Below are 72,089 nucleotides of genomic sequence, written 5' to 3' on the forward strand. Positions count from 1 at the left end.
CTTTAACCTATCCATTTCCCTTTTTAAATTTTCTAACTTACCTGCCCGATTAAGGGATGTTACATTCCACGCTCCGATCCGTAGAACGGATAACGACGTCCTCTTGGGTAGTCCCCGCCCGGAGATCCGAATGGGGGACTATTTTACCTCCGGAATATTTTACCCAAGAGGACGCCATCATCATTTAATCATACAGTAAAGCTGCATGCCCTCGGGAAAGATTACGGCTGTAGTTTCCCCTTGCTTTCAGCCGTTCGCAGTACCAGCACAGCAAGGCCGTTTTGGTTAATGTTACAAGGCCAGATCAGTCAGTCATCCAGACTGTTGCCCCTGCAACTACTGAAAAGGCTGCTGCCCCTCTTCAGGAACCACACGTTTGTCTGGCCTCTCAACAGATACCTCTCCGTTGTGGTTGCACCTACGGTACGTCTATCTGTATCGCTGAGGCACGCAAGCCTCCCCACCAACGGCAATGATTAATAATTGGTGACTGAGTTTCAAACGGAATAATATTTTCATTTTGTTTAATGCTGGACGTCGATAGCGAAAGAAATTTGTGTCACATATAACTAAACTATGTCTGGACGCATCCTTTGTATCTAAACGTGAAGTACTGGAACTATCATACATGTGTGGCAACTGTCAGTCACTAGGGATGCTGAAACGTCTATAGGGGCAATATTCCGCTATGTTCCGTAACAAATTCCACACTCTTCAACCGAAATTGGTCGAGAAAGAAATGTATTGCATTACTTATTGAACATGGCTCGTAACTACGGTGTCGTCAGAAGATTCAAAGATTTTATTTCGTCTTCCTACACTTCCGCTCAATTTTCCAAATTTTTGGTTTGTTTCATAGCTTGTTGAAAGTACAGACTGAACAACGTCAGTTACAACCTTGTCTCACCTCCTCCTCAACCACCGCTTTTCTTTCATGTCCAACGACTCTTATAATTGTAATTATTTCCCTGGACAAGTTGTACATAACATTTCCATTCCCGCAGTTTTTTCCTGCTACCTGCAGAATTTGAAACAGTGTAGTCCGCTCAGGCCGGCCCGGGTGGCCGAGCGGTTCTAGGCGCTTCAGGCTGGAGCCGCGCGACCGCTGCGGTCGCAGGTTCGAATCCTGCCTCGGGCATGGATGTGTGTGATCTCCTTAGGTTAGTTAGGTTTAAGTAGTTCTAAGTTACAGGGGACTGATGACCTCAGAAGTTGAGTCCCATAGTGCTCAGAGCCTTTTTTTTTTTTTTTAAGTCCGGTCAATATTGTCACAAGCTTTCTCTAAATCTACATATGTGGTAGTGGATTGAGCTTAAGCTGAGCCCTACGACCAATTTGAGGTCCCGGCTGGCGACACTTCCCTGTTGTATCTTTTGTACAGGCAGTGCTGCCCCACTACAAAAAGATCGTGACTATTGCTGTATAGCTGAATGGGATCTCTGTGTTCCTGCACATAGACACTAGCTGTCAGTCACTATCACTGATTGGCCAACCTACCAGAAACTGGGAGCGCCACAGTTACATCCTTTCGACACCCCTCTCCGGAATTTTAGTAACAATTTAGTATCGGTCTTAGGCTTTCTCTGTGTCAGAGTGCAATCGGAGCTATAACCCTATGGCCAGGACCGAGAAAGGTAGCACACTGGACTCGCATTCGGAAGGACGACGTTTCAAACCCGCGCCCGGCCATCCTGATTTAGGTTTTCGTGATTTCACTAAATCGCTTAAGACAAATGCTGGGATGGTTCCTTTGAGAGGGCACGGCCGCTTTCCTTCTCCATCCTTCCCTAATCCAAGCTTGTGCTCCGTTTCTAATGACCTCACTCTCGACGGGACGTTAAACACTAATTTCTTCCTCCTCCTCCTATGGCCAGGATTTTGGTTTCTACTGTCCCACGACCCTGCAGCGTCTTAAGATTGGTTTTTAATGTATTTGAAATGGAAATTCACGACTCCACAGACCCCACATTGTCAAAGAGTTTCCCTAAATCTTCACTAGTGGGCATTGAAATTGCTACACCAAGAAGAAATGCAAATGATAAACGGGTATTCATTGAACAAATATGGTATACTAGAACTGACATGTGATTACATTTTCACGACATTTGGGTGCACCACCTCTGCCCGTAATAATGGCCTTGATACGTGGGATTGGGTTGTTTGGAGAAGGATGGGGAAGGACTCATCGGATTAGGGAAGGATGGGGAAGGAAGTCGTTCGTGCCCTTTCATAGGAACCATCCCGGGATTTGCCTGGAGCGATTTAGGGATATCACGGAAAACCTAAATCAGGATGTTCGGACGCTGGAGGCCTTGATACGCCTGGGCATTGAATCAAACAGAGCTTGGATGGCGTGTACAGGCACAGCTGCCCATGCAGCTTCAACACGATACCACGGTTCATCAAGAGTAGTGACTGGCATATTGTGAGGAGACAGTTGCTCGGCCACCATTCACCAGACGTTTCCAGTTGGTGAGGATAGAGCCACGGGTCGTAACTCATCTGAAATGTAACGTCCACCGTTCAAAGTGCTGTCAGTGCGAACAAGAGGTGAGCGAGACGTGTAACCAATGGCACCCCATACCATCACGACGGGTGATACGCCAGTATGGCGATGACGAATACACGCTTCTAATGTGCGTTCACCGCGATGTCGACAAACTCGCATGCGACCAACGTGATGCTGGTAAACAGAATCTGGAATCATCCGAAAAATTGACTTTTTGCCATTCGTGCACCCAGATTCGCCGTTGAGTACACCATCGCAAGCGCTCCTGTCTGTGATGCAGCGTCAACGGTAACCGCAGCCATGGTCTCCGAGCTGATAGTCCATGCTGCTGCGAACGTCGTCGAACTGTTCGTGCAGACGGTTGTTGTCTTGCAAACGTCCCTATGTGTTGACTCAGGGATGGAGACGTAGCTGCACGATCCGTTACAGGCAGATGCCTGTCATCTCGACTGCTAGTGATACGAAGCCGTTGGGATCCAGCACGGCGTTCCGTATTACCCTCCTGTACACACCGATTCCATATTCTTCTAACAGTCATTGGATCTCGACCAACGCGAGCAGCTATGTCGCGATACGATAAACCGCAATCTCGATAGACTACAATCCGACCTCTATCAAAGTCAGAAACGTGATGGTACACATTTCTCCTCCTTACACCAGGCATCACAACAACGTTTCACCAGGCAACGCCGGTCAACTGCTATGTGTGTATGAGAAATCGGTTGGAAACTTCCCTCATAACTGCACGTTGTAGGAATTGCCATTGGCGCCAACCTTGTGTGAATGCTCTGAAAAGCGAATTATTTGCATATCACAGCATCTTCTTCCTGTCGGTTAAATTTCGCGTCTGTCGGACGTAATCATCGAGGTGTAGCAATTTTAATGACCAGTAGTGTACAAATGTTGTAAACATAAATTCACCTTCCTTCTGTCCAAGATCAGTGCCAGTGTTGTTCCTACACTTCTCCGGATCTGAGACTGATCTTCCCTGAGTTCCACGTTTTACGATAAGTCTGTGGGGCGAGGTGGGACGGCGGAGTGTCGGGTGGCGAGGCTTGGCCCACACGCGGCCGCGCTCTCGGGGCAGGTCCCGCACGCGTGCACGCACTCACGCACGCACGCAGCCCGGTAGAGCTGGCATCCCTGGCGGCGGCCACACGCGGCGCACAGAGCCGTTCCTCTCTCCTCACCGCTCTCCACCCAGACAGAGCCGGGGGCAGGTAGGCCTCCCAGATGAGATGGTAATCGCCGGCCCAGCCTCGGGCCACTAAACGGGAACAAAGCGTACGGCCGCCGCGTCCCTGCCTGTCCCAGCATGCGTCGCTTTCCCGTTACGTACACCGTGTCACACGGCTGACCTGCAGTTCACGAGACTTCGCGCAAGCGTCATGTCATTCTGACGTCACACTCAGTATGGAAGAAGAAAAGAGCTCTCTATCGACTTCCGTTTGGTTCACAGCACGCGAGGCAAACGTGAGGATCAAAACGAGAACATTCACCTCAAGCAGAGAGAACTTGACGTTATGCTTTTCCTTTGCTGCAGAGTACGTTAACCTCGAAGTTTACAAATGTGTAAAGCTCTGCAGTTATGTGTCCTTGGTTGTGGGTAAGGGAGATATTAAAGTTGTAGGAAAATATCCGCTACCAGTCACAATAAAAGGTTGTTTATTTGTCACACGACCGGTTTCGGACTTGCGCCCATCTTCAGGTGTTTATACATTCAGGTACATGTTTGTACTGTTGGATATCACGGTATAAATACCAAAAAAAAAAAAAAAATATTTGCTGGGGACAATTGTAAGTGGTAAGGCAGCATTTGACGAAAATATATCTGTACTTACAAAAAGATGAAGCACCATTATTACAGTTATGCTGTGGTGATAGTTTTGCCACTTAGTTACACACTTATGCTCATATTCACGTCCATATATCAGTTTTACCAATTATAGCTTCATATTACACTATTATGTGTATTCGTAAAATACACTATGTTTACATACAAGCATGTGGGCTGTGGACAAAGAACTTAGATGTGTTGTTGTTGTGATCTTCAGTCCTGAGACTGGTTTGATGCAGCTCTCCATGCTACTCTATCCTGTGCAAGCTTCTTCATCTCCCAGAACCCACTGGAACCCACATCCTTCTGAATCTGCTTAGTGTAGTCATCTCTTGGTCTCCCTCTAAGATTTTTACCCTCTACGCTGCCCTCCAATACTAATTTGGTGATCCCTTGATGCCTCAGAACATGTCCTACCAACCGATCCCTTCTTCTGGTCAAGTTGTGCCACAAACTTCTCCCCAATACTATTCAATACTTCCTCATTAGTTATGTGATCTACCCATCTAATCTTCAGCATTCTTCTGTAGTACCACATCTCGAAAGCTTCTATTCCCTTTTTGTCCAAACTATTTATCGTCCATGTTTCACTTCCATACATGGCTACACTCCATACAAATACTTTCAGTAATGACTTCCTGACACTTAAATCTAGACTCAATGTTAAAAAATTTCTGTTCTTCAGAAACGCTTTCCTTGCCATTGCCAGTCTACATTTTATATCCTCTCTACCTCGACCATCACCAGTTATTTTGCTCCCCAAATAGCAAAACTCCTTTACTACTTTAAGTGTCTCATTTCCTAATCTAATTCCCTCACCATCACCCGACTTAATTCGACTACATTCCATTATCCTCGTTTTGCTCTTGTTGATGTTCATCTTATATCCTCGTTTCGAGACACTATCAATTCCGTTCAACTGCTCTTCGAAGTCCTTTGCTGTCTCTGACAGAATTACGATGTCATCGGCGAACCTCAAAGTTTTTATTTCTTCTCCATGGATTTTAATACCTACTCCAAATTTTTATTTTGTTTCCTTTACTGCTTGCTCAATATACACATTGAATGACATCGGAGAGAGACTACAACCCTGTCTCACTCCCTTCCCAACCACTGCTTCCCTTTAATGTCCCTCGAATCTTATAACTGCCATCTGGTTTCTGTACAAATTGTAAATAGGTTTTCGCCCCCTATATTTTACCCCTCCCACCTTCAGAATTTGGAGAGTATTCCAGTCAACATTGTCAAAAGCTTTCTCTAAGTCTACAAATGCTAGAAACGTAGGTTTGCCCTTGCTTAATCTAGCTTCTAAGATAAGTCGTAGGGTCAGTATTGCCTCACGTGTCCCAACATTTCTACGGAATCCAAACTGATCTTCCCCAAGGTCGGCTTCTACTAGTTTTTCCATTCGTCTGTAAAGAATTCGCGTTAGTATTTTGCAGCTGTGACTTATTAAACTGATAGTTCGGTAATTTTCACATCTGTCAACACCTGCTTTCTTTGGGATTGGAATTATTATATTCTTCTTGAAGTCTGAGGGTATTTCGCCTGTCTCATACATCTTGTTCACCAGATGGTAGAGTTTTGTCAGGACTGGCTCTCCCAAGGCCGTCAGTAGTTCCAGTGGAATGTTGTCTTCTCCCGGGGCCTTGTTTCGACTCAGGTCTTTCAGTGCTCTGTCAAACACTAGACGCAGTATCGTATCTCCCATTTCATCTTCATCTACATCCTCTTCCATTTCGATAATATTGTCCTCAAATACATCGTCCTTGTATAGACCCTCTATATACTCTCCTTCAACCTTTCTGCTTTCCGTTCTTTGCTTAGAACTGGGTTTCGATCTGAGATCTTGATGTTCATACAAGTGGTTCTCTTTTCTCCAAAGGTCTCTTTAATTTTCCTGTAGGCAGTATCTATCTTACCCCTAGTGAGATAAGCCTCTACATCCTTACATTTGTCCTCTAGCCATCCCTGCTTAGAAATTTTGCACTTCCTGTCGATCTCATTTTTGAGACGGCTGTATTCCTTTTTGCCTGCTTCATTTACTGCATTTTTATACACTCCTGGAAATGGAAAAAGGAACACATTGACACCGGTGTGTCAGACCCACCATACTTGCTCCGGACACTGCGAGAGGGCTGTACAAGCAATGCTCACACGCACGGCACAGCGGACACACCAGGAACCGCGGTGTTGGCCGTCGAATGGCGCTAGCTGCGCAGCATTTGTGCACCGCCGCCGTCAGTGTCAGCCAGTCTGCCGTGGCATACGGAGCTCCATCGCAGTCTTTAACGCTGGTAGCATGCCGCGACAGCGTGGACGTGAACCGTATGTGCAGTTGACGGACTTTGAGCGAGGGCGTATAGTGGGCATGCGGGAGGCCGGGTGGACGTACCGCCGAATTGCTCAACACGTGGGGCGTGAGGTCTCCACAGTACATCGATGTTGTCGCCAGTGGTCGGCGGAAGGTGCACGTGCCTGTCGACCTGGGTCCGGACCGCAGCGACGCACGGATGCACGCCAAGACCGTAGGATCCTACGCAGTGCCGTAGGGGACCGCACCGCCACTTCCCAGCAAATTAGGGACACTGTTGCTCCTGGGGTATCGGCGAGGACCATTCGCAACCGTCTCCATGAAGCTGAGCTACGGTCCCGCACACCGTTAGGCCGTCTTCCGCTCACACCCCAACATCGTGCAGCCCGCCTCCAGTGTGTCGCGACAGGCGTGAATGGAGGGACGAATGGAGACGTGTCGTCTTCAGCGATGAGAGTCGCTTCTGCCTTGGTGCCAATGATGGTCGTATGCGCGTTTGGCACCGTGCAGGTGAGCGCCACAATCAGGACTGCATACGACCGAGGCACACAGGGCCAACACCCGGCATCATGGTGTGGGGAGCGATCTCCTACACTGGCCGTAAACCTCTGGTGATCGTCGAGGGGACACTGAATAGTGCACGGTACATCCAAACCGTCATCGAACCCATTGTTCTACCATTCCTAGACCGGCAAGTGAACTTGCTGTTCCAACAGGACAATGCACGTCCGCATGTATCCCGTGCCACCCAACGTGCTCTAGAAGGTGTAAGTCAACTACCCTGGCCAGCAAGATCTCCGGATCTGTCCCCCATTGAGCATGTTTGGGACTGGATGAAGCGTCGTCTCACTCGGTCTGCACGTCCAGCACGAACGCTGGTCCAATTGAGGCGCCAGGTGGAAATGGCATGGCAAGCCGTTCCACAGGACTACATCCAGCATCTCTACGATCGTCTCCAACGGAGAATAGCAGCCTGCATTGCTGCGAAAGGTGGATATACACTGTACTAGTGCCGACATTGTGCATGCTCTGTTGCCTGTGTCTATGTGCGTGTGGTTCTGTCAGTGTGATCATGTGATGTATCTGACCCCAGGAATGTGTCAATAAAGTTTTCCCTTCCTGGGACAATGAATTCACGGTGTTATTATTTCAATTTCCAGGAGTGTATTTTCTCCTTTCATCAATTAAATTCAATATTTCTTCGGTTACCCAAGGATTTCTACTAGCCCTCGTCTTTTTACCTACTTGATCCTCTGCTGCCTTCACTACTTCATCCCTCAAAGCTACCCATTCTTCTTCTACTGTATTTCTTTCCCCCATTCCTGTCAATTGCTCCCTTATGCTCTCCTTGAAACTCTGTACAACCTCTGGTTCTTTCAGTTTATACAGGTCCCATGTCCTTAAATTCCCACCTTTTTGCAGTTTCTTCAGTTTTAATCTACAGGTCATAACCAATAGATTGTGGTCAGAGTCCACATATGCCGCTGGAAATGTCTTACAATTTAAAACCTGGTTCCTAAATCTCTGTCTTAGCATTACGTAATCTATCTGATACCTTTTAGTATCTCCAGGCTTCTTCCATGTATACAGCCTTCTTTTATGATTCATGAACCAAGTGTTACCGATGATTAAGTTGTGCTCTGTGCAAAATTCTACCAGGCGGCTTCCTCTTTCATTTCTTTGCCCCAGTCCATAATCACCTACTACGTTTCCTTCTCTCCCTTTTCCTACTACCGAATTCCAGTCACCCATGACTATTAAATTTTCATCTCCCTTCACTATCTGAATAATTTCTTTTATTTGATCATACATTTCTTCAATTTCTTCGTCATCTGCAGAGCTAGTTCTCATATAAACTTGTACTACTGTAGTAGGTGTGGGCTTCGTATCTATCTTGGCCACAATAATGCGTTCACTATGCTGTTTGTAGTAGCTTACCCGCATTCCTATTTTGCTATTCATTATTAAACCTACTCCTGCATTGCCCCTATTTGATTTTGTGTTTATAACCCTGTAGTCACCTGACCATTAGTCTTGTTCCTCCTGCCACCAAACTTCACAATTCCCACTATATCTAACTTTAACCTATCCATTTCCCTTTTTAAATTTTCTAACCTACTTGCCCGATTAAGGGATCTGACATTCCACGCTCCGATCCGTAGAACGCCAGTTTTCTTTCTCCTGATAATGGCATCCTCTTGAGTAGTCCCTGCCTGGAGATCCGAATGGGGGACTATTTTACCTCCGGAATATTTTACCCAAGAGGACTCCATCATCATTTAATCATACAGTAAAGCTGCATGCCCTCGGGAAAAATTACAGCCGTAGTTTCCCCTTGCTTTCAGCCGTTCGCAGTACCAGCACAGCATGGCCGATTTGGTTTATGTTACAAGGCCAGATCAGTCAATCATCTAGACTGTTGCCCCTGCAACTACTGAAAAGGCTGCTGCCCCTTTTCAGGAAGCACACGTTTGTCTGGCCTCTCAACAGATACCCCTCCGTTGTGGTTGCACCTACGGTACGTCTATCTGTATCGCTGAGGCACGCAAGCCTCCCCACCAACGGCAAGGTCCATGGTTCATGGGGGGAGGAACTTAGATGTAGCGGATGTAAAGATGTTGCTCACACAGAAACTAGTAGGTTCTGGTCAAAGAACTTAGTTACAGGAAGTGCAAAGGTGCTGCATATATAGAAAATTAAAAAGCTATTATAGACTGCGACGTTTCTCGACATACATTATGAAATTTTTTGATTCACATTTTAGACGGAGAACTTAGATCTAGGAAGTACAATGTTGGTTATATATATATATATGAAATTACTCAAAGCTATTACAAATTAAAAAATGACAGCTAGAACTGTTTTGAGCCACACTGTTGTCCGAGAACTTAGATCTAGTAGGTACAATAATGTTACACATATGAAATTTTTGAAAGCTATTACACATTATAGAATGCCAGTTACAGCTTTTCTTTACAATGTGACTATTACAAGTGTAATATATATAAGTGTTTGCAAGAAATAACTCCGAAACTTACTGAAAATATTGTACCAACTATTTTTCCTAATACACCATCATCAACTTCGAAAATGTGACGACTTTCTGATTTACAAGCGAAAAAGAAGCTGAAGCCAGGCAGCACTGAATCCAATAATGTATGCATTCGACAGTGTTCATTAAGATATTCCAACAAAATATAACTTTTTTTTTTAGAAAATCTTAAGACTAGTTTCAGTACTTGGTGTTTATTTAGAAATGGTGAGTAGCCATTCTAGCAGACGAAACTCATTTATATTAGGACCAATGAATAAATACTCTTTCAAAATACCAACACACTGTGGATCTCAAAAACACGTCGCTGATGGTAAACTTGGTTGTAAAGAAATGACGAAAAGCCTAACACTAGTCGTTAAAGATGTACTTTACTTGAAAAAGCTTTTTGGAAAAGAAGTACAGTTGTCCTTTATAGTTACCTTTTAACTCTGGTGCGCCGGCCGAGGTGGCCGAGCGGTTCTAAGCGCTACAGTCAGGATCCGCGCGACCGCTACGGTCGCAGGTTCGAATCCTGCCTCGGGCATGGATGTGTGTGATGTCCTTAGGTTAATTAGGTTTAAGTAGTACTAAGTTCTAGGGGACTGATGACCTCAGAAGTTAAGTCCCATACTACTCAGAGCCATTTGAACCGTTTTTAACTCTGCTGCAAATGTGACTGCCTTTTCTATGTTTTTTATTCTGATGATCAACGTGTGAATATTTATTCGCATTTGCATGTTTCATGATTAATTAGGAAATTATGTACAACGACGCCTCACACCAGAGGGGGAGGGGGAGAGAGAGAGAAAGAGAGAGAGCGCACTCTGTACACAACATCCAGTATCATAGAAGGAACATACTTCTACTACTTTTAGAAACGCGAAGGAGGGAAAAAAAATTTCTAATACGTCAGAACGCGAACCACCCTCATACTTTATCCTTGCATTCAACACTCAACGCTCTAAACGCTACACCACGATAAACTGACAGACTTTCATCCTTTGTACTGTAACTTACACCTCATGAAAGCTTTAACAGCCGATACCTCATTGTATGACGTTTTAGTACAAGAAATAGTACCAACATTAATGTCTTTTTATAAATATTCAGCGCCCAATTGCCTTGAAACGGCATACTTTCATAACACGGAAGTTAAGATACGAAATTACGATACCCAATATGGTGTTCCCAGGCAGCTAGCATCGAATGTTAAGGAAAGTCGCCAGCAGTTCCTGCGCTGTTCGATAAGTGCGTGAGGCGTCAAAATGACGTCATGTTTGCAAGAAATATTGTGAACTGTATGTTACCCATGCACATATAGAGCTTACAAGCTAAACAAGACGATTCTCGTGTCAGACACGCGCACCTGGAGGATTACCGATTCGGCACTTCAGGCTGGTGTAGAGAAAAGGCATTTCAGGTATGTCCGCGCATATGCGCGTGACACTTACAAGAGAATGCTTTCGGCGCATGCGTATTTCGTCGTTCTTGACTTCCGTAAGGCACCGCCGCCTAATGAACAAAATACGTGTGTACGGCTATCAGACCAAATGGGTATTAGATTGAAGAGTTTGTAGCAAACAAAACACAGCATGGCATTCTCAGTGGAAAGAAGTCTTCAACATAAAACTGGCTTCGAGTGCACCAGAATGATTATAGGTCCATTACTTTTCACAATACAGAACGATCTATTGACACGTCATCAGCATGGCTTCAGAAAACATCGCTCTTGTGCAACGCAGCTAGCTCTTTATTCGCACGAAGTAATGGCCGCTATCGAAAGGGGATCTCAAGTTGATTCCGTATTTCTAGATTTCCGGAAAGCTTTTGACACCGTTCCTCATAAGCGACTTCTAATCAAGCTGCGGAGCTATGGGGTATCGTCTCAGTTGTGCGACTGGATTCGTGATTTCCTGTCAGGAAGGTCGCAGTTCGTAGTAATAGACGGCAAATCATCGAGTAAAACTGAAGTGATATCAGGTGTTCCCCAGGGAATCGTCCTGGGATCTCTACTGTTCCTGATCTATATAAATGACCTGGGTGACAATCTTAGCAGTTCTCTTAGATTGTTCGCAGATGATGCTGTAATTTACCGTCTAGTAAGGTCATCCGAAGACCAGTATCAGTTGCAAAGCGATTTAGAAAAGATTGCTGTATGGTGTGTCAGGTGGCAGTTGACGCTAAATAACGAAAAGTGTGAGATGATCCACATGAGTTCCAAAAGAAATCCGTTGGAATTCGATTACTCGATAAATAGTACAATTCTCAAGGCTGTCAATTCAAGTAAGTACCTGGGTGTTAAAATTACGAACAACTTCAGTTGGAAGGACCACATAGATAATATTGTCGGGAGCGCGAGCCAAAGGTTGCGTTTCATTGGCAGGACACTTAGAAGATGCAACAAGTCCACTAAAGAGACAGCTTACACTACACTCGTTCGTCCTCTGTTAGAATATTGCTGCGCGGTGTGGGATCCTTACCAGGTGGGATTGACGGAGGACATCGAAAGGGTGCAAAAAAGGGCAGCTCGTTTTGTATTATCGCGTTATAGGGGAGAGAGTGTGGCAGATATGATACACGAGTTGGGATGGAAGTCATTACAGCATAGACGTTTTTCGTCGCGGCGAGACCTTTTTACGAAATTTCAGTCACCAACTTTCTCTTCCGAATGCGAAAATATTTTGTTGAGCCCAACCTACATAGGTAGGAATGATCATCAAAATAAAATAAGAGAAATCAGAGCTCGAACAGAAAGGTTTAGGTGTTCGTTTTTCCCGCTCGCTGTTCGGGAGTGGAATAGTAGAGAGATAGTATGATTGTGGTTCGATGAACCATCTGCCAAGCACTTAAATGTGAATTGCAGAGTAGTCATGTAGAGGATGTTGGAGAGAGAATACACATATACATACAATATATATATAAATATATTATTAAACTGTGATACATATAGCCTTGAAGCGTGGGATACATATTTACAAATCTCTCTTGTTTAAATTCTTCATTTATGTGGCCTTAGTGTCCGTAGTTGATTTATAATTCATGAGAGTATTTTTGGTCTGTCGTTGCAATTACAAAAATGCCTGATTTTTTCACCAGACGCGTTTCGCCTTATTGAGGTAAAGCGTCATCAGTGGTCTGTAATTAAGTTATTTACATTTTGATTTGCTTTTTAGATCCAAAAACAGTTAGTTTAGAATAGGTTAATTTGTACGTACGGTTATTTTTCGGCTGATTTCTCGCTTACACCGCTAAATGCGGTCGTTAGCACATCGATGGTTTTCTGGTTTTGACACTGATAATTTTCGTCTAATTTTTAGATGTTCTGCAGCACTATGCACTTTGCACACCATACTTTTATGCACACCACTGTATTCAATTTCTTTTTGTACTTCAAGTATGTGTTGTTGTTTGTGTTTTGTAGTGTTGCCAACTTAACCATTCCACTCCTCTGTCTTTGACCTACAACTTTTTTTAAAAAAATAAAATTGTTGTATGTGTGTAATTCTATTTAATTATGTTCCTGTGTATTTATATACTGTGTAAGACTAGAGAATCAATAGGAATGTAGAAATGTTTTTCTTGGGGGGGGGGGGGGCCTAGGACATACGCATATAGCAGTGTGACGGAGGGTGAGTTACAGAAGGTAAGGAGCGAGAAGTGAAACGAAACTGCAGTGGGGGTGGGGGTTGTGGAAGAGTGGGAGGGGGTGAAGGATGGAAAAGGCTTTTGTCTTTTTAATTTTAATAATTAACAGCCTCAACTGCACGGTTTACCTAGAATTTACCTAGGTTTCAGTCGGGATACCCCAACCTTCTTCAGAAAAACAGTAACTACCGTCTGTCCATAGTGGGCATCGTCAAGCTAAAACTACAAATCCATAAATTATCGTCAGACTGTAAAAACTTATCTGAAACAGCCTCGGCCCCACTTCGCGACCGCGATGCGGCAGCCACGAGTGATGTACTGGAACTTTTCATGTAATTTCATCAATTATTCTATATAGAGTCTGGTTTCCAGTATTTATCTGGTCATTCATCAATATACTTTGTGTTAATGTTTTTTGTATGCGGAATTTTTCTTGGAAAGGGAGGAGGTGACTGTCTTAACTGATGTTTATGATATTCATAACGTTTTCAATATTACTCGGTCTATGGTGTTGTTCTTTTAGATGATACTCAAATGTTGAATAATTTGTACCGTATTTGAAAGCTCTTATATGTTCTTTATATCTTGTGTCAAATGTCCTGCCAGTCATTCCAATGTATATCTCCTCACAATCTCTGCAACTGAACTGATAGACACAACATTGTGCGTAACTGTCTGGTTTTGATTTTAGTTTTGGATGTGCTTTTGTATAGAATTGTTTGTTTTGTAAGCAATGTTTATGCCTTGCTTTTGAATATGTTTCCTATTTTATGAGTTAATTTGTTGTGATAGGTCACTGATGCCATTTTCTTGTTGTAGTGCAAGCTGTATGAGTTAGTGTGGTTTGATTAGTTTTTTCATTAATTGTCTTTTATTTTTTGTTTAGTTTGTCTACCATTGTTTATTTATGTTCATTTTTAATGATATTTGTTTTATAATGGCTAAGTCTTTCTGGTTATTAGAATTGTTTAGGAGGATCCTGGTTCAAAATGGTTCAAATGGCTCTGAGCACTGTGGGACTTACCTTCTTTGGTCATCAGTCCCCGTAGAACTGAGAACTACTTAAACCTAACTAACCTAAGGACATCAAACACAGCCATGCCCGAGGCAGGATTCGAACCTGCGACCGTAGCTATTGCGCGGTTTCAAACTGTAGCGCCTAGAACCGCTCGTCCACTGCGTCCGGCGGGGATCCTGTTCAGCCTGTTTAACATGTATGTGATTGCTGCTTCTTTGTGGTTCTGTGGGTGGTTTGAAGTTGCATTTAAGATAATGTCACTTGTCGTGAGTTTTCTGTGTATGTCAAAAGTGTGTTTAATATTGTCTTTTCTTACGGTTATGTCTAAAAAGTTGAGTGTATTTCTTGTTGTTCTTCTATTGTGAACCTTATGTTTTTGTGTACAGTATATATGTCTCGGTGTAGTTGCTGTATTCGGTTTTTAGGTTCATCTACCGTGCATATTACGTCATCCACGTATCTGTAGCAGTAGATGACGTTGTAGCTTTTCTTTGTCATTAAAAAAGTGTCAAAGACAGAAAAACATCGATGTGCTAACAGACCGCATTTCCCGATATAAGCGAGAAATCAGCCGAAAAATCACCGTAAGTACAAATCAACCTATTGTTAACGAACTGTTTTCCAATCTAAAAAGCAAAGCAAAATGTAAATAACTTAATTAGAGACCACTGATGGTGCTTTATCTCAATAAAGCGGAACCCGTCTGGTGGAAAAATCACGCATTTTTGTACTTACAACGACAGACCGAAAATACTCTCTAGTTTAGTTTACTGATTTCGAAACATCCTCCCTCAGCGAAACGGACAATTTACGTCGATACTCGAAATGAAGTACAAGTTAAAAGTCCAGAGAACAGACATAAAAATTTTGAGGTTTGCCGACGACATTCTAATTCTCTCGAAGACAGAAAGGGATCTGAAAAAACAGTTGACGACTTCGACACTGTTTTGAAAGGTGGATATAAAATGAGCATCAACAAAAGCAAAACAACGTTAATGCAATGTAACTGAATTAATTCAGGTGACGCTGGGGGTACTGGATTAGGAAACAAAACATTTAAAATAATGGGTGAGTTTTGCTGTTTGATAACTGATGATGGTCAAAGTAGGCTATAAAATGTAGACTGGCAAGAAAAGCGTTTCGGTAGAAGAGGAATTTGCCAACTTTGAATATAGATTTATGTGCCAGGACTTCTTTTCTTTAAGCATTTGTCTGAAGTATGGCCATGTATGGAAATGAAACATAGACGACAAACCAGAGAAGAAGAGAACAGGGGCTTTTGAATTGTGATGCTACAGAGGAATGCTAAAGATTACGTAACAATTGAGGAGGTACTATAGGTTTCGGATGAAAAGAAATTCGTGGCCAAAGCTGAGAACGAATCGGATGATAGGACACATTCTGAGACATCAAGGGATCACCAGTTTAGTGCTGGCGGACAGTGTGTGTGTGTGTGGGGGGGGGGGGGGGCGGTGTGTGAGGAAGGCTAAAAATCGCAGAGGGAAACCAAGAGGTGAATACAGTAAGTAGATTCAGCCGGATGTAAGTAGCAGTGGTTATTTGGAGACAAAGAGACTTGCACAGGTTAGAGTAACGTGGAGAGTTATATCAACCCAGTCTTCGGAATGAAAATCACAACATTTATAATTCCTCCCATACTCGGGTAAGTACGTCCATCGTCACTGACTTTATAGCAGTAAGAATCCGGTTTTTCAACGCCTCTAGATTCTGTGATATTTTGTGCATAAGCGTTGGGCTTAATGAAACCTCACAAGAAGAAGTCACCGGGCGTCAAATTCGGTGACCGTGCAGGCGAGCTCAGAAGGGCTAAGTCGAAGTCTCTTCGCCAACTAATCCAAAAGCTGATCGAGTTTCATTCAGGTTCAGTTACTCATGCAGTTGTGGAGGTGCCACAACTTGTTGAAAAATGAAGCCGTCTTCGTTCAGCCTAGGAAACAATCAGTTTTGTAACATAGCAAGATATTGCTAACTCTTCACCGCGTTTCAAACTAAGGAGAATCGGCTGTAAGTAGATATGTAGGATATAGAACAAAACACACTGACTACGGGTAAATCTCGTACACGTTCTTTACGCCCCGAATTCGAACACTGTGTTTGTTTAATTTCCCACTAAGGTGGAAACTCGCATGATCACTGAACACCTCACGTTGTGCGAGTGTACGAGACTATTCGTAAAGTAAAAAACGATCGATTGCGAAATGGAAATCACAATGAAAACTCGATGAAGCTTTGCATAGATGTTTCTGCAGTGACTCTAGTATGCCAGTATATTGCGTCAAGTCGCTCTTCTCGGTCCTGAACGCACATTGAGCATGTAAGTACGCCTAGAAAATAGTATCTCCCGCCAAGTATGGGTGTCTGCCGAGAGCTTTCGTCTGATTGTATGCAAACCCATTTAACGTAATTGCCATGGTACCACTCCTACAGTGTTTTCGATGGGAAGTGTTTGATCAGCCAGCATAAAGCCCGGAGTTTGCTTCCTCCGATTTTCAGTCCTGTTCAAATGAACTGCTGGCTATGAAGAGAACATTTTGGCAGTGAGCTGCGGTCCTGCGTAGAAAATTGTCAGAAAGCACAGGAAGCTGCCTTCTATGAAGAGGGTATTGGATAGCTGGTACAACGCTACGACAGATGTCTTAAGTCGGAGCAGCGACTGTGTATAGTAATAGGTGGAAAATGTAGCTAACTGTTGCAGATAAAACAGTTTCGATTTCAATGTGGTTTCCATTTCCTTACTTTCATTATAGCCCAAATGGTTCAAATGGCTCTGAGCACTATGGGACTTAATTGCTGTGGTCATCGGTCCCCTAGAACTTAGAACTACTTAAACCTAACTTACCTAAGGACATTACACACATCCATGCCTAAGGAAGGATTCGAGCCTGAGGCCGTAGCGGTAGCGCGGTTCCAGACTGTAGCGCCTAGAACCGCTCGGCCACTTCGGCCGGCCATTATAGCCCTCGTATTATCATTGTCAAATTGTTCTTGGAGGCATGTGTAGCTGCCGACTGGCACGACGAGCTGATCTTGTAGACTACGTCGGAAAGCGGTTTGAATTCGTGCGACATTTTCGTCGGGAACATAAGGGCGGCCAGGACCCTTCCCCCAACACACACATCCTTTGTCTCCAAGCTGTCGATACCGTCCACGAATGTTCCATCCCTTCGGAGGAACAGTTTTGTACCTGAACCTCAAACGTCTTTGCACTGTCATCACGGAATAACACTTCGCAAACTAGAGAACACAAAATGGTGTCTGCGGCAGAATAGCCATTTTGCAATGTGTGACGGTAACCAAGCAAACAGAAGACAATCGACATCTAGTGGCAATGACTATAAACTAGACGGTGTATTCGTTCCTCCAATAACCAAGCGGTGGCGCAGCAGTTATCGTTTTGACAACACAATAATTTGTAATATGTGTATTCTTTTACAAACACCCTGCACACATAAATGACATAGTACGCAACATCGAAAGTTCCATGAGACTTTTGGCAGATGACGCTGTTGCACACGCTGACACGTCGCAATGCTATAAAATTGCAGCGAATTACAGGAGAACCTGCAGAGGATCGGCCGGTCGGAGTGGCAGAGCGGTTCTAGGCGCTTCTGTCCGGAACCGCGCTACTGCTACGGTCGCAGGTTAGAATCCCGCCTCGGAGATGGATGTGTGTGATGTCCTTAGGTTTAAGTAGTTCTAAGTTCTAAGGGACTGATGACCTCAGATGTTAAGTCCCATAGCGCACAGAGTCATTTTTTGCAGAGGATCGACGCTTGGTGAAGCGAGTGCCGGTTGATCCTCAACATAAACAAATATAACGTTTGAGTATACATGACCAGAAATATCAATTATTATATTATTACACGATTGCAGAACACTCACTAGAAACACTACCTTCCATAAAATGTCTACGAGTATGTGAACGGAGCAATTTAAAGTGGAATGACCACACAAAACTAATCGCTGGAAAGGCAGCAACCAGACTGAGATTCACTGATAGAATTCTCACGAAATATAGTTCGTCAACAAACGACGTAGCTTGTAAAAACCTCATTCGACCAATACTCGAATGTTGCTTGTTGGTCTGGATTGGGAACCAAATAGGAATGAAGAAGTAGAGAACATACAAAGAAGAGCAGCGCGTTTTCTTACACGTTCACATAGTAAACATGAAAGCATCATGGAGATGATCAAACAACTGCAGTGGCAGAGGCAGCAAGAGAGGATTTCTGCATCACGGTACAGTTTACTGTTAAAGTTTCAAGGGCGTACGTTCCTAGAAGATTCAAGAAATATATTGCGTCCTGCCATGAAGATGAAGTTAGAGAGATTCGAGCCCATATGGAGGCTTAACGGCAATGTTCTTACCACGAACAATTCGCGACCAGTAAAGGAATATGGGGATGTGGGAGTGGTACACGAAGTACCCTCCGCTACATACCGGCAACGTGGGTTGCGGAGTTTAGATGTAGGTGTATAAAGGGAAAAGGTGCATTAGCGATCACATCTTGCCGCCCTTAATGGGAATATTATGCGGTGTTCGGTCAACACCAGTCCGGTGCCACCAACGTAACAAGTCTTTTTCAAAAAACTATTTATTATATATTGGCTTTCAGCTGATAGCCCAATAACCTTCAACTCAAAATTCCCACAGTTTCGTTCTTGTGTATCATCATCCTCATCATTTACACACATACTCCGGAAGCCGTCATACGGTAAATGACGGAGGGTAATTTGTACCACTACTAATCATTCCTTTACCTGCCTGATGCGCAAATGGACCGACGGAAAAACGACCATCTATATGCTTCTGTACGAGCTCTGACTTATCTTCTCTCGTCTTCTCGGTCGTTACGCAAGATACGTGTTGATGGCAGTAGTATCGTTCTGCAGTCTGTCACAAATGCCAGCTCCCTAAACCATGTCAACAGTATTTCGCGAAATGAACGTCTTTTTCCCTGCAGGGATTCTCATCTGATTTCACTAAGCATCTCTCCAACACTTGCATGTTGATCGAACCAGTCGATAACAAATCTATAGCACGTCTCTGAACTGTTTCATTGTCTTCCTTTAAATCGATCTGATGCGAACCCAAAAAACTAACTCGAGAATGGATTGTAAAAGTGTTACGTAAGCTCTCTTCTTTATAGATGGGCTTCGTTTTCCTACAGTTCCCCCAGTAAATCGAAGTCGACTATTTGTCTTCCACTACGTACTCTTTCAATTTCCTTTGTAACGCTACGCCCAGATAATTCATCGACATGACTGTGTCAAGCAGCAAACGAGCACTGCTCTACTCGAACATTACAGGATTGTAATCATGACATTCGCTGCAAGATACTGAGCCGGCCAGGGTGGCCGAGCGGTTCTAGGCGCTAGGCGCTACAGTCTGGAACCGCGAGGCCGCTACGGTCGCAGGTTCGAATCCTGCCTCGGGCATGGATGTGTGTCATGTCCTTAGGTTAGTTAGGTTTAAGTAGTTCTAAGTTTTAGGGGACTGATGACCTCAGCAGTTAAGTCCTATAGTGCTCAGAGCCATTTGAACCATTTTGCTCGATACTGATCTCCTCTACACTTTTCCACCCGTAACAGTTTTCAACTATACGCATCTGTTCCGCTGCTGTACGTTTCCCATTAGGTCGTCTTTTCTCATCCCTCCGTATCCAGTAAATACCTTCCCTGATTCGATTACTATCTACTCGTCTGGCTCTATGCCCCGCCAGCCTCGTTTTCATTCCCACAGCAATCGCAATTACGTCACCCACTCCAGTCTGTTCCCTGATCTGTTTGTTCTCCTGCCTCGCCTAGTGATCCGAATACGCATCTCTCCGTCGTTCACTGGGGGACCCTCAGTGCTTCGACGATTTTCACATTAAACTCAATTTCTCACTTCCGTAACTCAAAAATAATTACACACACCGAGTCAAAACTTTCAAAAACCTACTTAGTTTTCCAAAACAACTGCGGGCCATTTCTTTTGTTGTCCATTCACTTGCTGTCTGCTGCTGTCCCATATCCAGTAACTCAAAAACTAGGCCTATGATTTTATTCATAACTGCTACCATTTCTTTTTCGTTATGTTTGTTATGTATTATTTTAGTCTGATGGTAACCGATTTTCAAGTCTACTCTTAACTTGCTCTATTGAGTTATGCCATCCGTTGTTCATGTTTAGCTGCACTAGAGGTACGCAAGATAATGTTTTGAGCATAACGAAATTGTTTCTAGTATACAGCAAGTACCAGTATCAAACCCACTAACGATGCACCTCTCAGCAGACCAGTGAAGATGCTCTGTCATGGTTTGCTGCGAGTCTCGGTCCAGACGGCAAGGAAAAGAACGTGTTTGACTACTGGATATTCTGAAAGTATTGCCCTACACTGCACACTAGACTCGCATTCTGGAGGACGACAGTTCAAATCCGCGTCCGGCCATCCGCGATTTCCCTAAAAAGCCCCACGCAAATTCCGGGATTGTTCCGCTCAGAGGGCACGACCGATTTCCTTCTCTACCCTTGACAATACGAGCTTGTGCTCCATCGCTAATGATCTCGAGGTCGATGGGTCGGTAAACCCTGATCTTCCTTCTCCAACACTGAGAAAAAGACGCCACAGCAGAAGACCTAACTCTCAAACAGACCCTCCACTTTGCGCCAAAAGCTGGCCCGAACACTTACTCACCAACGCCGCCGTCGAACTACGAGTCAAGAGCACGTTAGAACAAAGACGCCATCAGAGCGCAATTCTGTATTCGAAGGCTGTTGGCGAATTCTGGATCGTCAATCCTACGCAGCATGCAGTTTCTGTATGTGGGCCATCGGGAAAATCCGCGGTTGTTAGGCGCCATGTCTACCGGCCAGGTGTGTAGAATATGCTGGCAGTGGCTGCAGTACCTGCGCTGCCACCCGAGGACACCACTGCAGAAGTTTTCGTCCTGATTGATGTCACAGCACTCATGGAAGCATGTCCACAGCAACTACGATGGTCTCTTCCTCGGTGCTCTGTGGCTACTGGTCGTAGAGTTCTCTATGTAGCCTGCTTTTATACACCCTCAGCCGCAAACGGCATCCAAAACATGTATTCTTCGACTTTTCATCCCGCCTGTAACAGCGCAGCGTCCAATTTGAGCGCGCTTTCAAAACGCAAACTACCAGAGCTGTCGTCACTGTCGATAAGGAAGACACGCTGAATGTTTCCTTAGCACCCCGCCTACACGCAAACACGTCAATCTGATCAGCCCAAACACTAAACACTGTGCAATGTCATTCAGTGTCCCAGCTGACTCTCATTCTACACCATACATGTTCCTGTTTCTGTAGTATGGTAGACGACATGTGACAACTCGGGATCACAACCCAGCTTTCAGCCGGCCGCGGTGGTCTAGCGGTTCTGGGCGCTCAGTCCGGAACCGCGAGACTGCTACGGTCGCAGGTTCGAATCCTGCCTCGGGCATGGATGTGTGTGATGTCCTTAGGTTAGATAGGTTTACGTAGTTCTAAGTTCTAGGGGACGGATGACCACAGATGTTAAGTCCCATAGTGCTCAGAGCCATTTGAACCATTTTTGAACCCAGCTTTCAGTAATCTATCCTCTACGGTTCGTGGTGACAGTTGGCCTGTAACCTTTGCCCGGATTTCAGCTCTTCTAACGTGTCTGTTGTCCTGAGTACAGCTCGTCACCAGTCTTTCCACAGTTGTTGCACTACAGCCAACTCTCTGTATGATCTGTTAATACGATACTCCTGTGTCCCCCCATGTCAATGATTCTGCCTTTCCCAAAGTTGGAAAGGTGGCGATGAACTGCACCTGCACGTCTTCTCGGCACGATGTGCTGCGATCTCCATCTGAAATTTCCGGTAATATTAGAAACTTCCAGCAGCCATCACTTACTCGAACCATTCTTCATAATTAACAATGTTTTTTTGTCAGTATTCAAAATGCTGAAAACAGCTGGCATTAGGATGAAATTTTAATCTAAATATCCCACAGCCATGGAAATATTGGAGTATCAGTTTGCTAGCATTCAATCGAGGGGTCCGTTGTGTAGCACTTTCCCTTCCCCTAAATTTAAAAGCCCGCCCTAAAATGAAGTTTTGCTCAGACTACTAACTAAAACGAAATCTCGTTCCCGCAAGACTCGGTGTAACTGTTTAACCTCTTTTGATGCTATTCAGTTGTCAGGATGAACATTACTGCAAAGGGCATTTGATTCTAAAGCATTATGTCAGGGCGAAAAACACTAAATAAATTACTTTTTCTCTCTCAACAACATGTGGGCAGGGTGGGTTCTTCCTTGGCTCGGGTATGAGGTAGAATGAAACAGCATTTTTACATAAGATAACTTTTATTGAAAGACTTCTACAATGGTTTCCTTACTGGATTGTTATGGCTGGGAGAGCAGCAGCTGTGTCCTTTGCGAAGCCTTCTGCTGTGTGAGTGGCGGCATCTGATCACGCCCGGCCGTGTGTACTCGTGTCACTGTTTCGCCCAGTTGACTGGAGACGCGCATCGTGAAGTGGCCCGTTTAATTATTGAGAACGAAGTCGTGCATCGGATGGTGATACCTTGCATGTGGCATCCCAGTGTTTCTCTTCTTTATGCGGCCGCGGGTGTTGTGCGTCGGCCAGCGGAGCGGCGCGGCGGGGGACGGCCAGTGTCCTGGACTCGAACAACGGACTCCAGCTAACCAGTCTTCGGCTGTCAGATCTTCATCACCAGCTCACAGGTGACCGCTGGTGTGAGGCCGTCTCCTTCCCGTCCTCACGAGTCATCCAGGTACGTAAAAATCAAATACCTTCTAACTTCTGTCTTCTGGCGGCGAGACTGCTTCTTGCTATTCCATTACAGTGGCGGAATTGGTGCTCCTGTGTACGATGTAGTCTCTTCCTGCATGACTGTCTTCAGCACCGACTGAACTGTACTGGAACTGTACTCGAACCAAAACTGAACCGAAACTACTGTCGGGTCCACTGCGTCTCGCGTATTTATTTACTTCAGTTCACTGGAGGTGAACGACTTCACGGTCATTGCCTCTTCTGTCACATTGAAAATCTTCTCGAAGAATCTTCTTAACGTCTGTCATTGGCTCTTGGAATGTAGGCGAGGGCCTTTGATCACATGTGACAATTGAGAAACACGTGAGCTGGTCGGGCGATGCCCTGACGGCTGAATCGACAGCTTCTGCTTATGTGGGAAGGGCGATGGCTTCTCCTGAACGTGCTGACTTGCAAGCGCCGGCCGTTGCCACTGCTGCTCTGCCCGCTGTTTGCCAGTGTGTAACTCTTCCAAATCAAACAAAGTTTTTCATTTATTTTCTAATTTCTACTTCACTTCACATTGATTTCATTAATTTATTTACCTATCTTAGTACCACTCAACATCGGAAACGATATATTACAAGCGATGATTAAAAAGGTTTCGTTTGAGCGCTATATAGTCCAGAATGGATATGCCAGTCAGGCAAAATCGGCATGACCATTGAGGCAATTATTCAGTCTATGCACCAGATTAAAGATACCCCTTTGGTGAAACACCGTGACCTGCTGTGTGAAGACGTTTGTAGCTGCCTGCTGCGGGATCTCGTCCGACAGGAATGGGCGCCGCTACAGTGCCTTTTTTACGGGACCGAAGGCGTGATATTCGCTTCGGTAGAAACCAGTATTATAGGGTAGGTGATCGACTGTGCCCGACTAGAGTTGGTGCAACTTCTGTGTTGGAGTTGTGATATGAGGACGTGCATTATTGTGAAGGAGCAGGACCACTTGGCGCAGTTTTCCTGGATGTTTCGCCTTAGCTGCACGCCGCAATGTCTCCAGCTTCGCACAGTACCGTTCCTCCAGTGATGGAGACACCAGGTTCCTTGAAATCAGGCTGGCGTGCCAGATCGACTGGTTCCTTGTGTCGAAGTGCAGCCAGGACGGAATTTGGCGCAAAATTCCACAACCGTGGTTTCTTCAGATGCATTTGGTAATAACTTCGGCACAATCGATGTACCTGCATTTAACGCACGCTTATCCGAAAGACAGGCATGCCACACTAATCCCTTGCCTACATCTGAGTGCTTATATACCAGCAACGGAAGCGCGCTACGTTGCAGCAACGTCCACAAATGGAACTTTTTGATAGCCCATCATGCAACACGGCTGGGTTTTCAGTAGTACTGCTGTGTAGAAACGTCGGTGAATAATCACTTAAGAGAAACAGTAGCTTTGTGCACGGTCACACATCTGATGTAGGGTCAGTCAGTGACCAGTTGGGACTTTGGATGCTGGTGCAAGAATACGGAATATTGTCTCATACAGAGATATTTAAGTTTCCTTATCTACACAGGTGAAAATGCTTTATCAAATCTACGGTGCAATCTTGCCAGATCAGACGAATACTACGAGGGTTGTCCAGAAAGTAAGTTCCGATCGGTCGCGAAATGGAAACTACTGGGAAAATCCAGTAACACTTTGCACGGATCTGTTGGGCTGTGTCTCTAGTATGCCCATTGATAGTGTCGCGTCGCTCTTTTCAGTTTTGAGTGAACAGTGAGCACGTAAATATGCGTAGGGAATAGCGTCTCCCGCCAAGTATGAGGGCTTGGTTAAAGATTTCGCCCGTGTCATGCCGTCAACGTAACACGACTGTCGAGCAGTTTCTTCTTCATTCCAATTCTCGGCCGCACACTGCAGGGACAATGAAGACGCTCCTGCAGCGTTTCCGATGAGAAGTGTTTGATCACCCACAATACAGTCTCTAATTGGCTCCCCCTGAGTCTCATCTCAGCTCACAAGAACCGCTGCCTATGAAGAGAAATTTTTCCGTAGACAACGAGCTGCAGACCAGTGCGGATAACTGGTCGAAAGCACAGGCGGCTGCTTTCTATGACGAGGATATTGGAAAGTTGATACAACACTTTGACAAAACTCTAAGCTGGAGCGGTGACTATGCAGAGAAGTAGGTGGAAGGTGTACCTAACTGATGCAAATAAAACATTTCTGGTTTTCACTGTGGTTTCCACTTCGCGACCGATCGGAAATTACTTTCTGGTCAACCCTCGTATATTCTCCTCAAAGCGTAACTAGGACAGGTGAGGGTAACGCCGGAAATTTGAGGCAACATGCCGAGACTAGATACAAGGAACAACTCAATGTGACTTATTGCAAGGAAAACATTTACCCACGACAATAAAGTAAAGGTATAGCCTTAACAACTAACAGTCGCTACTGAGCGTGACACACTTCAACGTCACGTTCGTTGTGTTTTTGCCAGTAGGTCAAGATAAGTTCATTCCTGTTACAACCGAGCTTCCGCGGTACAGCGGCGGAATCACCCCTCTGCGCATGAGTTAAGGAAGCCGCGCACGGTCGTAGGCAATTAACGCGACTCGAACAACTTTCCGTTCACCTTGAGGCGGGTTCATCCCACAATCACCTTCCCACAATCACCTCCGGCGTTCCCGTTACATCCTGTTCCTACATCAAAGTCGGGAAAAAGGAAAACACAGAAGAAACGATTACGCCTCAGCGTTACTCGGGAAAGACAAATGAGAGACGCTTTTCGATTGGAGCCGATGTTTATTGCCTTTTCACCTTTTCTTTTTTTTAAATGGAGATTTCTTTTAAAAATGCCGCTATACGTCAGATTGAAAACGAAAGGTGCAAAAAGTCAGGACGTGATCTGAAAGCCAGGATAGAAAACACAGAAAGAATACCGCCTTTCCCTAGATGTCCTAAAGAAGATTTACTGCACCAAACTGCAACTCCTGAGAAATCTGAAGACCAAGGACAGCGTGTGGATGTCGGATAGGCGTGAAAGCACGATCAAAATAGAATGACATGTTTATCTACGAAAACTATTTGTAAAAGATTGAAATTTGGGACTATACTCCGCGTTTCTTGTCCGACGTCAGTATTTTGCGAAGAAAAAGAAGGTTCAGTGAGATCATGTACTTACTGTGCCTAACATCAAAGAGACCTTCGAAGTATTTTTGGTGCACAATCTGACACCCTTCGTTTGGTTCTAAATACATAGTTGGCTGGTAATGGTTACTGTAGGGCTGCCAGTCTCCTGATGACAACTAAAGGCGTGGGATTGGGCTTTATGTTTTTCTACAGGCTAACGTACTGCACGCGTAAAGCGGCTAAAAACTGCCTTGCAAAACCGAAGTAAAGAAGGCTGATACCATCTCTCGCTATTAATACACAAGCTTCTTTATCACTGACCCATGTCATTCCGTCTTGAGTCCCAACTGGTTTATTATACAGAGAAATACCGGAGCATTCCAAATGAGCAACAATTAAATCGTCAACCGCTAAACACTAAATAAATAGTGGCACTTTCTAACAGAAGTTAGCACTGAAGAACACCTTAATAACATGGACGCAAATAAACAGCAATAACTTTATATTAATGAACAATGCTTAAGGCATGACGACAGCGCGAAGTATCTGTGGTAACGCTCGACTGAACGTTGTTGTATAGAGCCTTTCTGTAAGGACTGAAGCAGAAATTGAGTAGCTTTATTCCTATTGTAGGTTATGGTACAATAATCACCTCTGAATACTAGGAAACACTTGTACGACAATTTGACAGGGTAACACGTGGAAAGAGGTCTGAATTCCAGCAACAATAAAACATCTTCGATCGGAACAGTGCACCTACTTACACAGTGCTAAAGGAATGGTTGTTGGTCGAACCCTATTCAGCATGTTTGGCAGCATCCCACATGGACAGAAATCCGGGGCGAGGAAACTTTTTGAATCTAGTGGAGAGCCTATGGCAGGCGTGGACGGGAATTTTGCAGAATTGCCTGGACTGCATTTCAAGGATGAAATCTACTCGCTAGATAAACGTCCCACAAAGGAAGTTGTCGTAAAATGAGCTGGCGAAAATTAATACTCAAGTCTAGAACTCATGTATGTATGTTGCTGATATATCTTCCGGCTTGTATGACCGTACTCTTTGAAACTTTTTCGTTCCTGAGGTATCATCCTGGTCTGCGTCGGACATCTTCAGAAGCCCTCCTGCTTCCACTGAGTCTTTCCGACTGACGGATCGAACATTAGTGAGTACATAAATACCACGAAAAATGAGGGTAGAAGAATTTGGGGGGAGGATGGGATAGGGAGGTATCCGTATGCAGTTGATCAACAGACGTAATACTTTGCAAAGATAAAACTTAACCATCGAACTGTCCACTATCAAAGATAAAATATACCTGTCGGTTCTGTAAAGCTACTACCCGTATGTCACAAAGTAACATCGCTTCTTTTCTGTTAAAATTGTCTTCATGTTTGTAAACTTCGACAGCTTCTCTAAGTAGCCGTGGATCACCACTGTACATAAAACTTTGGTTTCGGAAAACTTCACAATTGGTTTCATGACTTAAGAGCATACTCAGCTACAGCTGACTTTCCCTAGTCAGCAGAGATTTTCGTATCCTTTAGTTAAGTTTTGTCTTATACAAAGACAATATGTTCTGACCACGCGTGTTCTTCTACCATGTTGTGTTCGCGCAGTATTTGTGTCGCTTTCCAACGTCCAGCCTGTCAGTCAACGGACCAGGAACGCGTCACAGCTCTGGATGAAACATGAAGAACTAAAATGTTTCATAGACCACAACCGCAAAACCCGAAATCTTCACCAGTAACTAAGAAAATCGGCAGTGAAAACCTTCATACAGTATCTTTGTTTTACACTACTGGCCATTAAAATTGCGACACGAAGAAGAAATGCAGATGACAACGGGTATTCATTGGACAAATATATTATACTACATGTGATTACATTTTCACGCAATTTGGGTGCATAGATACTGAGAAATCAGTACCCAGGACAACCACCTCTGGCCGGAATCACGGCCTTGATACGCCTGGGCATTGCGTCAAACAGAGCTTGGGTGGCGTGTACAGGCACAGCTGCCCATGCACCTTCAACACGATATCACAGTTCATCAAGAGTAGTGACTGCCGTATTGTGACGAGACAGTTGCTCGGCCACCATTGACCAGACGTTTCCAATTGGTGAGGGATCTGGAGAATGTGCTGGCCAGGGCAGCAGTCGAACATTTTGTGTATCCAGAAAGGCCCATACAGGACCTCCAACATACGGTCGTGCATTAACCTGCTGAAATGTAGGGTTTCGCAGGGCTCGAATGAAGGGTAGAGCCACGGGTCGTAACACATCTTAAATGTAACATCCACTGTTCAAAGTGCCGTCAATGCGAACGAGAGGTGACCGAGACGTGTAACCAATGGCACCCCATATAATCACGCCGGGTGATACGCCAGTATAGCGATGACGAATACACACTTTCAATGTGCGTTCACTGCGATGTCGCCAAACACGGATGCGTCCATCATGATGCTGTAAACAGAATCAGAATTCATCCGAAAAAATGACGTTTTCCATTCGTGCACCCAGGTTCATCGTTGAGTACACTATCACAGGCGCTCCTGTCTGTGATGCAGCTTCAAGGGTAACCGCAGCCATGGTCTCCGAGCTGATAGTCTATGCTGCTGCAAACGTCGTCGAACTGTTCGTGCAGACGGTTGTTGTCTTGCAAACGTCCCTATGTGTTTACTCAGGGATGGAGACGTGGCTGCACGATCCGTTACAGCCATGCGGATAAGATGCCTGCCATCTCGACTGCTAGTCATATGTGGCCGTTGGGATCCAGAACGGCGTTCCATATTACCTTCCTGAACCCACCGATTGCATATTCTGCTAACAGTCATTGGATCTCGACCAACGCGAGAAGCAATGTCGCGATTCGATAAACCGCAATCGCGATAGGCTACAATCCGACCTTTATCAAAGTCGGAAACGTGATGGTACACATTTCTCCTCGTTACACGTGACATCAAAATAACGTTTCACCAGGCAACGGCGGTTAACTGCTGTTTTTGTATGAGAAATCGGTTGGAAACTTTCCTCGTGTCAGCACGTTGTAGATGTCGCCACCGGCGCCAACCTTGTGTGAATGCTAATCATTTGCATATCAGAGCATCTTCTTCCAGTCGGTTAAATTTCGCGTCAGTAGCTTTCCTCGTGGTATCAATTTTAATTGCCAGTAGTGTACTATATGGTTTTAAATAACTTATTTTATGTTTGTCACATACGTGTATTAACGCATTTGTGATCACGAATAATTAAATAAACAATGTGGGGGCCTAAGATGAACTGTCCACTAACTATTGTACATTAAATTGTCGAAGAAATCTGTAGGGGAGCTTAAGGTCACTTAAGAAGAAATAATTTGCCAGTATGAAATCCGACAGCCGTGCAAACTCATAGTCTCATCAACATACTGTTATGAGGGGGCTTTGACATAGAACACTGGAGCAAGCAACGATTTGTACATGGTTGTGAAGATCGGTAGTGTGAAATCACTATCGTCAGGCTCAGCAGCCGCTCTCCGCAATTTAGGTGAAAGTGTGTTCTGAGTATGAAAGCTGGTTGAGCGCTGCCCGCTAGCAGCCACTAGGTTGCCCAGTAACGATCCATTCATCCGCTCACTGCAGGTATTATGACCAGTTTGTCGGCAGGCCTAGTTTTTAAGCGACCGATAAACCAACAGCGACAAAGTGAACCGGCATTTAACTCGGACTGCGGTCGAGAATTTGTTTGCCGCGTTAGGGCGGAGAGAGCGAAAACCTCGTGACAGATGTACCGTAAGAACAGCTGTGGCCCAGTTTCGTAGTTACGTAAATTTCTCGATTGATTTCACCGGACCCTGTAATTTATGGCTCTTTCTTGCAGACAAGTACGTACCTTGCGTTGCCCAAAGTAGGTAATTTTTTTGTTAACATATCACACTTGTTTCGCCACAGGCTTCATCTGTCGAAGGTCCAATGTCGCCATGTATGTAACGCTTGCATTCTTGTAAGGGGCTAATGTTCCATCAGCAGCGATATTTGGAAGATTTCGGAAACACTAAATCAAGTGTAATCGTACGAAGACATTCTGCCCGATTAATCGCGGGAAATAAGCTTGCTAAATCGTAGTTATTACTGAAGTCTTTCGAAGATGATTTCAGTTAGGTAATTAATTGGGCAAAGAAGTATTTAAAACAAATTACTCCTTTGGTTTCCACGATATGGCTCCTCGACGCGGCATCGATCAGCAGCCGAATTCGACCGGTCGCCGACATCCTCTGCCATACACTGACGGAAAGGAATCGCAACACCAAGAAGGAATTGTGCAAAATAACGAAATTTGGTAGTCGAGAAAGATGACATCTACTCAAATTTCGTCTCACCCGCTCAAGAGGGGCGCTAGTAGCGCCTCTATGAGGTTGCATATGAGGTTTGCTCTAAATACATGCTGTAACAGCCGTGAGAATTAGTTACCTTTGAGATTGGACGTAGTGAGGTGATGTTAGACAAGAATGCCTACAAGGCAACAAAGACTCCATTATCTGAGTTTGAAAGACGTTGTGCAGCAGGGCTACGAGAAGCTGGATGCTCCTTCTGCGATACTGCAGAAATATTTGGCAGCAATATATTGAGCAAGCAGTAAAGGAGGTATTACAATCCACGGAGAAGAAATAAAAACTATGAGGTTCGCCGATGACATTGTAATTCTGTCAGAGACGGTAAAGAACTTGGAAGAGCAGTTGCACGGAATGGACTGTGTCTCTAAAGGAGGATATAAGATGAACATCAACAAAAGCAAAACGAGAATGATGGAATGTAGTCGAATTAAGTCGGGTGATGCTGAGGGAAATATATTAGGGAATGAGAGACTTAAAGTAGTAAATGAGTTTTGCTATTTGGGGAGAAAAATAACTGATGATGGTCGAAGTAGAGAGGATATAAAATGTAGACTGGAAATGGCAAGGAAAGGGTTTGTGGAGAAGAGAAATTTGTTAACATCGAGTATAGATTTCAGTGTCAGGAAGTCGTTTCTGAAAGTAGTTGTATGGAGGGTAGCCATTTATGGAAGTGAAACATGGACGATAATTAGTTTGGACAAGAAGAGAATAGAAGCTTTCGAAATGTGGTGCTACAGAAGAATGCTGAAGATTAGATGGGTAGATCACAACACAACTAATGAGGAGGTATTGCATAGAATTGGCGAGGAGTTTGTGGCACAACTTGACAAGAAGAAGGGACCGGTTGGTAGGACATGTCCTGAGGCATCAAGGGATCACAAATTTAGCATTGGAGGGGAGCGTGGAGGGTAAAAAACGTAGAGGGAGACCAAGAGATAAATACACTAAGCAGATTCAGAAGGATGTAGGTTGCAGTAAGTACTGGGAGACGAAGAAGCTTTCACAGGATAGAGTAGCATGGAGAGCTGCATCAAACCAGTCGCAGGACTGAATACCACAACAGGCGGCCAGGGTGGCCGAGCGGTTCTAGGCGCTTCATTCTGGAACCACGCGACCGCTACGGTCGCAGGTTCGAATCCTGCCTCGGGCATGTATGTGTGTGATGTCCTTAGGTTAGTTAGTTTTAAGTAGTTTTACGTTCTAGGGGACTGATGACGTCAGAAGTTAAGTCCCATATTGCACAGAGCCATTTGAACCATTTTTTTGATGACCACAACAACGACAACTAGGCTAGTAAAGTACTTTGCAAATAATTTCGAAACGACCACTAGGGGAGGACACAGAAAACACGCTTGGAGGCTAGTAGATGCGGTGGTGGGAAACAATTTGCAACCACGAAGAGCAAAAGGCTTCTTTTTTGTATTGCCGGTATGTGAGGAATCGCGTCGTGAGGTCCGAGTGCGCAAATTTTTCTTCAGCCTGCATAGGGCCATTTGCCAGTTTCCGCACCACGCATAATTCATATCCAAATCATTTTGCAACTGATTTTGATCTTCTGAGAACTTTACTAGACGGTAAATGACAGCATCGCCTGCAGACAATCTAAGATGGCAGTTCATATTATCTACTAAATCATTTACATAGATTAGGAACAGCAGATGAGCTATAATACTTCCTTGCCGAACGCTAGATATCACTTTATGTTTCACTCGATTACTTTTCTACAGTTACTATGAACTGTACAGCATGACAATAACTTCTGCAGTAACCAAACAAGCCATTCTTTCATATCTGGTCGAAGATAAAGCCATTCCTGTTTCTTTCCCCACCACAGCAACAAGCTGCTTCTTCTAACGTATAGCAGTATGCATGAACACCGACAAGAACATGTTCCACTAGATGTTGAGCATACATAAGGCCCTAGAAATCTTTGAGATTGTTTGAAATTTTGCACATTATCGTGCTCTTTGTCTCTAATTACTGTTTATAACAAAGTACTCGTACAAGCGCTTTAGTACTTCGAATATATTTTCCACTCACGCGGGACTTGTAATGATGACTACCGCACATTTTTTGAAATGAGTACAAAAAGTGAATTTACTTCGACAACAGAAGTATTCACACACTTACAATTAAGTATGTGTGTACAATTAAGCATGTATAATGTGCCCGGACCGGACAATAAATAAAGAGCACGGAATTTATATTTGCTAAATGTCAGTTTTATTCCTGTAGTTCCAAATCTACGGCAAATGTTTTATTCAAATGGTTCAAATGGCTCTGAGCACAATGGGCCTTGACTTATGAGATCATCAGTCCCCTAGAACTTAGAACTACTTAAAGCTAACTAACCTGAGGACATCACACACATCCATGCCCGAGGCAGGATTCGAACCTGCGACCGTAGCGGTCGCGCGGTTCCAGACTGTAGCGCCTAGAACCGCTCGGTCACCCCGGCCGGCAAATGTTTTATTCTTGTTGTTTCAGGTCAACTCCAAAAAATGGCCCATCAAGTATATTCTGGAATACGGGCACTTGAGAATTCGCAGTGAACGGGAGCAACATTATAGACGGCCATTAAAGGTCTCAGACTGATAATTTCATCATCAATGGCCGGCCGTTATGGCCGAGCGGTTCTAGGCGCATCGATCCAGACCCGTGCTGCTGCTACGGTCGCAGGTTCGAATCCTGCCGCGGGCATGGATGTGTGTGATGTCCTTAGGTTAGATAGGTTTAAGTAGTCCTAAGTTCTAGTGGACTGATGACCTCAGAAGTTAAGTCCCATAGTGCTCAGAGCCATTTGAACCATTTTTGATCGACAGCTGAAGTGACCAGAATACCCGATCTGTGAAATCATCATTGTTGTTAAACCGGACTAAGGTTTGTGATATTTGTACGTCATCCAGAATTAAGAAAATTTGTCTGAACTATCCTTGAAAAAAAAAAAACCGCACGCACACATATAGTTCAATTTTATGCGTTTTGCATACTGTCGTCGTCTTTACAGAAGTGAGATACTGTCACAGACTATGGGCATAGTCTTACGGGAACACAATGATCGCCTTACGAATGATACTCTTTAATTATATTTTTCTCACTCGGGTCACAAAAATGGTAACATAACCGACTTTCAGCTCTTAGCAAGGAACCACCAGACGACCTACTTACAAGGAATATAATAACGACTATAGCCGATGGGCTCGCCGCAGTGGTGACACCGGTTTCCGTCAGTTCAGCAAAGTTAAGCGCTGTCGGGCTTGACAAGCACACGGATGGGTCTGCGGAGCGCGCAAGTGGGATGCACTCATCCCTTATGAGACAAATTGAGGAGCTACGTGGTTGAGAAGTAGTGTCTCCGGTCACGGAAACTGACAACAGCCGGGAGAGCAGCTTGTTGAGTCCATGCGCCTCAATATCCGTATACAGTGACGCCTATCGTCTGACGATGGTAAGGTGGTCGGTCAATATCGCTGAGCCCCTCAAGGCCTATTCGGACGGGGAGAGAGAGAGAGAGAGAGAGAGAGAGAGAGAGAGAGAGAGAGAGAGATAGTATGTGGTAGTGAAAAGAAAGCTGAAGAGCGGAAAATAAGTAAGTAGTGTTCATTATTTCGAAAGCAATTAACACATTTATCCCTCAGAAAAGACACTCAGTGCCTTCATTCAAGATTATTTGTGGTTGCATACGGAGTACCCTGGCAAATCGACGGCCACGAATGTCTTTCTTCAGGGCACTAAAATATGGAAATCAAAGGGGGAGAGATTAATACTTTAGGGAGGATGTGAAGAGCTCACCAACAAAACTTACGCAACGCAGTCGAAACAAATATGGCAACATGTGGGCGGGCATTTTATTGGAACGTTGCTTCAACTACGTTGCACAGGTGCACGCCTGGGTACAATCAAGGCGACAGCAGTTATTTTTCCATGCAAGCATTGACCGTCTTGCCTCAGAGTGGGATAAACTTGCTAACAGTTACGGCAATTACTCTTGAAATAATAAACTAGTACTCACTTTTTTCCCACCTGTCTTTATTTCATTTGACTGCCCAACTGAAAACCTATAGCGGCGTTATATGTAATCCCATCGGGTGAATATATTTCCGTGAGATGGCCTAGTGGTACAAAGTTCAAATGTGTGTGAAATGTTGAGGGACTTAACTGCTAAGGTCATCAGTCCCTAAGCTTACACACTGCTTAGCTTAAATTATCCTAACACACACACCCATGCCCGAAGGAGGATTCTAACCTCCGCCGGGACCAGCCTCACAGTCCATGAGTGCAGCGCCTGAGACCGCTCTGCTAATCCCGCGCGGTGTGGCGTCCTCCAATTCCTTCGCGCATTAGGGAAGCGTGTTCAACAAATGCATCGTAGAATGAAAGAGGTGTACAGAGAGCAGTATCTTGTACGGTGCGGGACGTGTAAACATCAAGGTATGCCACGCTCTGGGCAGGCGCACGTAGTCACCACTGCTACCACGTTTTCACCTGTGGAGGAGCCGATACGAACGAGAGATTACTACGGAACTGTCGACAGCCTAGGAATTGTGCATCACATAATCCACGAGAAGCTATGTTACATGAAACTTGGTGCAATTGTGTGCCCAAGCATCTTTCAGCTTATCAGAAGACAGCGAGAATGGGTGTTTGCCTGATTCGCGAAGCATAGAACCGATTTCATTGTTCAGATTATTACGAGGCACGAAACGTGTGTTGTCACTCCGATCCTGCGTCCAAATGGATGAGCATGTATTGGTGGCATCCCGGCTCCCCACGTGCAAAAGATAAGCGCTCTCTGCACCAGTAGCCAAGTGATATACAGTTATTTTTCCGACGAAGAGGGATCTTTTCTCATCGACTGGCTAGCACGGGGTGCAACAGTTTTAACGACGAGCAGTACAGCAACATGTTGCTCAGGCTCAAACAGGCCAACCAGAACAAGCGCGGGGGCAATCTCTCGAATGGGATACTGCTTCTCCAGAACAACGCTACGCCACATGTGGTCAGGGAGACCGTCGAGTTGCGAGATAGTGGAACATCCTACTTACCACCGCGTTACCTCCCCATGTGACTCTCATGTCTTCCGCCCCTTAAAACAATCCCTGGCAGGTGAGAGGGTCACCTGTGACAAGGGGAAGTGCAAGACACCGTGGAGAACTGTATCCGTCAGCATAGCTTTCTACAATGAAACGGCTCACTTCCTTCCTATGTACTAGGATCGGCGTATCAATGTTAATGGAAATTGTGGTATTTGTATTGTTCCATATGAAGTTTAATTACAATATTGTTATTGAAATTTCTTTACATATAGCTGTAGTCTCCTTTTTATTTGGCCACATATTATATTTCCTGGTACTATCTGCTGATAAATGCACATTGTGACGCTAGGTGCAAGCGGCGAGACTCTAGACGTGACTTCACGCTGAATGGAGCCGTGTGTCCGCTTTAAGCTGGCGCTGGAAAATAAATGCTCACTGGCGAACTGCTTGCCTGGCATCAAGCAGAAGAAGGATCTACTACTTGTTTTGAGGGCTCTCTACAGCGTCGGGCCTTAACTATGGCGGATGAATACATTTGAATGACGTACAGCAGACGTATTAATATACGAGGGTTGTTAAATAAGTAGTGCAACACTTTTTTTCTCGGGCAGTTTCTGTTGAAATGATGCGGAATTTGTTGTAGGACTACGTGGGACATTTCCGTGTCAGTTTCATGAAGTTAAAAATTTATGGCGGCGCTATTCGTAGCCTTCAAAATGGCGTCTTTACCGGAAGTGTCTTCCAAGCAGAGAGCTGTCATTGGGTTCCTTTTGGAGAAAAACTGGAGCATCGTAGATATTCATAGGCGCTCTCAGAATATGTATGGAGACCTGGAAATGAACAGAAGCATGGTGCGTCGTTGGGCGAAGCGTCTATCGTCATTGCAAGAAGGTCGCAAAAACCTATCTGATGTCCCGTGTGCTGCAATGTTAGACCGTGCGGACACTTTCATTCGAGGTGGTCGAGCGACCACAACTGAACACCTCGCTGCACAACTGGACGTTCTGTTGGTAGTGCTCACACACTCGTCGACCAGTTGGATTACTCAGTGGTGTGTGTCCGCGGGTTCCTTGCCGCGCTATCGGCTCGGATTTCGCTCGTTACGATTTCCAACGATTTGACCCTATGAAAGACGCAGTGGGTGGGAAGCAGTGCGTATATGATGTGGATGCTATTGATGCAGCAACACGTTTGCACCGATGCCGACCAGCAGAGTGGTACCATCCGGTCTCCCTGTAAGGTGGAGTATGGCTGTCGCATGGAACACAGATTATGTTGAAAAATACGGTTTTGTAGCCGCAAGAGTGGAGAATAATATAGTGTATTGAAATTCTGTTTAAATGCAACCTGCTTTCACAAAAAAACGCCTCTCGTAGTCCGTGCTGTGCACCCTGCCTTTACATCGTGTATGTGTCGCCACACTCGATTCAGGCCTTCTCTTGTGGCACCCTCTGTGTATGTGTGTGTGTGTGTGTGTGTGTGTGTGTGTGTATGGCTATCTACTGGCGGACAGAGCGTGTTACAAAGCTGTCCTAACAGCGTGAAAAAGGGTGGCAACCTTGTGAAGGTCAGGAGACCGACGCGCAAGCTGCCGATAAAGGGAGCTGGGCGCCATAGATCTCCCAGCGTGAGAAACAGCTGCAGAGAGAGCGACGGCCGCAAAACACCGAGCGAGATGAGAATGAAGGAGCAGCGAGTATGGAAAGGAAGAACTGCTTATTCCATTCTGGGCTTAGCATGACGGTCACAGGATGTCAGTGAACGCTGACGAGCCCGCATTCTCAGAACCCGCCTCCGGAAATGTTCGCGAGAGTGAAACCGGCACCGTCGCCATGCAGCGAAACCGGCGCCTGGGCTTATTTTATGCGTCGTCAGATTTCTTCCCAGACGTGCAAGTCAGCGCCGGCAAAGGCAGACCGGCCCAGGGCAGGACGGGACGCGGTGCGCGGCCAGCATATTGTTCTGCAGAACGGGTTCCGTGCCCAACATGGACTCCTCCCTGCCGCGCGTTCGCTCACCTCCGCGTCCGACCGACCGTTCTTTCGCGTCGACTCAGCGCTGCGCATCTCCCTGCACACAAATTCTTATTAATACACAGCGTGCCCCTGAATGTTTACTCTGATTTAAAGTAGTCACAACTCTATAATTAATGTCGACGCAGACGTGCATTCAGTCATAAATCTTCCAGTCACATGTGACATCTACATCTATCTCCACCTACATCCACCGGCCACTCTGGCCGAGCGGTTCTAGGCGGTTCAGTCTGGAACCACGCGACCGCTACGGTCGCAGGTTCGAATCCTGCCTCGGGCATGGATGTGTGTGATGTCCTTAGGTCAGTTAGGTTTAAGTAGTTCTAAGTCTAGGGGACTGATGACTTCAGATGTCCCATAGTGCTTAGAGCCATTTGAACCATTTTTTTATCGTTCCATTCACGTATGGAGCGCGGGAAGAATGTCTGTTTAAATGCCTCTGTGCATGCTGTAATTAATCTAACCTTTTCCTGAAGATTCCTTTAAGAGAGATGTTTAGGCTGTTGTAGTATATTCCTAATCACCATTTAAGACCGGTTATTCAAACATTTTAAGTAGGCTTTCTCGGGGTAGTTTAGGTTTATCTTCAAGAGTCTGCGAGTTCAGTTTCTTCACCGTCTCTGTGACCCTCTCTCGCAGGTCAGAGTTATAGCCATTCGGTCTGCCCTTCTCTGTATACATTCAATGTCCCATATAAGTCCTATCTCGTACAGGTCGCACACACCTGAGTAATAATTTAGGATGGGTTAAACAACTGATTTGTACGCAATCTCCTTTATAGACCGACTGCATTTCTCTACTAATACAGTGAAGTCCGCTATCGTCTTTACACACAACAAAGCCATGTGATTGTTCCGTTTCACGTCCCGACAAAGTGTTACACACGGGTAATTCTATGAATTTACGGATTCCAGCTGTGGCTCACTGATATTACAGTCACAGCAAAATACGTTTTTTCGTTGCGTAAAGCGCACAATTTTACATTTTCGAATATTGAAAGCAAGCTGCCGATCTTGGCACCACTCTGAAATTTCCTCAAGATCCGACTGAACATCTTTGCAGCATCTTTCAGAATGTAATTCGTTATAGATAACTGCGTCACCTGCGAAAAGTCTGGGGTTATTACTAATACAGTCTGCAAGATCACTTATATACAACATTAACAGCAAGGAACCCAATACATTTCCCTGGGGTACTCCCGAAGCTACGTCAGCCGATGACTCTCCATCCAAGATAACTTGAAGCGTCCTTTCTACCAATAAATTCGCAGTCTAGTCACAGGTTTCGTCTGATAACCCATACGATCATACTTTCGATAATAAAGTGTGGTACTGAGTCAAATGCCTTTGAAATCGAGAAATACTGCCACTACCTGCCTGCCTTCATTGTTGGCTTTCAGCATCTCATGTGAGAAAAGTGCGAGGTAGGTTTCACGCAATAGGCGTTTCCGAAATCGATTCTGCTTGGCATGGAGAAGGTAGGTCTATTCTAGAAACCACATCATGTTTGAGCTCAGAATACGTTCTAAGACAGTACAACAAACAGATGACAAAGGACCGGACGGTAGTTCTGTGGGTCAGTTCTGCAAGCCTTCCTGTAGACGGTTGTGACCTGTACCTTCTTCCAGTTACTAGGTACGGTTTCTTGTTCGAGGAATCCACGACAGATTATAGTTAACAGAGGGCTAACTAAACCGAAAACTGGGCAAAAGCACCTGATGTGTGTTCCATTGGGCCCTGGAGATTTCTTCTATTTTGACGATTTCAGTTGCTTCACACCGCCACAAACACAAATATTTATTTAACTAACCGCGCGACCACTACGGTCGCAGGTTCGAATTCTGCCTCGGGCATGAATGTGTGTTATGTCCGTAGGTCAGTTAATTTTAAGAGTTCTCAGTTCTAGAGAACTGATGATCTCAGAAGTTAAGACCCATAGTGCTCAGAGCCATCTGAACCATTTATCTAACTCATCTTTCCAGTAGTAGGGGAATTAAACTGGGGCAGTACATCTGGGTATTATTTTGTAAAGTATCATTTTAAAACAGAAGTATGCATTTATACTTTTTCTCTGCTACTCTCACTTCCATTTCCGGTCTCCTCCGTAAGCGGCTGCCGCTAGCAGCCTTTACATCATTTAAAGCACTCAATATGAGCACCTGCTGGAGTCATCCAAAAATACTCTTACCTCACGGCACACATTTCATAGTACGTGACGGATGACACTTTCAGCTGTTCGAATGATGCGTTCCGCAATGTGATCCGGTATAGGTGTAGCATACATCTTGGTATTACGAAGAAAGAAACAATGGAATGAGGTAAGGTCTCGTCATTGTGGTGACCATGGAATTGCACCATCCCTTCCAATACTCTGATAAGGAAATTCTTCATCCAAAGACTCCGGGACGCATGTTGTCCAATGAGGTGGTGTTGCATCTAGTTGAAACATTACATCGGATCTTCAGTAACTAGGCTGACGTAATGTTCGTCGCGCTGATTTCGATGGTTATCGTTAAATACTGTCCGACTGTTTTCGGCAGTCTCTCCAGACGCAGAAAGTCGCCCACTGCTTTCCAACTTTTCAAGTGCACCCATATTTTAAAAAAAATGCATTCATTTCTCTTAAGTTGTTCTGAACCGTCGTTGCTTCGTTACTGGAGAGTTCGACTCACCCAGTGACACAATACATTGTGCTTTTTCCTGCACTAATGCTGCCATTTTACACTTTATTCGATGGTGTCGCTCCCCGCAACGCATTCAGGAAATTAAACACAGCGTCATGAAACATAATGAGTTTGTCAACAGGATATCATAGACATAAAGCGTAAGAAAATAATAAAGCCTGTTTAGAAAAGGATAAACATTCTGGGGCACCCTGTGTATTATTATTTTATTATGTGTAATTATTGCATCACGCGATGTTTTACATTTTAAATCTCTGGGTTCCGCTACAGCTCTAATTTTTCTTCCGTGAATTCTTAATTTTTTCGGTCCAGTTTGTTCCTCTCGACTTCGATTTTTCGTTATAAGACCGCAATTCACATTTGTCAATTCTTTGTTTTTAAGAGTTTTAATCTAAAACTTTCGAGAAATTTATCTCAGCTTTTGCTGTATCTTTTTTAACTTGTTGACTCCAGTTTCTAATTCTCAGCAGTTTCACACATGTTAAAAACTTAGTGCACAAGTCTATAAAATTTTAATATTCTTTTTGGGATGTCTATCGCGTCTCTGGATACTTCCTGAGAATCTTTGTTATAATTTTGCATTCTTCTTTCAGGGTGTTTTCCAAGCAGCCTACAATTTGAAGTGTGAGAGTTTCGCTGGCATACAGGGCTTCTGGTTTCATAAGGGTGTAATAGTGACTGATTTTTGTTTGTGTGGAGAGACATCTTTGGTTGTATATGTTCTATGTTCTTCTTTAGACCAACTTAAGTTTCTGTAAGTGAATATACTATGCATTTTTTTTCTCTTCCAGAACATCTCACCTAGGTGCTTGAATTGCGGCACTCTCTCGATTTGATCCTCTTTTGTGGACCTCTTTGGATGTCAAGTGTTGACCACTTTTTGCAAGGAAATTTGAAAGCCATGTTTTTCAAGAGCGTTTCCTATGTGACCACAGAGGTCTCGTATATTGCTATTATGGCCTAGCAGTCTGCAAAGGCTAGATATATGCCTCTGATATTTTTCTGTCGTTCTAGTTGCATGGATTTCTTGCTGACTAAACATAGTTAAGACGTCCTATAAATCATGTTTACGATAAATCCACTACACGGGGGTTGCCCAGAATGAAATGCACCGTATTTTTTCTCAGCCGAAAATAATGCTACGAATGCGAAACGTTTGCATTATCTGAAGTCTCCCAAGTGAGCGCGCCAAGTTTTCATCGCTTCCGACAGATAGTGCAGCTGCGGGGCAGTTTCAGTATGGCGTCTGTAGGTGACGTACGTTACAAGCAACGTCCCGTCATTGACTTTCTCACTGCAGAGAAAGAAACTGTGGGGAATATTCACAAACGCTTGTGAAAAGTTTATGGAGCACCTGCTGTCGACAGAAGCACAGTTAGTCGCTGGGCATGGAGGGTGCGATCATCAGAAGGCGCTTCTACATCTACATCTACATCTACATGACTACTCTGCAATTCACATTTAAGTGCTTGGCAGAGGGTTCATCGAACCACAATCATACTATCTCTCTACTATTCCACTCCCGAACAGCGAGCGGAAAAAACGAACACCTAAACCTTTCTGTTCGAGCTCTGATTTCTCTTATTTTATTTTGATGATCATTCCTACCTATGTAGGTTGGGCTCAACAAAATATTTTCGCATTCGGAAGAGAAAGTTGGTGACTGAAATTTCGTAAAAAGGTCTCGCCGCGACGAAAAACGTCTATGCTGTAATGACTTCCATCCCAACTCGTGTATCATATCTGCCACACTCTCTCCCCTATAACGCGATAATACAAAACGAGCTGCCCTTTTTTGCACCCTTTCGATGTCCTCCGTCAATCCCACCTGGTAAGGATGCCACACCGCGCAGCAATATTCTAACAGAGGACGAACGAGTGTAGTGTAAGCTGTCTCTTTAGTGGACTTGTTGCATCTTCTAAGTGTCCTGCCAATGAAACGCAACCTTTGGCTCGCCTTCCCGACAATATTATCTATGTGGTCCTTCCAACTGAAGTTGTTCGTAATTTTAACACCCAGGTACTTAGTTGAATTGACAGCCTTGAGAATTGTACTATTTATCGAGTAATCGAATTCCAACGGATTTCTTTTGGAACTCATGTGGATCATCTCACACTTTTCGTTATTTAGCGTCAACTGCCACCTGACACACCATACAGCAATCTTTTCTAAATCGCTTTGCAGCTGATACTGGTCTTCGGATGACCTTACTAGACGGTAAATTACAGCATCATCTGCGAACAGTCTAAGAGAACTGCTCAGATTGTCACCCAGGTCATTTATATAGATCAGGAACAGTAGAGGTCCCAGGACGCTTCCCTGGGGAACACCTGATATCACTTCAGTTTTACTCGATGATTTGCCGTCTATTACTACGAACTGCGACCTTCCTGACAGGAAATCACGAATCCAGTCGCACAACTGAGAAGATACCCCATAGCTCCGCAGCTTGATTAGAAGTCGCTTGTGAGGAACGGTGTCAAAAGCTTTCCGGAAATCTAGAAATACGGAATCAACTTGAGATCCGCTGTCGATAGCGGCCATTACTTCGTGCGAATAAAGAGCTAGCTGCGTTGCACAAGAGCGATGTTTTCTGAAGCCATGCTGATTACGTGTCAATAGATCGTTCCCTTCGAGGTGATTCATAATGTTTGAATACAGTATATGCTCCAAAGCCCTACTGCAAACCGACTTTAATGATATAGGTCTGTAGTTAAATGGATTCGGCGGAGCTCCACGATTTGCAACGGTCGGGGACACCATCCAGGACTGTCACGCCCGACATGTTGCAGCGAGCTGATGTTGTCATTCATGAGGACAGGCGCATTACTACTCGGTAGTTGGCGCCGCACCTGTCAATCAGCAAAGGAAGTGTGAATGCAATTAATCGCATTCTTGGACATACAAAAGTGTGTGCAAGATGTGTCCCGCGGTACGTAACGGTGGATTACAAATCGCACAGAAAAAACATTTGTCTTGATTTGTTGCAACGTTTTGAAGCTGAGGGAGAGGCCTTCTTCTCGCGGACTGTGATAAGTGATGAAACCTGGGTTCTCCATTTTGATCCCTAAACAAAACGACAGTTGATGGAATGCGGCCATTCCCACAGAAGAAAAACTTCAAAGCTACTGCTTCCGCCGGTAAGGTCATGACGCCGTGTTCTGGGACTGTTGTTCTGGGACTGTGAAGATGTGATTCTCATTGATGTGATGCCAAGAGACGGTACAATTAATTCAGAAGCGTATGTCAACACATTAACAAAACTCAAGACGCAACCCAGGAGATGTATTGCTGCAACCCGATAACGCTCGGCCCCTCACAAGTCTGAGGACTGCTGAACACACGGGAAAACGGGGTTGGACAGTTACCCCATCAACCCGACAGCCCTGACCTAGTCCCCTCGGACTTCCACGTGATTGGGCCATTAAAGGATGCTATTCGTGGAAGAAAAATTGTTCAAATGGCTCTGAGCACTATGGGACTTAACTTCTGTGGTCATCAGTCCCCTAGAACTGAGAACCTAACTAACCTAAGGACATCACACACATCCATGCCCGAGGTGGGATTCGAACCTGCGACCGTAGCGATCGCGCGGTTTCAGACTGTAGCGCCTAGAATCTCTCGGCCACAGCTGCCGGCAACGATAAAAAGTCCTAATAATTGGTACAATGGGAAGTGTCCTCTTCCATGTACTTCACAGTGGCTGGTGGAAGACATTTTGAGGACGATGAGAAGGTGATTCACACAGAGAAGCACTGACTGCGTCACCACGACACGGCACACATGCCCTTGTTTCGCGCTGGAGGAAGGGATGGAGATCACGTGGAAAATAGGCCGCATAAAGGAAACACCATTCTTTCATATGTGTATTTCTCATTACGTTCAATACAGAATTGTTGAAGAAAAATAATGCGGTGCATTACTTTCTGGGCAAACTTCATATCTTTACAAAACTGCAAGTACCTTTAAGACAAAATAGCTAAGTAAGCGCCAACATAAATACAACTGAAAATTAAATTATTTTATTTTTTAAACATTATAAAAAGAAGTTAAGCTGAATGCCAAAAAAACTTCTACGAAATTGTTAAAATACAGCGGTTTTCAACCCAAAGTCTGGAGCTAGCGCAGCTAATCTTTAAATTATACTATTTAAGTGCAACACACCATGCTTACAGCATAGAAAGATTAGGTGATATTATTGCCTCTATCAAGGCCATAATTACTATGTGGATGGCAAAGAAAGCGGCCATAAATGGCTACAACCTGCTCCTTATATTGAGCACATGGACGTATGTAGCCAAATAATACTGAACAAAACACAAAACGTGATCCTGAACCACAACCCTACGAAAGCTCATTCATTTCATTACATGATTATAAATTATGAACTAATATATAACGATGCCTGGGAATATTCTCATATAGCCAACTATCTGTCTTTATCCAAAAATCAACCTACGCAAAGGCAATCCAGTAGAACTCTGAATAACTCACAGCATACGCCAGAGATCCAGTATGGGCTCAAATAATTAATACTACACTACTTGGAGGCCACCCTTAATAAATCTTTCTATTACACCATTTTAGCTTTAAGCCCATGTGCATCAGTATATAGTCGCAACTACTAAAGAGCTAACCACACCAAATACCCGGCGCCTTGCTGCAGGCTGTAACCATTTTTGACCACTTTCTGTTCGCATGCCACGTAGTAATTATGCTCTCGATATTGGCAATCGCATCGCCTGATCTTTCCGTGCGCCAACCAGAGTGTGTTGCACTACAATAGTATAATTTTAAGATTAGCTGCGCTAGCTCCAGACTTTGGGTTGAACACCGCTGTATTTTAATAATTTCTTAAAACGTTTATTGACATTTAGTCTACCTTCCTTTTATAATGTTTGAAAAATAAAAAATTAATTTTCTGTAGTATTTATGTTGGCGCTTACTTAGCTATTTTGTTATAAAAGTACTTGCAGTTTTGTGATGATATAATGCATTCATCGTAACTATGATGTATACAATGTTTTAACTATGTTTTGTCAGGATGAAATCATCGAGAAGTTTAGTTTAGCACTGTAGAACTTTTATATTGAGAATTATGGTAGGATTTAAATTATGTGTTTGACTTTTAATGGTAGTAACTATGCACTACGGCACACTAACATTTCGAAGACATGATTTTATGAGAATTTAATTGAGAACTGATACCATGGACTCGGTTTGATACAGTTCGGAAATTAGTGATTAAAATTGTAAATATGAGTTATAAATTAATTTCACTGAACCCAAATACTATAAGCAGAATCATAATAATATATTTCATACGTCTTTTGTAAAGGTAATTATTTAATGATATTTTAATAAATATGAAAGAAATCACGAATATTAACAAATCATTATGTTAATAGACAGCATATTTACTGCACACAACTGAGCAATCTACTCAAAATCATTACGAATTTACAATCCAGGAAACAGATGTATTTCAGAACATCATTATTTTCAAACTTTTGGAACTGAGCGACGTTTTGTTTTTTACAGTCTGTTTAGAAAGTACATTTCTAGACCGTTTAGAAAGTATTTCCTCTAGCACTTTCATTCAGTCGATCAATGCACACCATTGATCTTTAAAATCGTATAATAAATTTCAATGTGTAATGTTTTTGCTTGCAGATCTGTTACTACAGAAGGCCACACTGAGTTTAATATCAAACTGAAGAACAAATTAATTCATTTTTTATGCGTCAAAGCAGGATTATCTGACTACTCAGACTAAACGCACGAACAAGGAGGACAGTAAAAAAGTATTGAACATATATTGAAACGTAAAAGCTCTGATTTAAATGAACAAAGAGCACCAAGTCCAGCCACGAAAACAAAAGTTACACTGTGACAAATGACGACGGCAATATCAACGGAATTACTCTAGATTTAAGACAGGTCGAAAAACCTTTTTAAAATTATATGTTTGATGATCTATGAGAATGTCTTCCTTCACTTTATGACTACGTTCTCACTTTGAAAAAAAGTAGCAAATTCAACGTTTACAAACTTTACAGCAAACTGAAGGAGAATGGGGAAAACCACCTCAGATGACATTATTTACTAGTTGTGTATCTAATTTAGAGAAATGGACTAGGAAAGCAAGTCAAAATACCAAACTTACGACGTAAATAATTAGGTAAGATGCTTAGATTGTGTCTAAAAACCACTAAAGCGATACCATTAAAAGAATTGCAAAGAAGTAACACTCTACAAACGTAAAAAAAATCCCTTTGTTGATGTACAACTTTGTGGTACAGCTATGCACTAATATTATGTAAAAGACTGACATAAAGGACGTTTCTGGAACTCTACATCAATAGACCAGATTAGTATACAAGAGCAACGTCGAAGTAAGATGAACTACGGAAAAAGAGACTGGAAACGTACGCAATATGCTGTTTCAAGGGGATCCTGAAAATATTATAAACAGAATATTTTGTTAAAATTTATTAATTGCAGGCACCTAGAAATAACAGACGAGCAAAGAAGTCAAGTGAACGCTTCACCAAAACTGTTTGTGAGACAAATGTCAAGCGTACAAGAATCACAGCCAAGTACAGTTAATTTAAGTTAGAGGGAAAAGTTGACACACAACGCAGATTATGTGGTATCTCTCTGTTTTTATTTAGACAGTAACCCAGAGTACATGGGACGTCGGTAGTCTCAAGAATGATACCTGACACGTGATAAAAATACTACGTGCTTGAAGAAGCTCTGCGGTAGTAAAACTGGTATGCACGAGCAGCTTACGCGGTTGAGTTGAGAGAAGAGTACACACTCTCGTAAACTCGGACTAAAATTTGTAATCCACCGAGCCTTGAAACAGCGTCTCTTACCACGTGATGCTGGATGATGTACTAAAGCGGAGACGTACTATGTTTAGAAGAACTATCTGGAAACGCTTGTTGATTTATGAGATGGTAAGAAGTGAAACATCAGCGCGCAGCATCAACAACCCGCTAGGCGCATAAGTGAAACGCTGAGTGTACTGAAAGGGTAAATGGTCATATAAAACTCCATGATTTATGAGATAGTAAGAAGTGAAACATCAGCACGCAGCATCAACAACCCGCTAGGCGCATAAGTGAAACGCTGAGTGTACTGAAAGGGTAAATGGTCATATAAAACTCCAACACGTGTATCAAGAATGCGGTGTACCTGGAAGACAATATGCTAGGCGGAAATTTTAACTGAACAATGTGGTGTAGTGGTTATGGAATTGCAACCGTACTCGAGAGCCGGCCTGTTTGGCAGCGCGGTTCTAGGCGCTACAGTCTGGAACCGCGCGACTGCTACGGTCGCAGGTTCGAATTCTGCCTCGGGAATGGATGTGTGTGATGTCCTTAGGTTAGTTAGGTTTAATTAGTTCTAACTTCTAGGCGACTGATGACCTCAGAAGTTAAGTCGCATAGTGCTCAGAGCCATTCGTACTCGGGAGGAGCAGCGTTTAGATCTACGTCCAGAGAACCTGATTTCGGTTTGCCACGATTTTTGTAAATCATAAATGCAGGATGGTTGCTTAAAAATCATCCGAGGCCGATCCTTTCCGACCTTCTCCCTTCTGGCCATTAATCCCTGGAGTGTCAACGTGGTCTAGGGGTAGAGTCTTTGACTAGTAAACAACCAATGTTTAAATTTGTGTAAAATTCATCAGCAATGGCGGTCGAACAGTTGAGGTAGATGGGTTCATCCTCGTTCTGTCAAAGACCTTGTGAAAGAGGGCAGAGGAGCGGTCAGATGTTCGGGACATATTTTGCCCTTGGGGTGAAAATATGCCTATAGCAGGCTGACGAATTAGCAATCATCAATGGCATGAGGATGCAGAAGGCACTGTAAAGTACTTCATTAAAGACGCATAATTTGTATGCACAGGAGCCGGCCAGGGTGGCCGTACGGTCGCAGTTTCGAATCCTGCCTCGGGCATGGATGTGTGTGATGTCCTTAGGTTTGTTAGATTTAATTAGTTCTAAGTTCTAGGGGACTGATGACCTCAGCTGTTGAGTCCCATAGTGCTCAGAGCCATTTGAACCATTTGTATCCACAGGTCATCTGAAAGACAGTTAAAAAATAACGGACCCGCAGAATCCTACACATATCCTTAAACATCGGTTTGCTGCAGAATTCTTGAACAGAGTGTGTGTTCGAAGGTAATATATTTGTTTGAGTCAGAAAAGCTTCTGTCGACAAACGAGCACAAATTTAGAAAGCATTCTCATGCGAAGCTCGTCTTGCCCTTCTCTCACACGATATCCTTCGAACCATGTATAAAGTACAATCAGATTCCACATTCGTACATTTCCGAGATGTGTTTGACACGATGCCCCACTGCAGACAGTTGAAGGCTTCAGCATACAGATTAGATTCCCAGATATGTAAGTGGCTCGAAGAGTTCTTAGGTAGTAGAACCCAGTACTTTACCTCCGACGCCGAGTATTCATCATAAACAAGGGTATCGCGAAGAATGCACCAAGGATGTGCGATAGGACCGCTCTTGTTCTCTGGATATATAAATGATATGTCGGACAGGGTGAGCAGCAATTTACGTCTCTTTAATGATGATGACGCTGTGGTGTACGATAACATTTCGTTGTTGAGTGACTCCAGGTGGAGATAGGACGTTCAAGAATTTATAATTGCTCTGATGAGTGGTGGCTTGTTCTAAATACGGAAGTATGCGAGTCAACGCGGATGAGTAGGAAACGTATTTCTGTACCGTTTGAATACAGCATTAGTACAGTCACATCCAGACGAAACGTTGCAAAGTGATATGAAATGGAACGAGCACGTGAGGGCGGTGCTAGGAAAGGCGAGTGGTCGACTTCAGTTCATTGGGAAAATTTTGGAAAAGTGTAAAGAAGTGCTAGACTCTTTGGGATCCCCACCAAGTCGGATTAATGGAAGACATTGAAGCAAATAAGAGCCGTGCAGCTACACTTCTTTGTACATTCGATTAGCACGCAAGTTTACGGAGCTGCTTCGTGAACACAATTGGGAATCCATGGAGGGAAGAAGTTCTTTTTCGCGACGCAGTATTGAGGAAATTTATAGAACCGACATTTAAGACCGACTGCAAAACGATTCTACTGTCGCCAACTTAGATTTCGCGTAAGGACCAGATGTCTGCGAGTGGTACCCTTCGACGTGCAAAGTACGGTGGCTTGCAGAATATGTCTGTAGATGTAGATGTAGATGTAGAAAAAGTATCGTGATTATCTCTCAAATGACTAAAGATTCCAGATTAGTCTTCCATTTGGGTTTCCGGGAGGGGGTTGTCAAGGAGAAGGGGACCATAATAATAAGATCGAATAACCAGCGAAACAGTAGCACCTGCGAGTCAGAGCGTGCAGTGTAAGAAAGTATGAATATGGCAAGGAAGGTAGAAAATGTGCAAAGCAAAACGTAAAAAGACAGTCACGATATAGGGGAAGGGTGCAGGGGGGGGGGGGGGGAGGGGGAGGAAATGAAAAGAAGATACGGATTTCTGGTGAGACGAATGCAGGGTAATATCAACAACAACGGCAAATGTTATAAGCAGAGTATGATTCGTTATGAACAGGAAGGTAGAGCACAGAGTGTTTTACTGTCTTACGATTATTCTCATAACGCCCGACAGGCAAACCATCGCCATCAATGGTTCAGATCTACACTGACATGACGAAAGTCATAGAACAGCGATATGCACATATACAGATGGCGGTAGAATCGTCTACACAAGGCAGTGCATGGGCGCAGCTGTCATTTTCAAACAAGCGTTTCGTGTTAAAATGTTTCTGACGTGATTACAGCTGCACGAGTGGAATTTACAGACTCTAAACGCGGAATGTTAGGTGGAACTAAACGCACGGAACATTAAGTTTCGGAAATTGTTATAGGGAATTCAATATTCAGAGATCACACAGGGTCAAGAGTGAGCCGAGGATACCACATTTCAGGCAATGCCTCTCACAAGGACGACGCAGTGGCCGACGGACTTCACTTAACGACCGAGAGCAGCGGCGTTTGCGAAGAGTTGTGAGTCATAGCATACAAGCAATACTGCAAAAAACAGCCTCAGAAATCAATGTGGGACGTACGACCGAAGTATCAGTTAGAATCGTACTTCGAAACTTGGTGTTAATGGCCTATTGCAACAGACGACTGACGCGAGCGCCTTTGCTGACAGTACATCTACTTCAGTGCCTCTCCTGGGCTCGTGACCGTATCTGATGGACATTAAACGACTGGGAAACTATGGCCTGGTCACATCAGTCCCGATTCCAGTTGGAAAGAGCTCATGATAGGGTTCCAATGTGACGCAGACCCCAAAAGCCATGGACCTAAGGTTTCAACAGGGCAGTGTGCAAACTGGTGGTGGATCCATAATGGTGTGAGCCGTGTTTAGATGGTCCAACTGAATCGATCATTGGCCGCAAATGGTTACGTTGGGCTACTAGGAGAACACTTGCAGCCACTCACGGGCTTCATTTCTATGGATGACAGTGTGCCATGTAACCACTACTGTTCGTGATTGGTTTGAAGAACATTCTGGCCAGTTCGAGCGAAATATTTTGCCTCACAAATCGCCCAATATGAATCCCACATAACAGCTATGGGACATAATGTATAGGTCACTTCGTACATAAAATCCTGTACCGGCAACACTTTCGCAATTGTGAACGGCTATAGAAGCACCAAGCCTAAACATTTCTGCAGGGGACTTCCAACGACTTGTTTAGTTAATACCTTGTCGAGCTGCTGCACTACGCTGGGTAAAAGAAGGTCCGACACGATATGGGAGGTATCGTATTACTTTTCTCACCTCAGTGTACACGCGGTCGTCACAAGCAGAAGATGAAGAGATACAAAAATGTATGAGGATGTTGTCGATATAATCTGGAATGTAAAGGGAGATGATAATCTAATCATCATGAGTGATTAGAACCGAATAGAAGGCAGAGTTACGTAGGAATATGGGCTGGCAGTAGGAATGAGAAAGGAAAAAGAATAATTGAGTTTTGTAATAAATATCAGCTAGTAACAGAGAATACACTCCTACAAAATCACAAAAGGAAGAGGTATCCGCAGAAAAGGCATGAGACACGGGCAGATTCCAGCTGGATTACATCATGGTCAGACAGAGACTCCGAAATCAGGTTTTGGATTATAAGACGAATTCAGGAGAGTACACTGAAGAATAATCTGGTAGAATTTCCTGTAATACACGCGGTAATCTACAAAGATTGAAAACGTTTGGTTCTCTCAGTTTCAGGATACATAAAATCAAAATACGAAATTAAATAGGCAAATGCTTTTCATGAAAAATAATAAGTGGTTGAATACTACTCGTACGCTTAATAGAAGATCTGTGGATCACGAATAATGACTGCTAATGCTGAAAACTGAGGGTGAAGAACTCTATTTTCGTGTTAATTTGTCCGTTTTCAAGGGCTGAAAGCAGACAAGTTCAAGTTACGTACACATAGGTAACGGATCAGCTACTTTCAATTTTTATTGTTGAGTTATAAGTTTTATCGTAACGTGATGTCGCAAGTTTGTTGTGGCTTCTCCCATCCTTGATCTTTCAAAGGAAATAGGGCATCATAGTTCACTGGTACTGAACTTCGTAAAATATTTTCAGACAGAGGATGGCGCCATTCTGTAATATGTCCGACAACGACAGCATGAAACGACTATACAGACCAGATGGCGCAAGTCTCGCACATTGCATGTACACGCATTGCATCTAATAGACCATGCCACATCATAACAGATTCAATATCGTCTTAGCAGTGCTGCACCAATTCTTATGCCACGTATTTGTATCTCGTTTCCGTGGGCACTGTTATTAAAATAGACCCGAAAGGCTTCCCCATTTTCTATAAGAGTAGAGGGACAATAAAGGTAAAGCTATTATCAACCTGAGGGTATGTTCGAACAGCACAGTGCTTTGCTAGGCACGGTCCTATTGGAGACAGTACTGTCTTGCCATCCTCAGAACTTTGATTTTTGTCTTACCTCGTCAGTTGCGAGCGGTATCAACATTTCAATGTCGGCTCCGAATCATGGTTCAATTCTGCGTTCTTTCGCGTTAACAGGGATTGTCAGAGATGAAAGATGTGGTAAGTGATATATGAAAATTGTAGCCTGACCGGAAATCGAACCCGAGACCTTTGGATTCCTTGTCTAATAGTACACCATTCAGTCATCGACCTGAGTATGTATAAGTTTAAACATTTAACAATCATTCGTAAATACAATTCAAAATGTTTCATAATATTAGTGAATGTGTACTCAAAATTCTGTTTATGTTTGGCAAATTGTACATTAGACCGTAATGTAGTAAACATAATCTATGGAAGACGCCACTGAATTCCTTAGACGTCTTTTTACGACCCCTCCGTAGGAATCGTAACACATCTGCAATACTTACAAATAGTTCATAGAAATGTCTTGTACGCTGTACCCAGTTCACGAACTTTCCCATTATGTACAATTTTCCAGTTCACTCTCATGCCGCGCCGGGTAACCGATTGGTCTCGGGCGCCTTGCCCCGGTTCGCTCGGCTCCGCTCGTCGGAGGTTCGAGTCTTCCCTCAGGCATGGGTGTGTGTGTTGTCCTTATCGTAAGTTAGTTTAGGTTAGATTAAGTAGTGTGTAAGCTTCGGGCCGATGTCCTGAGCAGTTTGGTCACATAAGACCTTACCACTAATTTCCAAAAAGATTTTCACTCTCATGTTTGAGTATTATCTCTTAAACTTTCATTGATGCTACTGAGTTGGAAAGTGTAAATAAGAAAAGTGTTAGTGTTTATGGCATATCAAATGAAGTTCTACCCTACACTCTCATGGACTTTCGTAAGTGAACAGTAATATTTGCGTATTATTCCACTGTCTCTTTACTAGCTTGTGTATGGATCTTGGATGATATCCGTCATTCTCTTTGTTTCCTGCTTACGATACATCCTTCGGGTCACTCATATTGGCAATGACTTCGTTATTTTTCAAGAGACTAGGTAGTCTTTTAAATTCGGACGACCGTGTCATTCACTCCAAATAACACGCACTGGTTGCAGCCTTAGACAACAAATAATACACAGTCGTTATGTGGTACACTGGCTGACATTAATCGCACAAAGACTACAATGGATCGTTTGTCATATTCGTCATGCAGTTACTCAGCATTGCAGCGCAATAATCGATCGCCGCAATTGAATTAGCGAGTCGTCCTTGATATCAGCTTCATGAAAATTCACGCCTGACTGGTTTGCAGCTGAACGTACCATTCTATGCTCACCACATCACGTATCTCTGACAGTACGGAAAAAAACAGAGGACACTAAACCGCGAGGGGAAAGAATAAATTTGCAGAAGCAAACAGTACCTCTCGCTTCGGCAAAAAAATAAACATTTGGATACGACTTAATGAGCGGAAGTAAGGTCGAGAGCGCTTATTGTTGTTGTGCCACGGATTTCGTCAAGCACTGTAAGCTGCCATGCGGAAAATTTGTCGGTACCTTTGCTTGTACGTCACGGCTGGAGTGCGTACTCATTTACCGGCAGATAGACTGTAATAAAGAACATTTTTATCCACAGGATAACGGTGAAAATGAAGATTAATACGCCAAAATTACTCTCGTAGCATGACCGTGACATGCTGCGAAAGAAAAACTTCGTTTGCAACGGGACCTGTGTACACCGGACAAACGCATCGTGTCTATTTTTGTTACCAGAAATGAGCGACGGAGCGTAGGGGTCTTTAGATGGGATGGTGCTCTCAGTAACCAAAAGTGAAGTGGTTCGCACAGCGTAACTAATTGCGGAGTCTAACACTAAATACCCCGTTGGCGACTTTATTCTCCATCTTGACAAACGACGAGACCGCTTCCAGCCAATGGAAGTACATCCAAACGGACAGTGTATCCACTTCGCTACGGGAAGAAAGCAATATTATTGTGAATTAATATTTACGTTCCTCTCTTCTACCAATAAAAACCATTATTTGTTAAGAGACTCGCAGTTTAGTTTCACGAAAGGATCATCAGCAGCGGAATTATTCACACCAATTTTCGTCAAACGATAATAGATTCTGATGAATAATGATGAGACGGTATTTTTTTTATTTAACAACATATTTTACGAAACAAGAAAAACAACTATATACAATAAACTATTATGTCATTAGGGGAAAACATACACTTTCACTGTTAATTAAGTAAAAATGAAGTAGACAGTAGCTTTTCACTCCAATGCAGCCTATATCAGGAAATTGACTTTCATGTAACTGGGTCACCATACTTTATAATATTCCTCACTGTTCCATTCCGACACCACTTCTTTTCTTGATATACGAGTACGTAAACGGTAAATATCTTCGCGTCTTTTCCTCAGAATTTACCCCGATATTTTATTAAACTAAAATATATTTGAGAATACTGCTTTGAGTAAACCACAACTGTTTCGGCATATATGACATGCATAGCACACAGGTACAACTGATCTTTACAGTGATGGAATTGTAATAACGTGAAAATTCAGCGAAAAGAGAACAAAAGCATATTTTAGTAAAAATGGAAAAATATAGCCAAACAAAAATGTCTAAAAATAAGTTAACATAATTATAATAGCAATATGAAAGAAACGTTGTAGTTGAGATACGGCATGAAAATACCACCTTTAATAAAGAAGATAAACTGTAACATGGGCACCCAAATATGCTGCTACGTAAGGTAACGAGAATCCCACTGATGTTGGTGTAAGCTCTTAGAAAATTATTAGAAATTATGAACACCAAGATGTGTTGTGTTCAAGGCGGAATCATCAGATATATTTCATACAGCAAGGAGTTACCGCTGAATATCCCAGATACTCTTACATTTGATATTTAGACAGTCATAGTGCTTACAAATTCTCATCACGAATTCGATAATAAGGCACTAAATAAAATGACACGTGATTACAATAAAATCCTGTGTTAGGTGTAACACTGTACTCCTGTAGAATAGTGGCACTGTACGTGGAATAGAAAATTTCTAGTAATGAATTCTACTCTCGTAGGATAAACGTATTGTATTCTGCTGAATCTGATTGCAGTTACCTTTAATTACGTCTTCAAGTGCTATATACTTACGTTGGTTTAGTTTGCACACTTTCATCCCTTGTTATCATACACTAATGCGTAAAAATAGAACATTCAAAAACTGATTATAACCATGTGTGTGTGATCACAATAGGACCCATCGTCCGTACCAGCGCTATGGGACAGAGATCATCGTGTGTATACATTACAGCTGCCAAAAGGTAAAAGACCGTCCTTCGTGGTCTCCTTGGGTGCCAATGGCAACAATAGTAGTGGAGATGGTTCGACGTCTTAAACATAAACACTAATGCGTACCTCGAAGAACTTGTAAGCTAGTGAGTCTGCAAAATGATCCTATTAAAAGTTCGTCAGTACAACCAATAATTCGACAAATATAGATGTTCAATGTCAGTAGGTTCCCACTACATCACCAAAACAAAACTAGTTGAGGGAATAATGGATCAAACATAACAACCTCCTCATGTCAGAGCACTTTTTTTTCCAGAAGCGTCGGGTTTTGACAATATGCAGTCTATTATTGATGAACCTCATGCTGGCTAACATTTACCAAGTTAGCAATTGTTGCAATGTCATAGCACCTGCTATACATTTCATGAACCCGGGACAGGGAAAAATCTCTGCATTCGATGAGCATGACACCATTTGTCCATGGGAAAAGTGTGCGTTACTCTGCAGCACAAATATTCAACACAGGTACACATTCAAGTTCCTGGACAAAATTATTCCTATTTTCGCAGGAAATAATACAATCCTATTAATTCTCACTGTTTTCTTCTTAACTTAACTAAAATCAACGTAATTTGTGATGTACTTTATCCGTGTATGATGTTTCTGGTCTCTTGCATGATCCAGTAATTCTACTCAACTCGGAATCGTTCACAAGAATAGGACACGGCGTTAATTTCCCGTTCCCTGATCATCTTTACCAATTGATTCACACAAGCACGTTATTCTCTTTATTATTAAACGTATTTAACTATTATTCGCTTATTGTAGTGACATGTTTCACGATCACGTCGAAATATTACCACAGTCTTGTGGAATCAGAAATCATACAACTAAAAGTTTGCCACACCTGAAAAGTTCTCTCGCACTCGTTTAGTTCTTAGCCACATCTACGCTCGCCATTAGCTGCTGTAAATGTCGCCCCGCGATATTAATGCTGACTCATATAAAACTCACCGCCTGTTGTCGCCACAAGCTGGATAAGGAGTCCTGACCTTCGAAGAAAGCTGCTAGACGACCTTCGGAAATGGGCGTACTTCCAGCGCAGTGTCTTAAATCAAAATGAGCAACGCATGGCGATTCAAACAAGTCTACAGAACAAGCAGAGAAGGAAACAAATCTTTTTCATATAGGATAGGAATCACTGTTACATTCTATACAAAAGTATTTTCTCCCAATTTTCTTTTTCCAGTATGTTTCTTCTCTCAACGATTCGTTCATTCTACAATTTATTATGGTTGACCCGCATTTGGGAGACAGGGGATATAATTCCGCCCAGCCATTTGGACGACGGGTGTCCCTAATTCGATTAAAGTGATTGCCGGGATGGTTCCTGTGAAGAGCACACGGTCCATTTCCATCTTCATCTTTGTCCTGTTCGAACTAGTACACCATCGTTGATAACCCCGTCGCAGATGGAGCATTACAACACTGTCTTCCTTTCTTTTACTGTCGAAATTAATATTTAGAATACTATCTGAGATCTGTATATTCTTACTGACAAATACATAAACACTGCAGTTAAAAAAGTACATTTTAGAGCCAGTTTATAATGGAGAGTACCACACTGCCTTTATTCGCAAACGTAAAATTTCAGTTTTCCGAATATTATTACATGTAACCAAAATAACAACGATACACATATAAATCTATGTTTATTTCCATTTTGGTGCATTCTGATCTACGTCCAGCGTTCCCAGAGCCCTTGTCCCCAAGCGAGAAGCCAACCACCACCTCCATCACTGGACACTGTTATCCAGAAAGTCGCGCGGTGTAGCCGCGCGGTCTCGGGCGCCTGTTCCTGGTCCGTGATGCTCACACCGTAGGAGGTTCGAGTCCTCCCTCGTGCATGGGTGTGTGTGTGTAGTCCATAGCGTCAGTTAGTTTAAGTTGATTAAGTAGTGTCTACGCTTAGGAACCGATGACCTCAACAGTATAGTCCCATAGGACCTTATCACAAATTTCTTTGTTATCCAGAAATCTACTCTCCTCGCGGCCGAAACCGCAGGTTTCCCTCCTTCTCCCTTTAACTAAGGTGTGACGGTTATAGAGCTTAACTATACTCCAGACTAAAGTCTCATTAAATGAGACGACATACCATATCCAAGAGATTATTTTAACGCTGTGATATTTCATCTCGAACAATGAATTCTGTGAAAATCTTGTATGCTTGGGATACCACAACTTGTGGTTAGGGGCAATATATTGTGCATCTCTGCATCAAATGACGAATGCGTCGTTTATGAAGTCTTTATTATGTCAAAACTGATGTGGGTGTAGAAAAAATAGAACATTCAAAAACTGATTATAACCATGTGTGTGTGATCACAATAGGACCCATCGTCCGTACCAGCGCTATGGGACACAGATCATCGTGCGTATACATTACAGCTGCCAAAAGGTAAAAGACCGTCCTTCGTGGTCTCCTTGGGTGCCAGTGGCAACAATAGTAGTGGAGATGGTTCGACGTCTTAAACATAAACACTAATGCGTACCTCGCAGAACTTGTAAGCTAGTGAGTCTGCAAAATGATCCTATTAAAAGTTCGTCAGTACGACCAATAATTCGACAAATATAGATGTTCAATGTCAGTAGGTTCCCACTACATCACCAAAACAAAACTAGTTGAGGGAATAATGGATCAAACATAGTAACCTCCTCATCTCAGAGCAGCACTTGCTACCTACGGCCGGCCGCTGTGGTGTCGCGGTTAAGGTGCTCAGTCCGAAACTGCGCGACTCCTACGGTTTGCAGGTTCGAATCCTGCTTCGGGCATGGATGTGTGTGATGTCCTTAGGTTAGTTAAGTTTAAGCAGTTCTAAGTTCTAGGGGACTGATGACCACAGATGTTAAGTCCCATAGTGCTCAGAGCCATTTGAACCATTTTGCCACCTACGTCCTCAATTGTTTGCTGATGCTATGTCGCAAGATTCATTCATTCTACACACCAATCTGAAGAGACGATTTGTTGCCACTTTCCCCAATGGCTTTAGAAATTCTGATGGAATGTTATCCACCCCTTCTGCATTATTTGATCTTAAGTCCTCCAAAGCTCTCTTAAATTCTGATTCTAATACTGGATCCCCAACTCAGTACTCCTGAATTTCCCTGAACATTTTTGTACTTCCTCCTTTCATCGATCAGATGAAGTATTTCTAATTTGACTCCTGTTTCTTCTTCTGTCACGTCAGACAAATCTTTCCCCTCATAGAGACCTTCAATGTACTCTTTCCACCTGTCCGCTCTCCTCTACATTTAACAGTGAAATTCCTGTTGCACTCTTTACGCTACTATCCTTGCTTTTAATGTTACCGAAGGTTGTTTTGACTTTCCGATATGCTGATAAGTCCTTCCGACAATCATTTCTTTTTCGATTTCTTCGCATTTTTCACGCAGCCGTTTCATCTTGGCTTCCCTGTACTTCCTATTAATTTCAATCCTCAGCGACTTGCATTTCTGTATTCCTGAATTTCCCTGAACATTTTTGTACTTCCTCCTTTCATCGATCAGCTGAAGTATTTCTTCTGTTACCCAAGGTTTCTTCTCAGTTACCTTCTTTGTACCTATGTTTTTCTCTACAACTTCCGTGATTGCCCTTTTTGGACATGTCCATTCCTCTTCAACTGCACTGCCTACTAAGCTATTCCTTATTGCTGTACCTATAGCCTCCCATATCCCACTTCTTTGCATATTGATTCTTCCTTACTAATCTCTATATTGTGAACTCAGTTTATATTTGTTCTTGTGTACGTCTTACAATGCAGTATCTGATTTCGAAATCTCTGTCTGATCATGATGTAATCTAGCTGAGATCTTCCCGTATCATCCGGTCTTTTCCTCTTGTGATTCTTGAACTGAGTTTTCCCTATTACTGGCTGAAATTTATTACAGAAGTCAATTAGTGTTTCTCCTCTCTCGTTCCTTGTCCCAAGCCCACGTTCTACTGTAACGTTTTCTTCTACTCCTTCCCCTACAACTGCAATCCAGTCCTCCATGACAACTGGATTTTCATCTCCCTTTATGTACTGTCTTACCCTTTCAATATCCTCAGATATACCTTCTCTATCTCTTCATCTTCAGCTTGCGATGTCGGCATGTATACCTGAAGTATCGTTGTCTGTGTTGGTTGCTGTCGATTCTGATAAGAACAACCCTATCACTGAACTTTTCACTGTAACACGCTGTTTGCACTACCTTTCTATTCATAACGCATCCTACTCCCATTATACCATTTTCTGCTATTGTTGATATTACTCTATATCATCTGACTAGAAATCCTTGTCTTCTTTCCATTTCACTTCACTAACCCCTACTATATCTAGATTGAGCTTTCTCATTTCCCCTTTTCAGATTTTATAGCTTATTGCGATACTGACAATGTAAAATAGAAAAAAACTGTGTCATTTGGACATTGTGTGTCATTCACCGACAACCTATTCGGCAGTCTTACCTATATACAAAATTTTTTTCTCCTTCTCGTCTTTCCTAAAGTAATGAAACCCCCGCTTTCTGCATAATCTTCACTATGCGATAAGAATAGTTCCTACAATCCTGTAAAACAACTTTTTAATCAGATTTTTGATTTCTCGTTTGACCCTTCCGAAATAAATGTAATGACAGTGCATATATAGCATGTCACTGATTGTGAAGAACTTTCCACTACATCAGCACAAACCGAGGTGACAAAAGTCATGGGATACCATCTAATAACGTCTCGAGCCTCCTATTGTCCGACGTGGTGTAGGAACTCGACGTGGCATGGACTCAACAAGTCGTTGGAAGTCCGCTGCAGAAATATTGAGCCACGCTGCCTCTATAGCCGTCCATTATGCAAAGCGTGCCGGTGCAGGATTTTCTGCACTGACTGACCCCTGGATTGCGCCCCGTAAATGTACGATGAGGCATGGAAATCGAGGCGGCCAAAGCATTCAAACCTCCAGAACGTTTCTCAAAACCAACAGCGAACAGCTGTGGCCTGGTGAGGTGGTGAACTGTCATCCTTAAAAATGCCATCATTGTTTGGAAACATGAAGTCCATGAATGGCTGCATATGGTCTCCAAGAAGCCAAACATAACCATTTACAGTGAACGGACCCTGTTCATTCCATAAACACAACCCACACCATTATGGAGCCACCACAACCTTGAACATTGCCTTGTTGACAGTTTGGGCCCATGGCTTCTTGGGGTCTGCCCTACCATCAGCTCTTACCAACTGAAATCAGGAGTAAAAAATGGTTCAAATGGTTCTGAGCACTATGGGACTTAACTTCTGAGGTCATCAGTCCCCTAGAACTTAGAACTACTTAAATGTAACTAACCTAAGGACATCACACTCATCCATGCCCGAGTCAAGATTCGAACCTGCGACCGTAGAGGTCGCGCGGTTCCAGACTGTAGCGCCTAGAAACGCTCGGCCACTCCGACCGGCAATCAGGAGTCATCTGACCAGGTTACATTTCTCCAGTCGTCTATGACACAACCTATATGGTCTTGAGCCCAGGAGCGGCGCTGCAGGTGATATCATGCAGCTCGCAAATACACTCGCGTCGGTCGTGTGCTGCCATAGCCCAGGAACTCCAAATTTCGCGGCACTGGCCTAGCGGTAACGTTCGTCGTACGACCCACACTGATTTCTGCGGTTATTTCAGGCAGTGTTACCTGTCCGTTAACACCGACAGCTCTGCCCAAATGCTTCTGCTCTCGGTCGTGAAGTGATTGCCATCGGCTACTGCGTTGTCCATGGTGAGAAGTAATGCCTGAAATGTCGTATTCTCGGCACACTCTTGGCACAGTGGATCTCGGAATATTGATTTCCCTAACGATTCCCAAATCTAGCTCTTACGACTTTCCACGTTGGAAGTCTGTCAATTCGCGTCGTGCGGCCGTAATCACGATCACAAGAATCACCTGGTTAGAAATGAGAGGGTAGAAGTGACAGCTTCACCAATGTACTGTCCTGTTATTCACGATACTACCACCGTCTGTATATGTACATATCGCTATAGCATGACGGTTGAAACCTCAGTTTACATATTCCACGAGGCAACGACGATCTATATGGCTACGAATGAGGCCTCATTTCTCGTATCTTCGCAGTCCTTACAGGAAATGTATGTTAGCGGAAATAGAATTGATATGCAGTCAGCTTCCAGAGCCGGTTCTCTAATCTTTCTCAATACTGTTTCTCAAAAAGAACGTCGCCTTCCCTCCAGAGATTTCCATTTGATCCCCAAAGATCTCCGTAACACTTGCGTGCTGTTCAAACCTCCCGGTAAAAAATCTCGCAGCCCATCTTTGAATTGCTTCGATATCTTCCTTTAATGTGGTCTGGTACAGATGCCAGACAATCGAGGAGCACTTGATCATATATGCGATCTGCTTTACAGATGAAACACATTGTCTCAAAATTAGCATAATAAATTAAAGTCGACCATTCGTCTTCCTTGCCACAATCGTCAAACGCTCGTCCCATTACCCTGGACCTACAGTACGTAATGTTTGTGGTGCTACGGAGTAAAGAGATAGCAACGTGAAGCTCGAAGCACACAGGATGGCAGGCGACAGACAACTGAGGCGGCCACCACCTCGGGACAAAGGGATAGGTTCGCCTTGGGCTTCGGACGAGAATGGGTTTTTGCGCATGCGTTGTTTTGTGCGAGCTCTTTTTTTTCCAGCCGAATCAAATTTGCGAGATTAACTGTGAGAATCCGGCCAAGATCAACAAGTGCTACGCCATTTTCTGCTGGCCGTCTAACACTTCTTGCATTCGACATCAGCCACCTGTCAAACGGGAATGAGCGAGTGCAAACGACGTTAGCACGTCCGCCGCGCCAGCCTTCTCGCTTGCTGTAGCAAATCACTGGCACCGCAGACAGGTACGACCGGACACTGTTACGACTTATGGCCAGCGTGGGGCGGGGTGCGGCCGCAGCGTCGTAGAAAGCCGCTGCAGCGAAGGCACGGCCCGGCCCGCGCCAAGGACGCGTCGCGCCGACCGGTCACTCAAGGATGTGCCCAGCGCCTGTCAGTAATGCCGCCTTATACGGCGGCGCGCGAAACACAAGCGGCGAGCCGGAGATGCTGCGCGGTGATCTGCGTGGCTCACCGCGTCCGGTGTTGTGGTCAGGGAACGGCTGAACGCACATACTGGGACCGAAACACCGGCGGCTGAAAGAGGACGCCGAACACTGTCAAAAAAGACAAGGTCGCGTTCACTTACAAAGGGTTGTTTTCCACCGTTTTTTTTTTTTGCAAAGAAAGAGAATTATTAGGTAAATATTCGATAGACTCTCATTCGTAGTTTATTTATTTATCGCACGATGAAAACACACACTCACACACACAAACACAAACAAACACACACAATTCTCAACAAAAGTTCGGAATGCTGTCGCAAAATGTAGTCTACGATACTAAAGGTCTCAGTGACTTCAGGCATTATTCAGTTGGAGCCCATATAATGGAATGCTTTGTGGCTGTTTACCAGTCACGTAAACATCCTGCTGCCGAAATGACACACCGCAAGCAATCCAATATCAACAACAACAGCTTCATTCAGTTTGTGTTCAGCGATGCAGTAACATGCCGCATGGAGGCAGGATAGTGGCTTTACTTTAAGCAGGTCATACACAGAAAGATGTTGCCGAGTGGTTACATGTCACTCGATGTGGTGTGTCTAAGATACGGAGAAAGTACAGAGATACCGGAAAGGTGAACGATAGACCTCGCAGCGATAGTCCTCGTATGACAACGGCAATTCAGGATCGTTTCCTCCAACTGTTGGCTCACAGGCGCCCAACATTAGCTGCCAGAAGTATCGGAAATGACTTTTCCCGGGAAACGGAGATTCGTATGTCAAACCAAACACTGCGTACAAGATTGGATCAGTCTGATTTCATTTCCAGAGAACCAATGAGAAGTTTTCCACTGAACCAACGGAACCGATGCAGTCGAAGGACCTGGTACCTTGCTCATCAACAATGGGACATTGCAGAAAGGAGTAATGTCATGTTTACTGACAAGATCATGTTTGGTTTGCGACTGCACATTACACGTGATAGTGTTTGGAGAATCGGTAGATGACACCAGGAACGCCAATAAGCTCAGGAAGTCCATCCGCCTGCAGGTGGAAATGTAATTTTCTGGGCGGCAATAATGAGGGGATGGCGGACCCCTATAATTCCAATCTGCAGCAATTTGACTGATCCCCGATACCTCCAAGAGTCTTATAAACGATTGTAAGGCCCTACAGACGTAAATCGGTGAAATGGATCTGAGCACTATGGGACTTAACTTCTGAGGTCCTCAGTCCCCTAGAACTTAGAACTACTTAAACCTAACTACCCTAAGGACATCACACACATCCATGCCCGAAGCAGGATTCGAACCTGCGACAGTAGCGATCGCGCGGTCCCAGACTGTAGCGCCTAGAACCGCTCGGCCACTTCGGCCAGCTAAATCGGTGACAACTCCATCCTAGTCGATAACAATGCAAGACTGCACTGTACTCAGGCAGTGTCACGGTATTTTAAAAGATATGCAACATCAACCGAACGCATTGGCCAGCACAGTCCCCAGCAATTGAGCATCCATGGGACGTATTGAATGTGGCCACTGAACAGCGTCCGAATCCACTTGACAATCTTCAGGACTTCACTGAAGCTGCCATTGAGGAGAGAGACCTCACATCCAAAGATAAACTTGATAGTCTCATCCAGAGCATGCGCCGGCCGTTGTGGCCGAGCGGTTCTAGGCGCTTCAGTCTGGAACCGCGCGACCTCTATGGTCGCAGCTTCGAATTCTGCCTTGGGCATGGTTGTGTGTGATGTCCTGAGGTTAGTTAGGTTTAAGTACTTCTAAGTTCTAGGGTACTGATGATCTCAGATGTTAAGTCCCATAGTGCTCAGAGCCATTTCATCCATTTTGAACCAGAGCATGCCTCGCAAAGTAGAAGAACTCTTCCGTGTGCGGGGAGGACACATTCACTACTGAAGACTGATAATCATCATTATGAGATAAAGATTTTCACTGTTTTTGTTTTCAAGATATACATTTACAAGAGTGCCTGCTCTGTTTTGTAATGTTTTTTTTTGTAACAAAGCAAAATCGTTCTTGTTTTCAGAAGGAATTATGTTTATTTTGTTAATAAGGTATTGTACAAACCTCAATGGATGTACTATAAGAAGTCATTATAGTAAACTCTATGATATTCCATACTTTTGTTGATGCGTGTTTATACAACATTTGTGAACAAATGAGCACAGTCACAAGGTCGTGCAATTTTACTCCTACAGGTCTAGTTCCCGATATCGTAGATTCACCTTAAGGCACCAACACAATTCGTAGAACTGGAAAGCTACATAAGTCGCACCGGTACCAAAGAAAGAAAACAGGAGTAATCCGCTGAATTACAGACCCATATCACTAACGTCCCCCCATGAACCATGGACCTTGCCGTTGGTGGGGAGGCTTGCGTGCCTCAGCGATACAGATGGCTGTACCGTAGGTGCAACCACAACGGAGGGGTATCTGTTGAGAGGCCAGACAAACGTGTGGTTCCTGAAGAGGGGCAGCAGCCTTTTCAGTAGTTGCAGGGGCAACAGTCTGGATGATTGACTGATCTGGCCTTGCAACATTAACCAAAACGGCCTTGCTGTGCTGGTACTGCGAACGGCTGAAAGCAAGGGGAAACTACAGCCGTAATTTTTCCCGAGGACATGCAGCTTTACTGTATGATTAAATGATGATGGCATCCTCTTGGGTAAAATATTCCGGAGGTAAAATAGTCCCCCATTCGGATCTCCGGGCGGGGACTACTCAGGAGGATGTCGTTATCAGGAGAAAGAAAACTGGCGTTCTACGGATCGGAGCGTGGAATGTCAGATCCCTTAATCGGGCAGGTAGGTTAGAAAATTTAAAAAGGGAAATGGATAGGTTAAAGTTAGATATAGTGGGAATTAGTGAAGTTCGGTGGCAGGAGGAACAAGACTTCTGGTCAGGTGACTACAGGGTTATAAACACAAAATCAAATAGGGGTAATGCAGGAGTAGGTTTAATAATGAATAGGAAAATAGGAATGCGGGTAAGCTACTACAAACAGCATAGTGAACGCATTATTGTGGCCAAGATAGATACGAAGCCCACACCTACTACAGTAGTACAAGTTTATATGCCAACTAGCTCTGCAGATGACGAAGAAATTGAAGAAATGTACGATGAAATAAAAGAAATTATTCAGATAGTGAAGGGAGACGAAAATTTAATAGTAATGGGTGACTGGAATTCGAGTGTAGGAAAAGGGAGAGAAGGAAACATAGTAGGTGAATATGGATTGGGGCTAAGAAATGAAAGAGGAAGCCGCCTAGTAGAATTTTGCACAGAGCACAACTTAATCATAGGTAACACTTGGTTCAAGAATCATAAAAGAAGGTTGTATACGTGGAAGAACCCTGGAGATACTAAAAGGTATCAGATAGATTATATAATGGTAAGACAGAGATTTAGGAACCAGGTTTTAAGTTGTAAGACATTTCCAGGGGCAGATGTGGACTCTGACCACAATCTATTGGTTATGACCTGTAGATTAAAACTGAAGAAACTGCAAAAATGTGGGAAATTAAGGAGATGGGACCTGGATAAACTGAAAGAACCAGAGGTTGTACAGAGTTTCAGGGAGAGCATAAGGGAACAATTGACAGGAATAGGGGAAAGAAATACAGTAGAAGAAGAATGGGTAGCTCTGAGGGATGTAGTAATGAAGGCAGCAGAGGATAAAGTAGGTACAAAGACGAGGGCTGCTAGAAATCCTTGGGTAACAGAAGAAATATTGAATTTAATTGATGAAAGGAGAAAATATAAAAATGCAGTAAATGAAGCCGGCAAAAAGGAATACAAACGTCTCAAAAATGAGATCGACAGGAAGTGCAAAATGGCTAAACAGGGATGGCTAGAGGACAAATGTAAGGATGTAGAAGCTTATCTCACTAGGGGTAAGATAGATACTGCCTACAGGAAAATTAAAGAGACCTTTGGAGAGAAGAGAACCACGTGTATGAATATCAAGAGCTCAGATGGCAGCCCAGTTCTAAGCAAAGAAGGGAAGGCAGAAAGGTGGAAGGAGTATATAGAAGGTTTATACAAGGGCGATGTACTTGAGGACAATATTATGGAAATGGAAGAGGATGTAAACGAAGACGAAATGGGAGATACGATACTGCGTGAAGAGTTTGACAGAGCACTGAAAGACCTGAGTCGAAACAAGGCCCCCGGAGTAGACAACATTCCATTAGAACTACTGACGGCCTTGGGACAACCAGTCCTGACAAAACTCTACCAGCTGGTGAGCAAGATGTATGAGACAGGCAAAATACCCTCAGACTTCAAGAAGAATATAATAATTCCAATCCCAAAGAAAGCAGGTGCTGACAGATGTGAAAATTACCGAACTATCAGTTTAATAAGCCACGGCTGCAAAATACTAACGCGAATTCTTTACAGACGAATGGAAAAACTGGTAGATGCAAACCTCGGGGAGGATCAGTTTGGATTCCGTCGAAATGTTGGAACACGTGAGGCAATACTGACCTTACGACTTATCTTAGAAGAAAGATTAAGAAAAGGCAAACCTACGTTTCTAGCATTTGTAGACTTAGAGAAAGCTTTTGACAATGTTGACTGGAATACTCTTTTTCAAATTCTAAAGGTGGCAGGGGTAAAATACAGGGAGCGAAAGGCTATTTACAATTTGTACAGAAACCAGATGGCAGTCATAAGAGTCGAGGGGCATGAAAGGGAAGCAGTGGTTGGGAAAGGAGTGAGACAGGGTTGTAGCCTCTCACCGATGTTATTCAATCTGTATATTGAGCAAGCAGTAAAGGAAACAAAAGAAAAATTTGGAGTAGGTATTAAAATTCATGGAGACGAAGTAAAAACTTTGAGGTTCGCCGATGACATTGTAATTCTGTCAGAGACGGCAAAGGACTTGGAAGAGCAGTTGAACGGAATGGACAGTGTCTTGAAAGGAGGATATAAGATGACCATCAACAAAAGCAAAACGAGGATAATGGAATGTAGTCAAATTAAATCGGGTGATGCTGAGGGAATTAGATTAGGAAATGAGACACTTAAAGTAGTAAAGGAGTTTTGCTATTTAGGAAGTAAAATAACTGACGATGGTCGAAGTAGAGAGGATATAAAATGTAGACTGGCAATGGCAAGGAAAGCGTTTCTGAAGAAGAGAAATTTGTTAACATCGAATATAGATTTAAGTGTCAGGAAGTCATTTCTGAAAATATTTGTTTGGAGTGTAGCCATGTATGGAAGTGAAACATGGACGATAACTAGTTTGGACAAGAAGAGAATAGAAGCTTTCGAAATGTGGTGCTACAGAAGAATACTGAAGATAAGGTGGATAGATCACGTAACTAATGAGGAGGTATTGAATAGGATTGGGCAGAAGAGAAGTTTGTGGCACAACTTGACTAGAAGAAGGGATCGGTTGGTAGGACATGTTTTGAGGCATCAAGGGATCACAAATTTAGCATTGGAGGGCAGCGTGGAGGGTAAAAATCGTAGAGGGAGACCGAGAGATGAGTACACTAAGCAGATTCAGAAGGATGTAGGTTGCAGTAGGTACTGGGAGATGAAGCAGCTTGCACAGGATAGAGTAGCATGGAGAGCTGCATCAAACCAGTCTCAGGACTGAAGACAACAACAACAACATCACTAACGTCGATTTGCACTAGTGTTTCGGAACATCGAACGCTATGAATTACATCGAAGAACATGATTTCTTGACAAATAGCAAGGATTCACAAAATATCGTTCATGTGAGACACTTCTTACGAAGTAATGTGTGTTATCGACAGGGAATGTCAAACTGATTCCATATTTTCCAGAAGGCTCTCGACACCATTCCTCACAAGAGACTTCTAATGAAATTACGTGACGATGGAGCGCGACTAGATTCATGAATTCTTATCATAAAGGTCACAATTCGCAGTAATTGACGAAGAGTCATCGAGTAAAACAGAAGTAACATCTGTCGTTTCCCCAGGAAATGATATAGGTCATCAGCTGCTCCTGATCTACATAAACGACACAGGAGACAATCTGAGCAGCCCTCTCAGATGGTTTACAGGTGATGCTATCATTTAGCAAACTTGTAAAGTCATCAATAGATCAAAACTAATCGCAAACCGATTTAGACAAGATATCTGGATAGTGCGAAAAGTGGCAGTTGACTCCAAACAACAAAAAAGGGCTAGGTCATCTACATGAGTACTAAAAGAAAGCCACTAAATTTCAGTTACACAATAAATCACGCAAATCTAAAGGTTGTAAATTCAACTAAGTACTTAGGGATTATAATTAAGAATAACTGAAATTTGAAAGATCTCACAGAAAATGGAAGGCAAACCAAAGACGGTGATTTATTGGCAGAAAGAAAATACAGCAGTGCTACAAAAGAGACTTCCGACGTTACAATTATCCGCCCTCTTCTGGAGTTTTGCTGTACGGTTTGGCATCCATATTGTCGGAGAATATCGAAAAACTCCAAAGAATGGCAGCTCGGTTTTTAGTATCGTGAAATAGCGGAGATGATGCCCCGGGTATAACAAGATAATCATTAAAACGAAGGCGTTTTCGTTATGCCTGGAAATTTGAAACACTAACTTTGTCCTACAACTGCGAAAATATTCTGTTAGTGCCATCTAAATAGGGAGAAATGATCGTTATGACCAAATAAGAGAAATCATAGCTCTCACGGAAAGGTCAGTGTTCGTTTTCCCCGCGCTCCGTTCGCGAATGCAACGGTAAAGAAATAGCTTGAAGGCCTTTCGATGAACCCTCTGCCAGGCACTTAATTCTGAATTGTGGAGTAATCATGTAGATGCAGATGTAATCGATCCCCACTAGTGCGTTAGGTAACCATATCTGCCTTGTCTGGTTCGAATCCGGCTCATGACTCTCCAGTGACGTCTGCAGAGAACGCTTCCTTGCATCCACATGGAAGGAGGCTCAACTAGATGTTTGCTGACTGGTGATGTCTCCTCCTACTGGGTTTTCCATAAATGGTTGTCACTGACACTGAAGAGGATCCAATAGGACTTCATGCCACAACGGTTTTTTTTTATTTCAAGCATTGATGTTCTGCTCGTGCAGCATCTCGGTGAATGGTTAGCATTTAATTATGGGTTCCTTTGAATGTTGTTCTGACCTTCAGAAGAACTTGTGATCTTCTTACAGCTGGGGTTGGAATATTGCTAAAACAGGAAGTCGCAGTGTATTTGTACTCCGAATATACCCCTTAATTATTCGAACTGCCTGATTTAGTTCCACGTCTATCTTCACAGTGTGATCACTATTGATCCAGGGCGAGCAGCAGTATTCAGCAACAGAGTATGATAGGGATAATGCTGTGAATCTCAAAACACGAGGATTATCTCCCCAAGATGTATAAGACCGTTGTTTCTCGTTTTGACTTCAGCGCCCACTCTTGAAAGATGCTGCTTATAAATTTGACTTCTGTTTAATGTTATACCTTTGTTTTTGGTGTACTACAGTACGGCAAGACTTGGCCTCTGAATCTGACTTGTGAGTAATTTGCCTGTCTGTCACATAGGTGAAATGCAGATATAACTGTTTCTGAGATTTAGGTTGGGGCACCATTTCTTGAAGTATACATTCAAGACATTAATATCAATTGATTAGGAAAGTTGGATCTCTGGGCCACCAAACAAATGTCATCAGCATAAATGAATTTCCTTGAAGATGTTTCCGCTAATTCGTCTGTGTATGGACTGAAAAGGAGGAGAGACAGAACAGATTCTTGATGTAAACCATCATTTTCTGTTTCTGTCATTGTCAGAATAGTTGTCAAGGTATCTACTGCTTAAGTGGGTCCGTAAGGATACGACACGGGTTAACACTCATGAATGTTTATAAGAAGTCCTTCTCGTCAATCAGTGCCGTAACCATCTGATAGATCCAAAAAGGCAGCTACACTCCCTGACTTCTTCTCATACCCATTTTCGATATAAGTGACGAGAGAGAGTACCTGGTAGTTACCTCTCCCTGATCTTAATTGTGCTTGTTCTACTGTAATATGTTTGTCCATTACTTCAAAAATTCTTATGTGGATCAGACGCGCAAAGAGTTTGTATGCGACACTTAAAAGTGTTATTGAACGATAGTTTTCCACGTTTGTGGGATTTTTTTTATGGTTAGTACTTTTGTTTTTTCATGAGAGGTGAAAGATTCCGGTCTGTAGGACATTTGAGAAAAAGTTGCATGCCATTTTACTGTAGCTGGTCCCAAGTGAACTAGAACTTGAGGGTATATTCCGTCCAATGCAGCTCTTTTCTACGTTTCCTACTTTTGACTGCATCTTTGGTTTCCCCTTCTTCAAATGAATGGAGAATCTGCAGGGCAACTCTCTTCTTTTGCTATTCAATTGTAATTTAAACATAAAAAGAAGAGCTGTCTTACAGATTTCTGAAGTGACGGAATATACCTACATTGGTTCATGTCCGTATGTCAACTTTTAAATATCCTAAATGTGATCCTACACGTGGTCCCCGTGTAGTGCTAAGAAAGTAACAGAGATGTGACTGAACTCCCTGGAAAGACTTCTCGGTCAAAGGACATACAAGAAATCAGACGGTTCTTTTCAGGATACACAATTTCTTAGAATTGATTCGTAGTGAATACGTGGTCTTTTTTTCTTATTATTTTTCCTGGTCTTATCCCGTATTTTCACGGTGTCGGCATGTTAATTTGCATTTGGCAGTGTTAATAGTAGACGGTGGCAGGACGCTCTTCTTGTCGCCAAAGGAATTTTAGTGTACCCCGTCTACAAGCGTCCATTGTTATCTTAAGTGAAAGTGTGAGAAAGTTTTCGAAGTGGTTACGAATCGTGTGTCTGGGTACCACCACGCATTCACCTACTCGGTTGTGGGAAACCGCTTAAAGCCCACATCCACACTGGCCTACGTCGTAAAGTCGCCGGACAAATGCGATCTAGGCCTGGCGCGCGCCTTCCCGGATCGCGGAAGCGGTGTGCTAAGGCTCGTGGCTATCCGTGAGGGCTGTACTGGATACTTGATAACAGCTGAAAAGTTGTAAAACAGCGAAGTGTGAAACATATATTTTCCCCATTATCAGCGGTAGTGAGTCCCACATATTGCGCTCAGAATCAAGGTCTAGAGGCACATGGCGAAAGGTAGTGGTGTGGCGATTATTTCTCCATCGCACAGTTCAATCTTGCAGCTTAACCTGTTACCATTAATGCTGTTTAGGCATGGTGATTTTCGTCACTACATGCTCTTGTTCTTGTGGTCTTCAGCGCTAGGA

Source organism: Schistocerca gregaria, chromosome 1 (assembly GCF_023897955.1).
Source record: "Schistocerca gregaria isolate iqSchGreg1 chromosome 1, iqSchGreg1.2, whole genome shotgun sequence".
NCBI classification, from domain to species: Eukaryota; Metazoa; Arthropoda; class Insecta; order Orthoptera; family Acrididae; genus Schistocerca; species Schistocerca gregaria.